The sequence below is a fragment of the Diadema antillarum genome, unplaced genomic scaffold (assembly GCF_040938485.1).
Source record: "Diadema antillarum isolate AM-2024a unplaced genomic scaffold, OU_Dant_1.0 seq00000216_RagTag, whole genome shotgun sequence".
In the NCBI taxonomy this organism is placed as follows: Eukaryota; Metazoa; Echinodermata; class Echinoidea; order Diadematoida; family Diadematidae; genus Diadema; species Diadema antillarum.
In genome coordinates this window covers 232,501-292,500 of record NW_027271271.1, presented here as the reverse complement: position 1 = coordinate 292,500, position 60,000 = coordinate 232,501, and the positions used below count along the sequence as shown (strand labels likewise).

The 60,000-nt window shown below is 39.0% G+C and overlaps 1 protein-coding gene across 1 annotated transcript; it reads left to right on the top strand.

The window, feature by feature from the left end:
* Window positions 1-8,507: 8,507 nt before the first annotated feature.
* On the top strand, window positions 8,508-41,724 carry LOC139729028 (uncharacterized). The gene is made up of 4 exons (XM_071639953.1): window positions 8,508-8,808; window positions 18,281-18,389; window positions 40,510-40,561; window positions 40,792-41,724. The coding sequence occupies exons 1-4, from the start codon at window positions 8,508-8,510 to the stop codon at window positions 41,722-41,724; spliced, it is 1,395 nt and encodes a 464-aa protein (XP_071496054.1).
* Window positions 41,725-60,000: the final 18,276 nt, after the last annotated feature.

Genomic DNA, 60,000 nt, shown 5'->3' with positions numbered 1-60,000 from the left:
AATACTATTGTATTATGTAAACACATATCTTTTTTTCTAGTGTCTTTAGCTCCCTTCTATGCCTGTGTAAAGTAGGCCTTACGTTTCTCCCATTCACCATCCTAGTCAACTCCCTGCCGCATATTGCTCGATTTTTCATTCGGTTTCACTGAACGATTTGATATAAAGATGCAGAATTTATATTCGTAGTTTACTGGATTACTACCTCTAAGCGCACGCGTAGGAGATAGGGATAGGAACATTATTAAAACGGCTGTGTACGTTAAACTACAACTCCGTGCCGCATATTGCTCGAACTTCTTTCGGTTTAATAAAAAGATAGTTGAATTCTAGCATGTTTATCTATATAATCGTTTAACCCATACTTGAATATTCTTGTCAAGGATTGAAGATTGAATTATAGAATATTGTAAGTCATGGAGTCATAGTGTAATATGATATTCCACCAGTGCAGGCCTACATCTGTATAACATAATGCTATATTGAATGAATATAATAATTATATTGAATAAATTATAAAACAATTTATCATATTAAATGCCAGATTAGTGATTTCTTATGTTCACATGGGCTAATCAGAAATAAACGCGTACGTGATGATGTAGTTCATTAGTCTATACAATTGTAGGTGTTTCCTTTTGTTTCGCTTTTTTTCCTTTCTCTCTATCTCAGTCAATGCAATACAGGTATATCAATCTTGTAAACTATGAGAACCACTATTTACTTCCGAGAACCCTTTGGCAAATAAGCGTCCCTTTGCTTTACTTTACCAAGATTAAATGTTATCTTGCAAAAGTATCTTGTTTGCCTTTTTTTTTATTGGTGTTGATATTGCCTTCCTATTATACCTTATCCCAGTGCTAATGATATGATAATTTTCATTATGCCATTTCTTTCTGAATTTGGAACAGTGCAGATAATGAAATTAAACAAAAATGTAATGAAATGTAAATCAACTTGCTTTCTGAGCTTGGAAATGCACAGATGAATGAAATGAACAAAATATGCATTGAAATGCAAACTTAGTGGAAATAAAACACAGTAATCTTATTTACTTCTGATATTCTAGGAACGGGGGCTACTTTTAGGAGCGGCATTCTCCAAATAAACTTCTATGTTAGACTTTCTCAAACCTACAGATTTAAAAGCCTGTATTCCTTATAAACCAAGAGAGCGTGATTATGCATCATTACATTATCTTTTGAGTGATGCGCACAATTAGGCGTGCTAACCCGGGTTTTATTTTTTATCCCTATAATGCTAATTCCTTGCGGCTCATTGGCCATAGCGTAGTGCGTGTACAGACCTATGTTTAATATTTGTTTGCCAATGTGTATAAAAGTCATATATAAACGCTACTTTTTTTTTCCTTCTTTATAAATTCTCTCATGAGCGTTGCAAGCCATGCATTCAAGGGAATAAATATAAAGCATGTCCCTTGTATCCCTCATTTCCCTCCTCAATCAGTTGCGTGAAGATTGTCTGGAATAGTTTGTTGGTTGAATGTAGATCTGGTTTTACGGCTCATTTTGTAACTTTGATGAAATGGTCATTGTATATTGGCAAAGCAGATGATTTTCTAGCGGTTTGGTGGATTTTTTGTTCCTGTTTGTTGGATACGTCGTTTAGGTAATCATTATTCGCAAAGAAAGAACCAAAGAGAGAGAGAGAGAGAGAGAGAGAGAAGACGTAAATGAGAAAGTTGTAGGCCTGCTACATGTTCTCATCACAAGGCATGAGTTTTTTCATCTTTTTTTTTTGTAGAAAAGTCATCTTTTTTTTTTCTTGGTTAATGGACATCAGACGAGCTAAAAAGTAGGAAGGCTTATAGTGAGGAGCTAAATGTACACGTATTCACAGTCACAAAGACATGGCGCGCGCGCTCTCACACACACACGCAACACACAATCAGGCAATTTAATGCTCTTCTCAATGCAAAACTATAGCAAACAGAAGAGTGCGAAGACAAATCCCGCGGTGCACGCGCATCTAGACAAAAGTCGCTGCAGATCTTCGTGATTCCATACCATCGAAAGGAGAGTGCGAGCCACACCGTACCGCGAAGTATCAATACGCGCGCTAGCTGCCCGCTTCCTCGGCGTGCGTGGTGCCGAACGCAGAGCGATATTATTTTGTTGTAGTTGTTTATGCGAGCGCTGTACTAGCTTCAGCACACTCTCTCAGCATGGATATAAATCGATAATTTTCTTGCACCGAACAAAATTCCCAGCGCCAAAAATCTTCGCCGAAAGACTTCCCACATGAAATGTTGATGTGCAAACCTCAGTAATTGTCTGTCACTGATAACACTTTTTTGTGTGTGTTTAAATTGTGAAGTGGTAACAGAAATTCTCTTTGATCTCAGGGCGGCTTTGGCTGATGCCGTATTTCATTATAACTTTATGTATATACACTATTAATGTTCTTCCCAGAGAATGCCGATGTGTGTACATCAAATGCTTTATGTGCTGTAAATATCTTTTATTAATACAAGTATAATGTGTCAGTATATTTCTCGTGTGTCCTCTTGAATGCTTTATTACAATCATTATTACATCGTTACTATCTACATACGATAGTTATGCCATACCTTCTACTGCTTGAAGAGACTGTTGAAAAACACTCCGGTAAATAAAGGTAAAGGCTTAATTTTTAACCACGAATATTAAAAGAAGAAGAAAACAGTTTCCATTAATAACGAAATGAAGGAACATTCTCCTTTTCTTCTTCTTCTTTCTCTTCTTTGTTATTTTAAGAAAGACTAGATAACAACGGATAATACTGTGCCAGTCATTAAATTACACTCGCAATGTGTCACGTGTTGCTTCCCTGTTCATTTTGTGTGATAGGTCAACTGTACCATTTCTATTGGATTGTGAATGTATGTTGTGTAATTGTTATTGTGATTTTCGTTTGGCTGAATGGATAATTATAATGACAGAAATAATAATAACAATAATAATAATAGCAATAATAATGATGATTGTGATTATAATGATAATAATAGTGATAATAATGATGACAACAACAATAGTGAATTTAATGAAACGCAATAGACGTTGTTAATAAAGTAGAGTAAACTTTGTATGACTTTAGAAAGATTCATCATGGTTTTTTGATGATAATATATCGCGAAATGTTTTCACTTCTATGCAGTAATATGTTGGAGAACAGACTATTAAATGACTTGCTCAGAAGATGTGCTGTTTATATACATGAACATAATTGCCGTTACTTTACGACCGATTATCTTGGACTGTAATTCCATACTTAAAACAAGAATGCACGCGGCTTTTTATAATCATTATCGTAGAATTTTTTTTCGCATGGCTCTACGCCATCATGTTGTGGTGCTGATAGCATTTTCAAACCTATATGTATGTATATAAACATAATGTATATTCACAGATGATAAGGATGTGTGTGAGTGTGTGTGTACACGTTGTGTGTGCATCTCTGTTAAACGTGCCCAACAACCAAATCAGTCAGCCTTTTATGACTGTCTGTGGCCATTGATGTAAATATTGTAACAAATTAATGTTAACGCGTAATTTTTAATACAAGTCTTGCACTAACTATACCTTAAAGGGGAAATCCAGTCCAAAGTGAGTCTGATAAGAAAGAGTAAAATATAACGAGTTCAACGATAAAATTTTGATCGAAATCAGGTGAAAAATAAGGAAGTTATGACATTTTGAAGTTTCGCTAATTTTTTTTAGGAAACAGTTCTTGAACGGTCAATATAGATATGCAAATGGAAAGTGAGCATGTCATCCCCTCACAACTCGCCATATAATTTGTCTATGAAATTTTGAAATTTCCAGTTTTTCATTGAAATGCAATTATGCCCGAGGCTCAAATCCTGATATATCTAACTGATCACTATTCTGAAGTTACTCAACTAGGAATAACATCATGTTTCAGACTTCAATGACAGAAACATTAAATTTTCACCATTTTTGTACACGATCAACACGTGATCAACGGAAAATTGTGAGGTTATGACATGTCATCTCACTCATTTGCATATTCATATCCGCTGTACACGAACTGTTTCGCTAAAATTAGCAACACTTCAAAATTTCATAACTTCCTTATTTTTCATCCGATTTCAGTCAAATTTCGGCCGTTGAACTCGTAAGATTTTACTTTTTTTTTGATAAGACTAACTTATTTTTGGACTGGATTTCCTCTTTGACTCTTATCATAAGGAATGCTTCTGACAGTGACGATTTAATTTCGAAATATTTTTAAAAAGTTCCAAGACCCATCACCATATGAACAGCCACTACTATGGCTAAGGAAACAACAAAAAATGAACTGAAATAAAATCAAAATGAAAAATACTAAGCACGGACGAATTCATAGGTCGCTTACAAACCTCTGTTTGATTCAAACAGAAAATCGATAGCATGAAATATGCGGCAAATAATTCAAAATACAAACTATTAAAATCAAATGGCTAAACATTTACTATTAAAATTAACATTCGTTAATCTATGGAAGGAAACTTGTCAAAGACCAACCCAAAGTACGTCTATACGACTGAAAATAATTCATTTAAAATCATAGCTGTAGATCGTAATGAATAAGAGGTTCTGGGGATTTCTATTTCACCAGAAGTTGAATGTATTATCATTATTATAACAACCCATCATGGGTTCTCATACTGAATGATTTACGTTAATCTCATCATTCGTTTTAGTGTTCGCATTGGAATGGTGCCGAAATGACACACAAATCAACAACTTACATACAAATCTCAATCCTGACACTTGCCTGATTAGGCCATCCTGCATTGCAAAAAGCAAGATAAAGCAAAGCAAACTTAAACGAATTTGATTTGATTTTCTGATTTCTTCTGTTACAATGATAATGAGCTTCCATATCATAATATAATGTGGAGAATTTTTCTTTCTTTCTTATGAGTTCCTCCACTGACACAATTATGATTATGAGATCTCTTATAGTGAAATTAGCATGCAGATTTACATAATTAAAATATTTTATTTATTAATAATTTCATTTTATTTGGTATCGGTACTGGCTGGAGTATTTTTCTTTTCAAAAGGGCCCCATTTTTTTCAATGATAGCAACAACCCTTCGACATTGGTTTTATTTCAATTTCGGCGACAATCCCCTCATATCTACAGCTTCTTTTGGATTAAAAATACAATGAGGGAAAATATCTTTCTTTAACAATCGTAAACGTTAGTCATGGAAGTTTGTTGGATATCTTTAAGAACTTTTAATTTCTTTAAGAAGATACAAAGTGTATTGGGACTCCCAATGTTTCGTAACATCACTGAGAAACATTGTGAGTCCTGATACGCTATGTATCTTCTATAACATCTCATGTTTCACAAACAAACTTGTCATTCCAGTTACAATAAAAAATATTTCCATATACTGGGGTAAAACAGTAAATCGTTATTGTTTCTGTAATTCCAGTTACAATAAAAATATTTCCATGTCTTGAGGTAAAATAGTAAATTGTTCTTGTTTTTATTTTGTAAAAAAAGAAGACCCTTTCAAGAACGTTACAAAGAAATGTTTTTACCTTATGTTGTTGCCTGCGACTGTGGTATGATGTTTGTTTTTATGGGGCTGCGTGATCTCTTTGTAAAAGTAAGACTTTTTACAGAATATGTTGTATTATATTTATTGAGCTTTTTGTCCATATCGAAGACCACATATCTCACAAGGTTACTCTTTTCATAGTCCTCTCTTTCTTTTTAAAAGATATTTGCATTCCTTTATTCGGGCTTGGGCTGCGTGATTATTTTTTCTTTGACACAAATATACGTTTCGAGCAATCTATGTAATGACATCGGTGTTAGGCAAAGGTGGCTGTCAAATGAAAATGCAATTCAGGCACACATCACATTCTGACGTTGTAATTTTCTTAAAATTATGCAAAGTGATCATTTTCCTTCCATTTACTGTTTCAAAGAAAACCCTTCAGTGAATGAGGCATTTTCATTGTAAGACTAACGTCTAAAATCAAAGCTTTCATATTAAGCTTTTATAGAGTTATTGCACATAATCTTGTATGCGTTTCGATAAGGCAAAACGTGGCAAACAATGCATGCAGTCGCGCGTGCCATAGTTGCCTTTTCTCTGTACGTGCGCCCATCCGAGCATGCAACACGTCTGAAAGCTTGCGGTCCAATCCACTCACGACACTTCGGGCCGAGAAGGCTGGCCGGGGAAACTGTGAAGTACCGCCCCGCGATGACAGCGGATTCCATTCACGCTGCCCGCTGAAAGGGATAACTTCGAGAGTGTCGGGCGACGTCTGGCGGAGATCGAGTGCGTTTGCTCGGTCGCCGGGTGGCGGTCGGCGGTCCGTGGGAGCAGCGATGCGGCACGGGAATAGAAGATACCTCTTCGTCTCTTTCTTTCTCTCACTTTCGCTCATTCTTTCTATCTATACCAACCTCTTTAAATGACTGCATAAACGTTTTGTTTCGGCAGCAGATAATCAAATGGTGTCGTAGGGCTTGACTTGGATACGATCCGGGCGAGACACAATGCGACAGTGCCGCAATGGCGACATAATTCCTGAATCTTGACGCCAGAACAACCACGTAACTAAAAGAGTGCTTGCGTAATACAGTGCAAAGTGAAAAATGGGATAGACAAGGCAAGTGTTACAGAAATGAAGCAAAGGGTTCGTCAATAATAGCTCACACGATCCTTAAAGTCACATGAGAATATTTTCTTTGCTTTGAATAATATCAAGTTACTCACAAATGTATCAGTTATGAGATAATCAGTTAGTATTGTATAGCAACAACATTCAAAACATGGATACGGCAAATATTACTCGACATGAAATCAATCAAATCCCTAGAAAGTGATGACACACATTTTCTAAGAAATGTGAAGGAAAACAAGGATCAACAACTAATCAAAATTTAAAGCTTTGATACATGACTAAGATAGAATAACAAGCTAATCAATTAATAATCATGCTCGTCTAATTACAGAAATTTAGACAATACAGCAGACTGTGATTAAATATTCAAGAAATGTGATAATGGACGTAGCAAATTCTTTCGAAATTTTGATCACACAATTTTGGAGAAAGAAATGGAAAGACAGCATGAACGCACTATATTGATCATAACCTTTCAAACAGAAGGAAAGCAATACATTTAATCAAAATTTCCGTTACTAAACACGATATGAACATTTAAAGTAATCATAAAGTAGGTTGTACATTACATCTGAAAAGAACATTGCACATCCTTATAATTTGACGATCACTACGATCACACACGTCTTTTAATGTTCACCGCATTTTGTCATTAATTTTCTACAAAGATGACTTAACTGCATGCTGCTTTGAAAAAGGTAAAAAAAAAACAGTCGGCAGGGAAAAATCAAGGGAAGTAAATAGGCTGACACAGAGGCGCAGAGTATTAACCTTGGAACGTTACTGAAACATTACGAGATATTTGCATAGTGAGGGTCAAAACACACAAACCACCCCGAGTGTGGTGAAAGGGGAATTTGGCGTCCTTTTCACTGCATGCCTACTGGTGTTGAGGAAGGAGAAAGTGTGTGTGTGTGTGTGTGTGTGTGTGAGGGAGAGAGGGAGAGGGAGATTGAGAGTGCATAGTTTGGGTACTGAATGCCCATTGGTCTAAAATGTCATTAGATTAAAACACGTAATCATCAACAGTTACATACACTCAAATACACACAGACACACACACAGAAACTCACGCATGAGATACTACTGTGCTTTCCCCCTCGAATACCCCTACACACACACATTAATTCTTGCGACCACATACACTAAACACACAGACACACGTGCGCCGGAGGATGGCGAAGCGAAGAAGAAAGGACCACACCGGGAGAGAAACACAAACGTGGCGGCCTATAAACCACACACACACACACACATACACACATGAGTTCTTGATGGATAGAGGGCAAGTTGGAAGCGGTGCGGCGCCAGAACGTTGGCCGTGTTGAGCTGAGGGTTGACTGCTAGAACACGTTTCATTAGAAATTTCCTATATAATGACACTGCGAGTGCCTGGCGGCTGTCACTTAAACTGTTTAGAGTAGTTTTGTCTGTAGCGCCTTCTACTCCACGGCCACCCTGTGGGAAGTCCCCGATGACCGTATTGGCTGGCCCAATTTCATGCAAAATTGGAATATCCATCGACTGTCGTCCTGAAATGCTCCAAGTTTGGGGGAGTTTTATTGCTCTTCTTTCTCTTTCAAATCCATGATTGAGGGGCTTCTCAAAAACGACGATGTGCAAACATGATTATGCAATCATCCTCCTTTCGGAATTTCTGTGAGCGCTGAATGTCGCGGGATGACATGAATCTACACAACACTGTATTAAACGTTACCGGCAGAATATCATCATAAACACAATACAGTGATTGACACAACTTGATAATCCTTACATTGCAGATATATATTTCTTCGGATAGAAGACAGTTGGTTTATTCCAAATTGTATCGGGACGAAAACGGCGATGGACGCCCAGCTGATGCGGAGTCACCTCTCGCAGGCGAGCATCGGCGGCCTGAGCCCCTTCCCCGCCTACTCCTTCTCTACCGCCGCTCAAGCGCTAGGCTTCCACGTCTCGCCGCCGGGAGCAACGCCGGCAACGCACGGCGAGCTGGCCATCGCTACCTCGGTGGCTGCGGCAGCGGCGGCCGTCCGCGTTCAGAGCTCGATGGCGAACGAGCTCAAGCACGTCTCCGGCGACTGCTTCTCCGCCAAGGGGAAGTTGATGAGACCCGTCAACAATGAGGACGATGACGATAAAAACGGTGAGCGAAACCATTTTGTTTTTTCCGTATGTCGGAAAGCAGACTTATACTCAAAACTGTCATCCTCAACCACTGGAAATAGAGAACTATGCACAAACTCATCCAGGTTTAAATCAAGAATTTAAGCAGCTTAGCCTATAGATATGGTAAAGGTTGATAGTTTAATAGTTTTCCTTCTATAACCACCGTTTTATTACCTGTTTAGAACATGGAAATGCAACACGGAATGAACAAAAGTTAGATAACCATATTGAACAGACCTCATGTTTTGATAATGTGCTGGTCTTTTTGTATAGACGGGAAAATGATTTTCGCAGATTTCTTTTTCCTTACTATAGGGAGTACTAATATTGTTACACATCAAATTCTGTTAAAATGTATTTGATATCAAGACTTTCGACAAACTGTTAACTCATAGACTTGTCCCAGACGCTTTTTACAAAATCTGGAGCTTTGAAATTAATCAACATCAGCATGTTGAATCTGAAATGGTGTGATACGAATTTATGTAGTATTATGGCTTTTCGTAATAATAATAATTCAAAAGCTAAGTAATTATAAAGCGAAGGAAAGACAGACAAGTTGTTCTTTATGGTTTTCCCCCTTTTCATCTTAAAAACACTCCCCGTAGAGATTAAACATAATCTTTCCCTTGTTTGGTATTAATATCCTTCAGGTATTTATTCAGCATGGGTATATGAAACGTTCGTTCGTAGAAATCTTGATCATATCGTGGTTTTGATGAAAAAACCTTGCTCTTGAATCTGTAGTCATTCATCCTTCATAAATCATCCGTTCCTCTAAATTCACTGAACTGAAATTGGATACTACCGTAGCGGCCAAGAGGTATATCAGAATTTTCCTTGCGGGAAATGTTTGATTGAATAGCAAGTTGTATCATTATTCATCTACCCATAAAGCAAAACATCACAAAACTGGTGTAGGTCTCGATTGGTACTTGAACAAGCGAAGACATCTGAGAGCGCAAAAGCATTTTCAAGTCATGAATAACTCAAAACTATCACTTAGAGGAGATTTGCCAGCCTATAGATTTCCTGTTTTATGAGAGTTATGTAAGATCATGGCACAGAGAGTGGAAAAGTTACATGACTGTCTCAGAAAAAAAAAGCAATTATGATCTTGAGTGACGAGTTTTTGCAATGTGAAATATTTATCTGTTGATGGTCATCACTGAAATCGGATAACGATATGCTTTAACATTTTAGTGTAACGCGTTATGATCAAATAAAAAACAAACGTAGACAAATATAATCTCACATATTATCTCCGATCCTTAACCTACAAAATAATTGCTAGTATTTCTTGCTATCACATATTATATATACATATTCTGAGGTCTTTTTTTGTCTTACTTTTGACTTATTTTCATTAAGACTAGGTAAAGTTTGTACACTATTGATAAAGCATTTGACTTGATTCTTCCAAAGTTATTGACTCGCGCTTTAACCTTATGATTGTAAAGTGCATTATCAACTCGGAGGCCAGTACCATCAAATTCAAACAACAGTTAATGTCAATTGTCGGGTTTTTTTTTTTTTTTTGGTCCAACTTTTCATCTCTTCCATTTGCTAGGTCTACGGCTTTAATACAGTATACGTATACATGCGATCTATCACATGAGTTATTTCGAGCTGTGACAAGCAGTCACGTACTTTTTACTTTTCTCAAAATATTTCATGAAGCTATTTATACATATATCTTCTTTATGAGGAAATAAAAATCAGAATCAGGAGAGCATCTGTAACAAATCAAGATGACCAAAACAAACGCTCGGCAGTGAAGAGCACAACATAATGTTCCAAGGAAAGTCAATAAAAGTGCTTGGTTTATCGGAGAATGTACTTTTCTTACATTTACAGCACGGCAGTGATTCATTTCCATCATGGCAGTAGGCGACATTTTCTGAAGCTATGATATTCGTTCAAGGTAAAAATACACAATTTTGAGAGTAGAAGTCATTTCGAATGTTCCGTCACTTTATGTGACATGGCACAGAGCCTGAACAGAAAGCCTAACATATTTTTCTACTGCTTGCCGCTTTAGTATATAGTCGATAACAGACATACAGGCGTTGTAGATCAAAGTGACTGCCTGTTTACAAAATGGTGATTGAAATCTATAACTTGAATTTTCTTATGTCACAACCTTTAAGATAAGCAAACGGTTTATTCTCGCATTGATATCTCAATTTGATCACGGATTTCCGTCATAAGCGTTGATGTGACTGCTCGAAATCTGAAAAATTTTTAATCTACCCGCTTCATACAACCCGAAGCTTACCTTTGGCAATAGGATAGGTTTTGGGTTCCTGCGTCTATACATTAATGTCAAAACACATGTGCGTAAGATCTGAACATGGAAAAAAAAATACTACCTTTATGGGGGATCAAAAATCGCAACTCCTTATATCCAAAATCATTCATCGCATATACACTTTGTGAGTACACGTGAGTATACTTATGATTGTAGGTTAAATTGTGTCACGGAAAATGGAATGTTATGAAAGTTGCTTCATCTTTTGTTCCTTTACTTTAAAAGATTTCAGAGGTTGCACACTTTGTCGTTTTTCATTCATTGCACAGTAACTTTGAAATTCGATTTGAATTTCATTGAACTGTGCGATTGCTGTTCTTTTCTTTTGAAATAATCTCTGGGAAAATAGAGATGATCTTATGCCGATATTAAACAATCGCAAATGAAATTAGCTGAAATAAATGACGCTTTACAATAATAGAGGGATAATAAAAAGAAAACAAAGCTGAAAAATTCCAGAGGGATGGATGTGATTTAAATTTCCCTTGTGATTTATACGTGTACGCTATAAAATGGCAATTAAAAAAAAGTCATGTTTAGAGAGTCGTTAGATGTATTTTTAAGAAGTATTCTGTATACTCTAGAAAAACAACAACAAAACCAAGAAACTGTACGAGTTGTGTCAGGTCTGCTCAAGAGTTGTTTGAGTCGAGGTTATTGTCACTGATTCCATGAAAGGAGGAATTGCTGAAAGCTCAGGGTACGCGAGCTGTAAAAGGGAATGTTGTTATCTGTGGATGGGAAGGAAATAAGTTGCGCCATTTCTGTCTTTTGATTGGAAGGTCTTCGAGATGATTCTTTAAGGGAGTTTGTCATTGTCTTAATGACCTACAGGTCTCGATCCCCCCCCCCCCCTTCCCTCTCTGTGCCTTTTACAAAATGACGCTCCTCCCTCGGATATTCGAGATGACAAGATGGACCGATTTGACCATGAATGTTTCGTAGCTTCATGATTTGATGTAGCGATGTCAGATCGAGCGAGAGGAGGACATCAAATAATGTGATCGCCACCTACGGCGGGTGAGTTGAAACTTCGATATAGAGGAAGAAAACTGAAATTGGTAGAGATGGGAGACGGGGGGGGGGGGGGGGTAGGGAATGGGAGGGGTATAAAAGAGAGGGAAGGAATAAGGAATTGAAACTGAGAACTACAAATTTGTAGGATGATACTGCTTGTTGCTGGCTTATTTGGCGCATTTGGGAACGCTGTCATAAACGCTTGGTAGCCATTAGCTCTGGCATGGGATGAAATTCCACAAACTTTTGTTGGGTCCATGTCCTTTTGAAAGATGACAACGTGTTTGATGAATAATTTTACATAGTTTCAGTAATGAGGTGCGTGGAGTGCTTCGGTCTTTCTGCCACACCGCGCGGGAGGCGGAGGGAGAGATGGGAAACTGGGGGGGGGGGGGGGGGTGGGTAGAGAGAGAGGGGAGGGGAGGGAGAGAGGGGGAAGGGAATAGGTGAAGGGATGAAGGGGGGATTTCGTGCATCACGTTTCAGCAGATTGTGACGGCATGGAAAGGAGACGACAGTTTCTCAGTCTTCGTGGCATTTTTCCCTCTGGTCTTTATTTCTGTGAAATTCCATTAACGGCGAGACGACGATATCAAGATGTCAAGATATCATCCGATGCCATAACGTCACTTAATGTAAGAGGAGACATTTAAGATTTTGTTTTTACACTTGTGTCTACATGCTATTCATTGTTGATGTTTTTGCGATGTTTAGAGCAACATGGGTTGCGATAGAAGAAAGATTTTTTTTTTCTCATCGACAATCTTTGAACGGTACTTCCACACAATTTTCTTTTCAAACTGTATTTTGGCAACATTGTTTTTAGCTTGGTACTGAGTGTAGTGGTAATCAATACATCATACTTTCCTTGTAAATTGAAATGCATTCGTCTTATCCTCTAATGACCTCCCATGTAAAGTAAAAAAAGTCGCATTTTGTCGATGCATTAAATGAATTAGCTTTGTGTCGTCTCCAACTGCGCATTTGAATACACTCCACTATACATGCCGATATACTTTCAGAAACGAGCTGCCATCCTGAGCTCAGAGTAAAAGAACAAGAACCACCATTACAGAGAATTATGTGATATTTCCCAAATCGCCTTGGGCGACAACTAGAAACTGGGGAAATCGCAAGGCGACGCTCTCATCGCCAAATAAACAAAATGATTTAGGCAGTTTGTGATTTTTCCTCCCTCAAATGTCATCTCGCAGATATGGCTTTATCGGACGGGGGCAAACGAATCATTAAACCGAATTATCCGTTTGTTCTGCTTGTACGAGAACGGTCGCTACTAATAGGTTTGATCCTCCTTTAATTGACTCCTTTGATGAAATTAAAACCCGGCAATGACGCTTACGAGCATTGCCTCGGAATGGGCGAGGCGATATGGCCTTCCCAGCATCCCTCGCCCGAGCAATAAGACTCATGAGTTCTGGTACTTATTATCAAAAATCCCCGGCGATAACGATCCATAAAGTGGATCCTTAAGAACATATCGGCGCTGGAGCGACTCGGTATATTACTCAGATTTTCGGTAACCGCTTCTTCTTGCACTACACGCCAAGACTATTTCAACAGATCGGCTCGGCGTTTATGGGCAGGGATGTCTAGTACACGATGAAGTTCTCTAGGTTGAGGAGAGGTGAATAGTCTTTTGCTGACTTTTTTTATTTTAAAATCTGTTCATGTATACCACATCATTAAGGATAGATGTCATAGTTTGATGGTCCACCACTTTGCTGCCCTGGTTTCGTAATTATGTTCCTAAGTCTATTACATACGGATATTTCCTTATTTTATCATGTTTGTTATCTTCAGGTCACCTAATAATGACCGAACTATCTCAGTTACGTTGAAAAGACTTTAATACGCACACTTGAAAGAGGACAGCTATAATCTGGGACAATGTTTTCGACTTTCTTTCAAACGACACACACATACTGTTGACATGATTACGTAGCTCTTAAACTGGAAATGCACGTAAGGAAAAGCAGAAGAAATTGTCATCATGCCGGAAAAGATGATCGCCTGTACTTTTGGCAATTTAGTATCTTTTTTGCTTCATCGCGTTTTATCATGTCAATTTTGTGTTGAGCACTTTCTACAAGCTTTGTAGAAATTTCCATGCGTATCATTCCTCCGTATACATCATTAGATAATGATTGACATTTGCCGAAATTTTCATACTTTCTTTGATTTCTCTTTGCTGTTTAAAAGAAAATATCTCAATGATTTTGAAACAACTTGTCTCAAAGCCTAGAATAGCGTTCGTTCCATTTTGAAATTGCTCAATACAATTTCCTCGGCCATCATTAACAATGATAATGAAGATATTATTTCAAAATCAAGAGGAATCAAATCTACGTATGAAAATTAATGTAATTCAGTGTGCAAACAAAACGACACTCTTATACTCTCCATTCTACAAATACCCGGATTTTTGCGGCATTTTTGGTAGAACTACTCATTAGGAGCCCCGTCTTGGTAGTTGCTCTCGAGTTTATAGAATGCCAGTTGTAACGCACAGTGGTTGGCAACGGCACGGCCGGTAAGTGCAACCGGTGCAGTAGACCTATAGTCCAGCAGAGATGCTGCGCCGGGATTCGTCAACCCAATCGTCGCCGGATAGTAGTGGCGGACGTAATGGAATCTCCCGTGAGGACTATGCTCTTCTCTACTGTACTACATCGGTTCTTGCCGTTTTGGGCAGACTTTTTTTTAACATTACATGTTGTTTTCGTGAGGCTTAAAAAGACAAGAAGGAAGATTAGAGAAAGACCAAAGAATGCAGTCGTTGGTTTAGTTACAGAGACTTGTAAATATTGTTCAACGACGAAAATTTATTTCATGTTATAAATATATTATTATCATCATCATCATATTTTATTGTATATTGATAAGAGTCTGTAGAGCCTGATAAGACACAAGAACAAAAAGATAAAACATGCGGAGGCGATGGAACTTTATTGGAGAGCTGAGAGCAATTTTGACAAGCGCGACGCGAAGCGAGCGGAATCAGAAAACTAAACATTACCTTAGCGCCGCAGCATCGGCGTTGTAATTGTGGTCAGAGTACCGACGAACATGGACGAATTTCATCATCAGGGGCAATATTACGAACGGCCAATGAAATTACGCTGAAGGGGTTACTGCATGGTTTGATACTCGATAACACTCTTTGACTCCTACTTTTCCCAACACCAACCCCCCACTCTTACATCTCCCCACCTTCTCTCTATCTTTCTTCCCCCTCCTCCTATATTTCTTCTGTTATCCCCTCCCTTCTCCCGTTTGTCTCTTCAGTGACTCTGCGTTCTCGCGTCGGGACGCTGGGACCCGGAAATTAATAGATACACTTTCCTCCTCCGATACTCGACGGAGTCGGGGAAACCGAGCGACAGTTTCGCGTCACTTTTCATCCACGATGAGCTGTCAGAGACATGTAAAGAGCATTGGGCGGGTCTTTTCTAGTGAGAAGCACGTAACATTAAATAGAATCAATCTTTCGCTAGTCGCCGCAGTCAGGGAGGGCCCGCCGCTTTTTTACACGCGCGCTCGTGTTTACGCAGCCCCGCGGGTCGGAGCAGGTAACAACGCATTTGTCTTGCGGGGTGATGTACGCAGGGCTCCCGCCGCTATAAAAAGTGAGTCATGGAATGGAAACGGCCAATAGTCTGACAAAAATGGCGAAGAGGTAAAGGGTGCTCGTGAATGCAAGCAGGGACAAGATAACGAGTAGCTTTACGCAGTTGATGGGTCCACATTATTACCCTTGCTGCACGCACGCGCATGACTGATCTGTCACGCCGCATTGTGCTTGTTCGGCGGGGACGAATTAAAATTTGGCGCGCGAAATGGACTCTACCGAAGCAAGCAAGCTCGCCCGCGGGCACCAGCAAATTCCGTCGATTTGGAAAATCATTTTGTATCGTCTGCAACCGCGAGGAAAGGGAGGAAATTATGCGATAACACTTTTCTAATAGGTAGATTGACCCCATAAAATGTTGCAAATGATTGTGGCCCGGGAAAACGGATGTGTTCAGTGGCTGGTAACGTTTTTGACATATTATTGCTGCAAGCGCGTTTTCAAAACAAGGGAAAAAAGACAAGATAAAGAGAAAGAGAAGGAGAGGGGAAGAGTGTGACGAAATAAAGGACAGCGCTCTGCTCGCACTCTCTTCCCGATCAGCAGCGGATGAAACGCAAATGTGTACAATTGCCGAGCAAGATGGTTAACTGGCGTGAACGGACAACCAGCCCGGAGCCATTTTCCCAGGCCCCTTTTCAATTCCTTCCTCGGTTAATTACGTGTTTCACCCCCTAAAACGACGAGCCCTCTGTCCCGCGCGCCTATCAAAACATTTATGTCAATAATTGCCTTCCCTCCTATGTCTTCCATTAGACGAAGGGGGAAGAAAGACAAGATTCTTGATGACTTTTTACGGTGACGCGAAAGCAGGTGTAATCTCGCACAAAATCTTTTAACCTTTTTACCTCGCAACTGGCTTTGAAGGTGCATCGTTCTGGGACGGGCAGGCAGAAACTCCTCGAAAATAGTTTACGAAGTAGAGCATAGACCCTAGGGAGAAGTTTACTCTCGGTCGCGAAAATTAGCTGAGAAATTGCCGTCCCTTCAAAATTGAGTTTTACACGTCGCCTATTAATTTCTCCTATATCCATTTTGTTCCCAGAACCGGGCACAACAACAAAAGTTCGATTGATCTTACATGAGGAGAAGGTGATGTCGATTCTGGAGCATCTATCCAAAAACAGAATTCTATTTACATTATTCACTTTCGAGCACAACGCGTACCTTTTTTTTTCTCTCCCCTATTCACGCAGATGTAATTTTAGAAAGGTGTCTTTAGGAAATATTGATATAATCCTCTGATTTCCCATTTCCCCCTCGTGTGTATACAGCGGGGAGCCTGTGTTATTTTTAAGCGGATTTCGGCGAGGTCTTTGGGGAAAACCCCCGAACGCGGCTCACTCCCGGGTTTGCGGGGTATCACGGCGTACTTATACCTCTGAGTGTATTCGTGTGTATGTGTGTAATGCGATTAGGACTGGAGCAAAATGTTTGCAGTGCTAGATATCTATGAGATGGGGGTTGTCTCGGAGGAGCAGAATACACAAAAACGAAACGTATTACACGCCGATTACATGGCTAACACGCCAGATACCTCTCCGTTTTTTTTATTTGACTCTCATGCATGGGGAAAACAACTCAAAATAAAAAGGACTGTGTTCGACAAAAATGTATTACTTATAAGATCGATGGAATTAGAGCCTTTGAAATTAGGGTAGATGGTTAAAGTGGGGTCCTAGTATTTATTTCGTTATACATCCATCATAGAGGGACAGTGGATATTGAAACACGTTGACACGAGCCAGAGACACGAACAAATTTGAACTATTTTTACTTTTTTCCACTGACTGCTGTGTCTCAAATATCGATGACCTTTTTACAGTTCGCTGGCGACATGTAGCCTACTCATGAGCAGAGAGCTGACAAAATCGTAATTGGGGTGTAAAATTTAATCGTTTGGATACACACGCACATACTAAAATGCTACAAACATGATGAAAATAAAAGAATAAGTAGTAGTACAAACTCGTATACACACATTATATGGAAACACACAAACCCACACACATCCATACATAACACATATCTAATCAAATAGACGCATCAAGTTCACATATGAGAGAGCTAGTGTGTGTGTGAGTGAGAATACATGGAAGTTAAACACAAACATAATTGTAATCTATGCATGTATTCCCTCACTAAAAGCCTTACGTCTCTATTTTTGCGCACGGACGACATGGATTTTCTACGAGCCTGCAACCATGTTACTCAGCATAACCAATACTCCGGGTAAATGGGTTGCCCACACTATAACGCAGCTCCATTGGTCGGAAAGTACTATCGCTTTGACCTACTCTATTAATACCATAAGTATAGAAGCGTTTTGATTGTCGTATCAGCAGTGTACAATCCTTTCATTGTCAATGAGTCAAATATACACAAATTTGACATACAAACAAAGGTGATTAATGTGGCACCCAGAGAACTAAACATGATAGATTATTTGTCGTTTTTCTTTGCCCCGTTCAGAAAAAGACGACAAAGACCCGAACGGCAGTAAGAGACGGCGGAGTCGCACTAATTTCAACGGTTGGCAACTCGAAGAGTTAGAACGCGCCTTCAACGAAAGCCATTACCCCGCTTACATACATTCACAAAATAACAATGATCGTTTTAGATGCTGTGACTGAATGATCATATAGGTGCCACACATTTTTCATTTTCTAATCTTAATATCAATATTCTTTGCATTAATCGTAGCAATGATATATTATTTCTTCGATGTTACATGCAATGTAGATCAGTGTCTTATGGAAATTGGATCAGTCAATGATGAAACTATTTCTGCAAATATCTGATTAAGAAATCAAGTTAACTTTAGCAAGACCTCTTTCTGTGTAGACAGTTCAATCAGTTCTTTGTGACGATGCTAGAGTCCCATGCTAAAAACATCGATATAATGAATAGTTCCATTCGGTTTCAGCAAAGACTCTATGCTGCCGAACTGACGACCCTGTGGCAACGGTTAATCAATTATCATTACCCCCTTTTTTGTCTAAAATTCCCCTTTTTTCATTTTTTTCTTTAAAAAGCCAAAACAACCCAAATATAATTGAATTTCTTGATATGATTTTTTTTTTTTGCCCACGATTATTACGGATTATCATAGTCTTTTCGTCGCACAACGTTAATCTTCGTCTGGGAATACATTCATACTATTAAGGCTTTGGAGATGGCGTGAAAACAATAACAGACAGGTGTGACCTTGAGTTTCATATCATGGCAAAATCATAGAATAAACGTCACCGACAAGACGCTGCACTTAAGACATTTGAGGAGATATAAACTTCAAATTCGCAATGGTATAGACTTAGAAACAACAGGTACAAAGAAGAGTACAGAAAGTTGACTGCTGACCACGCACTATGCAGGGCGATATTTAGTCAGAAGTGGTTTGTCTCTTACTAATTAACTAAAAGTTATCTCTGGATCTTTGTTTCGATATTTTTCTTGTGTTTTTTCTTTGTCTTTGTTCTTTGCTGCCTTACACTTGTTTGTTGCTAGAGGCAAGTGTGTCAATCCAGCAAACCTATTTACATAATCTATCTCGCCAGCTCTGCTCTCTCAATAGCTGCCTTCTATTCTTTCATATTTCACCGCTGATTATATAATTGATTGTTCCGCCTATTCCTCGCGCCTACTGGATGAGTTTAGTCACAGCCCTTCAATCGCAAACGGTCAACGCATTTGTAGCAACAGGCGAGAAATATAATGTATAGCACCCGTAACGATTGAGCGCCGGCTTTTGTTCTTTCTGTACGTGTGTCACTGGCAGCCGAGAGAGCTTTCAAGGGAGAAACAAACAAAACAAAACTTTTAAAAGGAGAAGACCCACACCTAAAAACCGTTCGATTGGTCACCCTGTGTGTCAGACTTTAAAGAAAGAAGACTATTTGTAGTGGATATTAGCACAGATAAAGGACGGTCGTCGATGGGACGTGGTGAAATTAATTTACTCTTTGTGCGCTCTCTTTTTTTTTTCTTCTTTGTCTCTGGTGTTACGCGTAAGCTCGTAGAAGTGTTGATTTAACAGCCACCCTCGTGGCAATTGTTTCTTCCAATGGACGTAATTGACTTCACTGTTGGCAGAAACTTGCTAATGTGTGCGATACAATGACCAGTGCATCTGTACGTACAGTCATAATTTGTAGTCTGCCAAACCGTGGGACCATCTCTCCCCCTCTCCCTTCCGTTGCAGGTAAACCTCACTTCAATTCTTCTGTAAAGAGAACGTTTATGTAAACGGCCATCTATCGACACATTGTCAAAGTTCTGCCCTCATTCTTTCGGTGTCGATCCCGATAGGAAAGCTGAATCGAACCATCCTACTTTGAACACAGTCACCAATATTTGCACTCTCTCCAATCCAGGCATGGGCTCCCCCGTTTATTCCTATTCTTCTTCTTCTTCTTCTTCTGCTTCTTGTTCTCGGATCCTTCTATTTGTTGTATACCTCGTGGGTTGACATCTATCGAGGACCACTTAAGATCGATAATTGAATCAAAATATTTGCCAATAATGCCCGTAATTAATCTGCGGGGAGCGTAATTGGTTCGGTTCTCATTAGCTAATTGGCAAAAGACTGGAACCCCAACCGACGACGAACAGTTTCGTTGGCCACATGTTGAACGCGCTATCACGGTGGGAGAACTTTTGTGTGAGAGCCTTTGTTACTTTCTAATTTGGCCTCGCGTCCCTCATAAATGCACTATTTATTCATTGCTCAACATCATTGTTCTACATTATTGTTCATCTTGGTGGAAGAACTCAAGAAATTATGTTTCTGGTTATCTCTTACCAATGTCGCTTAGATATTGAAAATAAAACAAACCACAAATCATTCTCTTTTAATCTTGAGTCCTCTTAATTTCAAAGTGTTCATGCCTTTTATTTTATTAAACACCACGGGCAAGCTTTCATTTCATTAATTCCGTCCAAATCATGAACACATTATACACGTGTTCCCTGTCAAGATTTATTCATGAATATAATTATGGTGTTATCACACCCCTTCCATATCCGTTCTTTCTGGACTGTGATTATCTGAAAAACCACTAAAACCAATAAAATGCAGCTCTAATTTCATGTTTTCTGCTCCCCGTACAAACAAAGTATGATCACTTATGGGATCTTTTGCGTATGTGTGCGTGTATGTATGTGAAAGTGGTGCATTCATTGCTGAAAATCTTTTTTTTTTGGGGGGGGGGGGGGGGCGGGGGGGGGGGCAGTTCAAAGAATTGCATGACGAAGACCAGGAAAAAAACCCCCGAATAACATCAGCAACATTTCAGACATGGAACTGACGTAATTATATTTCTTCCCTTTTTAAATCTCTGTTCTATCATCGTTTGATGCTCCTTGGATCTTAAAAGGATTTGAGGTTTCCAACATTTTTTTTGATGATGATTTTTTTGTTGTTGAGATAATGAGAAACCTCTTATGAAATATGAACGACCATATAATTCTAAAAGAAATTCAAAGTTCTTTTTTGATGAAAATTGGCTTTGAAATGGCTGAGATATCCAAAACAAAGAGATCTTAATAAAAAGTGGGACTCACCTTTTATTTGGATCGCTTTGGTTTACTTTGTTCTTGGATCTCTCAGCCATATCAAACCCGATTTTCATCAAATAAGCTTTTGATTCCTCTTAGAATTGTATGTTTGTTTGTTTTTTACATTTCATAAAGTGCCCTCTAAATATCTGGCAAAAAGTTAAAAGCTGAATACCCATCTCAACCAATACTGTACCATCCCTTTAAGATTACCTTAAGTTGCAACAACAACAACAACGACAACCAAAAACATTTTCATGCCGCTTTGACGTAATGACAGCAACTTTTGTATTTTGTTGTGACGGGAGTGTTGCCAATTTTAAGCCAATATGAGCCACCACCCCCTGTGACCATTCCACTCCCCCCCCCATGATTTGCCCCCCCCCCCCCCCAAAAAAAAAACAAAAAAAACAAAAAAAAATCAAAAAAAGATCTTGAGTCCTCTGTTATACATTTCAATCCATTATTACCGCTGCACACTGCCTCAGTCTAATTTCGGCTCTTCCTTGAATTTGATTTTTTTTTTCTCTTTTTTTCTCTGGTCATTACCCAGAACTCGAGGGTCGGTGAAAGCCACTCACAATACTGGGAAATGTAATTAAATAATCCCTCGAAGATTGCCATCAGAATCAATCAGTAATTGCTGAACGTATTGCCGTTATCAACGGCCGAAAATGGAGGACACTAATGGACAATTATTTAATATCATGTCAAAACTGCCACAATTCCCGTGCGGAACGAATTTTATGCAAATATGTACACAGATTAGATGATATCGCACCCGACGAAACTGTAGGGCTGACCTATCCCTTTTCAATCAATGCGATAACACGATTGGTCACGAAATCTGAATCCAATTAAAATCGTCTCTCTCATTTCAGTCCTTAGGTAATTTCCACTGTTTAAAGGAAAGTTACACTCCTCGGTGTCAAAAATAGCAGGTTCCGGAAACATGCTCGGAAAAATTGTCGTTTAATTTGATTCAGACTTAGTGTTACCGTCATTACGATCAATCAAAAGGCCTATCCACGTAATATGCATGCAATGCTTGTATTTTCTGCTTTCGAGGAAAGTGTGCACTTCAATCTATATATCGTACTCGGATCTAATAACATTTCAAGTTCAAAGACTGTCATATCTTTGTCTTTTTCTGTATTAAATTATCCTTGATGTTTGAAACGAACTCAGTTCTCTATGAAAATATATTCCATTTGAAAAATCTGTGCATGAGTCTAGTAAAATCTGACGATTTCTCTTCCTCAACAAATACTTACTGGAGCGCGTCCGTGCTCGACTTCGCTGCAGTGCCATACATTTGACCAGAGACTGTGTGGACGTCGATTTACATGATATTTTCTACAAACACAGCTAGTCTTGCCTTTTCCCGTGAAAGCGGCTGAGATCATTCCCATAATGCAAAGTATTAAGTGATCAATGAAAACTCGTAGAGAAGGCGCCTATGAATTATAATCTATGACATTAAACGTAGACAGTTCTCCCTGTCATACAACGATGAAATTGCCCTAATGGTTGATGCTGACGAAAGGGTGATATATTTACGGTAAATTACTCAAACCGAATCACTTTTGTGCGTATATATAACTAAATATGACGATGATTGTAATTAACATAGCCCGATGCACACAATAACCTGTAGGCAATAATACTTGTCGCGCACGCAGTTCCGACAAGCCGTGCCTGAACTCATAAGCAATTAAAATCCTTGCCGTGTACATAAGAAGCGGTGAATTGATTTGTATAAATGGATAAAGGAGCCCTCCTAATTTCATTTCTGATTATCATCGGCCTTTATTTTTTCCAGACTCAGTCTGTGGGACAAGGAAAAGCGTAGAGTTGGCGGTTTCGCATTTCGACCATTCGGACGACCAGCAATCGAACACAAAAGACGTTTCCTGAGAAATAACTCGCAGTTTCCGCCGTCTTGTTCAAGCAAAGCATGATGGACTTGCGCGCTTCGCGAGTTACGCCTTCTCCCCCAGGTCTATCTTTTCATATTATCTGTTGCTGTTTTTGTTTCTTTACTATTTATATGGTTTGGACCAGGAGCAAGGCGTACTCAGAGTCAAGATAATTGCGAATTGAAAAGTAATTATTATCCAGCCTTGAGATCGGGAAGGAAATGAAACAACTTTTGAACGATACAGAATATAGCGTGGTTTCCCTGTATTTGATCATTTCTCTCCCTCCCCCTCCCCCCCCCCCCCCAAAAAAAAAAAAAAATTATATGTATATATATCAATGCTTGCATGCAATTACTGGGATGTCTTGAGACAATTGTTGTCTTCAGGGACCCATATATCAGCGGCTAGTTCATCAGATTAAGAAAAGAAAAGTGGGTGTCATTTAGCAAAGATTAATTGATATACTATATGCATCGACAGAACTTGCACTGACTATAAAGTCCGTGTATGCATAAAAGTGGCACATTATGGGAATTCTCCCTGCGAATTAGATACCTTGTGCAGTCGACACAGACAATGCCATTTCACAGATACACTCAGTGTGCAAGGTTCGTATAGGAAAATCTCTTGATGTCTTAACTTGGTGTCATTATCCTTGTCAGAGGAACAACCCTGCACCGCGCATGCTCTTAATGTTTATGTATGTTGTTGTTGGGTTTCTTTTTTTACACGAAAAAAAAAGGTATACTCTCTGCAGTGAATTTGCGGATCTTCCGGATGGTTACAATCAATGCCAACCTCTCCTGTTCTTACACAAAAACAATAACAGTGTCAGTGGAGAAGGAGCCGCGCAGTGGGAGAAATGGATTTTGCTGGTTTCTTGAAGTGTTTCGACGCCAAGGCGCGTCCGCTCGCTCGCTGGATGGGCGGCGTATATACGAGAGTGTACATGCCAGCTCTTTAATGGCGTCGGGATGCAACAATAGCCCTAGCACGGGATGAAGGCGAATCGTTTTGGAAATCTGCATGCGCACCGTTTTTTTTGCCATGGTGCCGTCAGAGGAAACCAGGGGAGAGAATATGAGGGAAAGAGAGAGAAAGACAGACAGAGGGAAGAGATGGGGAGGGGGTAGATAGAGAGAGAGTGTGTGTGTGAGAGGAAGGGGAGAGAGTTCGAACGGAGACTGAGAATAAGCATACTTCTTAGGAGAGATCAATGAAAAGGGATACAAAGGTTTTGCCCGAAGGAGCGCGTACCTTCTGTCGAAGTATTTCTCGTGGCGAACACTTTGTAGCAGATTTTTTCTCCTTTGCTGTCAAAATCCATTTAAGCTGTTTCCTTCTGTTTCAAATGATTTCCTTCTCCCATAATTTAACCCCCACACTTTCTATTCTCTCCCTCCCCCCCCCCCCCCCCTCCTCCTTTCTGGTCAATTTCAAGCAGTTAATGAGCTCAAGTGTGAATCGTGCCTGTTCGCAAAGCAATAAAAAAAATACACCATGTGCAACCATATGAATTCGGGCTGCTAAATATGCTTTTCTAGACGACAAGGCGATCTGTATATAGCAGATAACTGAATAAGAAAGACGGACAGCTTTAATTTTTATTTTTAAAGAAAGGCAGTGACAGAACTCTCCTGCTTATTCACTTTTGATAAAAAATGTCTGATTACCAATGCTGTTTTGTAGCGTCTTTCTAATTCTCTTTGGTATCACCCACGCGGAGTTTGAATGTTTAGGCAGTCTTTTTAATTGACGCATTCCAAGTATCTCTTATTGAATGAATGTATAAATGATCCGATATGAAAACATGTAAATATGTACATATAACATTTCTTCTGTGAATATCGCAAATGCATTCTATAATTCATATTGTTGAATGGACTGGTCTCGACTAGCGTACACGCTATTACCGGTTCTTTTTCCCCCCACACTGTCCTTTACTATTGATTTCTTTGACTACATTGACAATGTTTATTATGTTATTGTTTGGTAAATAAATTTCATTTCATTTCATTTCATTTCATTTCATTTCATTTCATTTCATTTCATTTCACTTCACTTCATTTCATTTCATATCATTTCATTTCATTTCATTTCATTTCATTTCATATCATTTCATTTCATTTCATTTCATTTCATTTCATTTCATTTCATTTCATTTCATTTCATTTCACTTCATTCCATTCCAAAGCGATGCATGGGAAAGCATTGCAACGGTTAGTAGCGGAGAGTCTGGTAGGGCAAAGTTCTTCACGTAGGTTTCAGAGCCACCTGTGCTACCTTCGTTTCCTTAAACTCTTTAAAATGTATTAAGACACATTTGGCATTTCGTAATACTTGTCCTAAATCTTAACCCGATTTTTTTTTTCTGAGCAGCAGCAAACAAGTTGATAAGTCCAATTTGTAACTCTCCTAGGCAGGGATCTCTGAATTAGCTTCCATTTGCTTCTGCCCAATATGTGTTTGAATTAAAAAAAAAAAACATTGTGAATCGACACTTTTGTTTGTTTGTTTGTTTGTTATCAGGCTTTTTTTCAAACCACGATTAAGGAAATTTGATGATAGTGATGATGGCATGTGATAACGAGAACGTGGCTTCCCAGAGGCAAATATTACCGCATAATCAGACGATTGTATCACTCGCGATAATAATCTCCTTAAAAAAATGAAGAAAAAGAATGACAAACACAAAACAGCGGCAGTAGAAGAATAAGGCAGACCGTTACTGTCTTTACATTGCTTTGCCTCTGGTGCCATTTTATCTCCTTTTGAGAGGAATGCGACAAAACTCGATAATAGTTCGATCTTTCATCTATTGAATTCGTTACTGGAAGATGTTTTTTTGGCAGGGATGATGTATATTTCCCCCCATCTTCGCCGGCCATGTCCCCCCGTGGGATTAGGACAGATCTAATTCGTACCAGACGCACGTGCGGGGATTATTTTTCTATGAATATTAACCACATTTTTGTAGGGATTACCGATGATCCTTCGGCGGCTAAGGCTAGGGTTACTCGCCCGCCGCCAAAATGATTATCAAAATTAAATCAGACTCGCATTCAATTGAAATTACAAACTAAGAAACTTTCTTAGGCACACGACCATCCTTTGACGTTTTGAGAAAGAGAAGGAGATTTATACTAAGGCAGAGATGGGGGGGGGGGGTGGGTAGACACCGTCACATTATATGTTTGGCATCGGCTGAGAATCATACACTGTTTTGAAGGGGAACAAATCATGACGAGAATAGAATTGCCTTTTAATGAAGTTACGCCGAGATATTGAATCAGCAGAGCAAGGGAACCTTCGAATCTGAAATTGACCGAACTCATTTGGGATTAAGGACGTCAGGTATCGGTGAACTCATTTCTAGAATTCAGTCCGAAGGTTTATATAGACTGTGGTAGGTTTTGACAAAATAAATTAAGGATTCGAAGTACCAGAAGGTTCCCTTAAAATCTCCATGCAATTTAAGGGGGTGGGGGGGGGGGGGGGCCTTGAATCCTCCCGGTTCAAGTATACAGGCCTTGTAGGAGTACAGTATGAAATTGAATAAGGAGAGAGAGAAAAAAAAGAGGGGATTATTCGGGAAGGGGGTTGATTTTGACTGTGTATACACTGCAGTTCATAAGTGTTTTAATGTAGTTACATACGGGTTAATATACGAAAGGGTTGCATACGGCAAATTTGCGAATTTAACCCTCTGCATACATAAGATTGGCACTATTGGATATAGTATCAATATCAGTAAAAAGCAAGTCCTGTAGGGAAATCACCTTATAAGACATAGGAAGATTAAATACGTATGATGACACTGTCGCAATGCATTCTCTTGATAATCTTCATTATTGCAATCATAATCTTTATCCGTTTCGACAAGCTTGCCTACAAAATTCAAAACACCTGATTATCAGTCCTGATCATGCTATTGGAAAACTAATTCCTTATATAGGTGTTTCTGTAAAGTACCCACACTTTGTATAGGAATGATGAATTCTCGTGGGCAATATGTTAAGTTAAATTATCATTTCCAGGATCGGAGTTGTTTTGTATTCCTTCCTCTTTTTAGAAAAAAAGAAAAGCTTTGTCATGATTTTTTGAATCCATTGGCCTCATTGTTATGACACTTACTACAACTTAAAGGGATAGTACAGTATTGGTGGAGATGAGGATTAGGCTTTTAACTTTTTGCAAGATACCAAGAAAACACTTATTAGATAGTACAGAGCATACCATTTTAAGAAAAATTCAAAGTTTATTTGATGAAAATTGGGTTTGGAATGACTGAAACATCCAAAAACAAAGTAAAACAAAGCGATCGTGATTTAAGTGTGGGTCCCACACTTTAGTGGAATCGCTCTTTTTTGATATCTCAGCCATTTCAAAACCAATTTTCATCAAATAAATGTTGAATTCCTCATGGAATCATGTGATCTTTCATATTCATAAGAGGTTTCTCATTGTCTCACCAAAAAATGTTAGAAATTGTAAATACGGTCTCAACTAAAACTATACAATCCCTTTAATCCATGCAGACATTCCATGATGTGACAAAGTCTGAACTTTTGCTCACCTGGAATCTAAATTTTATTGACCAGTTGTATGTTATCTTTTTTTCATGTGAAAAATGTTAGCTCCCAGATATGCTGTATTTGACAATACAGGCCGAACTATAAAGCAATCGAATCATTTTTTTTTCTTGCTTTTTAATACCGTGTGCAAAAAGGTTGCTTACAGAATAATAATGATTTCCTTCGATACTATTGATCTTTCAGTTGTCAAGCAATCTCGTTAGGCGGAGAGCTAGTCAGGGGTGCATGTTTGTTTATTTGTTAGTTTGTGTGCGTGTTTGTGTGTGTGTTTTTAAACTGACTTCGAATTGCAATTCCTTCGTGACCTGATTCCCGACCTGTTTCCCATGACCGATAATCCCCCTAAGATCTTACTTGACTTGCACGTTGAGACCATGAGATGCGGACAGTGGGGACAGACACCTATAAGAGTGAACTGGTTTTATTTAGCTTATATGGATTACAGTAACACTTCATGTTTATAAAAATACCAAGGTGCGATGCATGCCTATATTTCAAATTCAACGTAAAGTAAAGAAGACCTTTCAAGACATAAGACCAGGGACTCATTTGCTTATCGAGCAAAAGTTTTGCTGAGAAGAGACTATTTTTGTTATGATTATTTACTTCGATTTTAGAGAATGATGATACAAGCTTTCAGGGTTTTTCCCCAATTGCAACAGTTGTTATTTATTTGTGTATTAGTGCATGTAAAGACTTGTGCTTGATATCTGGTTTATTTGCTCTTGTCAAATGGTTGGATTTCTAACTTTTGAAGAACAAAAAAAAAGGAGGAAGGAATCAATGTCCATATAATGTCCTGCTGTATTGAACACAGTGTCCCACAGTGTAAAACACAATGTAAAACACAGTGTGAACATATTGTGAACACAGTAATCTCTTCACACTGTCAAATTCAAGCGTTTTAACATTGTGAACACATTGTGAATCATCAATTCACAGCATGTGAAACATAACATTATTAAGGGAACTCTATGAGAAAAAACACACCACAGTGTGAAATCATCTTCACACTGTTAAATTCGAACGTTTCCACATAGTCGACTGTGTGAACACATTGTGAACACACTGTGAACACACTGTGGGACACTGTGTTCTTTTCAGCAGGGCGTGCCTCAAAAGGCATTACCCATTGAGTAACCCTGTGAATGAATATTGTTTGACTGAGCGGAGGGAGTTAATTCCAATGCATTGCCATTAGAGAACATTATTTCCATTTCGCTTATTCATTATAGATTGTGGAGAAAATGATATCTTATCCCTGTATTTTGCCCAATATCGATCCATCAGCTCGATATCACTCGTTGTTTTATTAGTGTCCTTCGAGAGCTGTACGTATCACGAGGTGGTTCTTAAACGGATATCTCTTACAAAGTGTGATAAGGTAGACGAGAAAACAAGAGCCTTTAGGGGCGGAACTGCTGCAGCAAATCCATGGATCTGATTTGAAGTAAAGTAGGATACAGTCGCTGTGTGGTTTGTCTGATTTACAATGGGGATGAACCTCCGCGTGAGGAGATTGAACCTTCGATGGATGACTTCAGGCGGACTCTTGTCCTAGCGATACGTTTTACTAAGAGTAAAAAATAAAGAAAGTAAAAGGTAGAAACTAATTTTGAGAAGACCCTCTTGAGGAGCGCTAACAATGATTGTAAGAAGTGTAGCCTTTTTTTTTTTTTTGTCAAGACAGAAGAGAGAGAGAGAGAGATCCGAAGAGGTAAGCAGAAATCCCAGATAATCATAAATTCTATAACTTTCCTTCATTGAATCAGAAGCCTGCACGGTCTCCATATTCTGAGGGTTAGTGACCATTCTTGTCTCATCTAACCCCTATTTCTACCGTGCCATGATCTATGAATATAATATGACAAAATACATCAATTGCTTAAAAGTCATCTTTCACTGCAGACCTGAGCTTGTTTCGCTACACAAACATCCAGTGATGAACGTGGCACGCGCTGTATTGTAGTGTCAATGGTGGCGTATAAAGCATGCCATTTCCTTGAACAAAGTTAGATTTTCTCATTAACATTAGCAATGTTAACTTCGAAGAACTGGAATATAACCTTCAAAGGTACAAAATTCATTGTTCAGTCGTATTTTGTTTGAGTCGATGTTGCGCATCTAAGACGCACACCACAATTGTGGTGAGTATAAGATGTCGACGATCCGAAAAAGGGATACCCCCATTTATATCTATCTATCAATGCAAGAAGAGAGTTTTGATGCCCTGCGTGGTTCCTCCGTGCTGTCTACAATTGCTGGTATTTTCCCTGCTATCGCTTGAAGAGAAGCTGAAAGCAATCACGCCGTTTGTTTCAGTTTATGAACTTAAACAAAGAAAAATTGGTAAGTTGAGCAGTTGATACACAGCAATACACGTTTATCAATCTATATATTTCAGTGCACAGCATAAAATTATGTTTCAATACTAACATGCAAAATAGTAGACGCTAGTGATGATTAGATACTGCCCTATTCCGAAATGTCAAACTTTGTCAATTGATCTTTCTATTTTGCACTGGAGTCTAATTAGGAATATGATAATGGGATGAATTAGATTTGATGAGATGATGATTTGTTACGAACAGATATGTAAGTCTTCATCTAATAAGCGAATGAAAAGTTAAGAGGAAAAAAAAATCATTCCACTCTGCAATTGGCAAATCCTTCTGCGGAGATGTTTAATCGGACATTTTACTTGATGATAACAATTCCAGGAGTCAATTTGTGTTATGGAAAAATCCCCAGCAAACGTAGCGTGATTGAATATTTCTGATTTTCTACTTTATTTCCCTGCCAAAACGCTCATAATGATAATAACAATATTCATTTATAGTGCACATCCACAGAAATAGCTGTTTTTAACAGCCACTTCCGTGGATATAGCGCTATATAAGCATAAGGGCATGATGAAATATTTTTTTTTCTTTCACACGGAGATGACAAGCAGACGTTAGGTGAAGTGATAAGCACACAATGCAGATATCTAATTTTCGAAGATGAGGGACTCATAAATTGTTCACTCCAAAAATGTCAGTTGTCTGTTTTCGCAGTTTCAAGCTTTAATTCTATATGCAGCGAGGCATTTAAATTTCTGTGTTCATCTCTCTCCCTTTCTTTCCCTTCCCGCTCCTTCTCCTCCATCTTCGTCTCTACGCCGCTTTCATTTCTTCGTCTGATATAGTACGACAGAAGTCAAATTTTGATATCATTCTCAAGTCAGGGGTAAACTTATTCGATTTAAAGACGGTGAGTGATTTCCCTCTCCGCGTCGTCGATTGCAAAATTGTTTAAATGAATATTTTCTTCACGCTAGAGGAAAAATTCAGAAGTCGCTTGGCTGCCCGCGCCACTCTCGCGATGCAATCGCGTATTTCCCGATCACACGTTATCTAATTCTGGGGGGTTGAGCATGGCTCTTTCTATCGATTCGAGGCGTGTCTAAATGGTTTAAAAATCTTGCTATTAGCGCGGCGAGTGGAGAATTCTTCGGAGGGTTAATGTTCGTTAGCGGCCAAATAACTAGCGGGTTATTCGGAAGCAAAGAAGCTGTGCGGCTACACGCAAAAAAAAAAAAAAAGAGAGAGAATAATAATAATGAAAATCAGTGTATGTTCTTGAACAGCCCTCCATTTGGAATGCACATAATTCAATCTCGCAACGAGTGCGATTTTTGCATCGGGCTAATGTAGTGTTCAGAAATCCCCTGTCATTTCTCTACCCGTTCATTAGGAAATAAGTGCTGAGTGCCAAAATCACATGATTAAGCATCGTAATACATTTATATGAAGTTAGTTCTCCTCAAGAGATATGGAGTTAGAGAGAGAAAGAGAGAGAGAGACGGAGTCTGCATGACGGTAGAAAGATATTACAAATAGATACCCAATAGAAGAATACCATAGTTTCCACATGTCCATTGCTGGATTACTGCACCGGGCATTATTCAATTACAGACTATCCTTTTGTGCCCACTAAACACTTCAGAAATGTGAAAACCATGAACAAGTACATATTTTCTTTTACATTTGAGTCGCCAGGGATTATGGGTAATGCTTTCCCTCAATGTAATTTTCTTCCTTCGCTTGGATGAGTGGGGGGGGGGGGGAAGACCGTAATACAACATCATCATACTGATGATAAAAGGCATTCTAAGTCGAAAGTTTTAATTCTATATTTGATTACTGATGAGAATGTCTCTGTGACTCCTCTTTACATACAACACATATACAGCACTTCAGCTTTGGTATTTTGCATGTACGTCTGGAAACCAAAGAAACTTATGTTTACTATTATTGTCTGTCGTAATTCCTTGTGGAAATTATCTCTAATGTAGGCACTATGGACTTCCCCTATACTGGAAAGAACACAGTGTCCCACAGTGTATTCACAACGTGTTCACATACAGTCGACTATGTGAAAACAGTGTGAAGATGACACTGTGGTGTGGTTTTCACAGAGTGTTCACATAATGCTTTCTTTCACACTGTGAATCTATGACTCACATTGTGTTCACACTGTTAAAACGCTCAAATTCAACAATGTGAAGAGATTTCACACTGTGTTCACACTGTGAAGTTCACACTGTGTTTCTCACACTGTGAAGTTCACACTGTGTAGTTCACACTGTGTTTACCACACTGTGGGACGCTGTGTTCTTTCCAGCAGGACGATCAGGCTGTTGTCTCTATCAAGCCATTTGCTTATCTAACGACAGCCTTCCGCATTCCAATCCCGTCAATATACATTCTACCATAAATCTATCAAATCACCGCTTATTCCTCTCTATTGAACGGTTTAAATCCGCATACATTTTTATTCTGTTATCATCTGACCACTGTGTGTATTTGATTTTAGTTATATTTGAGTGTACCGGTTGCACGTCTTATTCTTTTGGAAAATGGGGAAAAAAGAAGAAGAAAAGACTACATATTTTATTTGTAATATTATGTTTATGCTGAAAACTTTTGATATAATCGAAATCTGAATTCTACTTTGCACTATGAGAAGCAACGTGCAGGGGGCTTGAAAACTACAAAAAACAAAAGCCATCTTTAGTGCAGGCAGTGAGATTGTTTTATAAAAGATAAAAGAATACTAACGTTGGGAGAATGAGAGAAGGAGAAAGACAAAGAAATATGTGAAGAGAAAGATATAGAGGAAGGGAAAGAGAGAGAGAGAGAGAGAGAGAGAGAGGGGGGGGGGGTGAATCGTGAAAGAGAGAGAAAACGAACCCGAACCGAGAAGTCGTGTTCGAACTAAGTGCCAAATGATTGTTCAATATGAAAACGCCCACTGTCTTCGCGTCTGTTGTACTTCACGAATTATTACCGCAAAGCACACAAAATTCTCACATTACGGGGATGACGATGAACGTGTGTCAAGAAAAGAGTATAAAAAGCACCATTTCGGGGTCATTCTCTTTTTGCATTTATTTCAATTTCCTCTTCAAATGGTTCTGTTGTCTTCGCTACAAATCACGCAACATCGAACCATGATTTCTAACAATTAGGCTGTCATAGGAAAGCCCCCCCCCCCCACCACCACCACATGTGTTCCCTTCATGTACGTTTTGTCGCTTACAAACGTGTCTCCTGCATCGCAACAAGAACTGATTTCCCGCGCTTCCAATGTGGACATACCATGCAATGATACACATGTCAATTGTTGATTTCTTGTGTCCTATCACCCGTCAACCCTCCCCCACCCCTTTTCAGCTATCTCTCTCCATTTCACGTCTTCTGCTACTTTTTTTTTTTTTTTTTGCTCAGTTTCCCCAGTTAGGTTTGATTGTTCCCATTTACGCTAAAAACGTGTTGCGGTGTCGCTTTTCCTTGTCGCACCCAACTTCCGATTGAAATTGGACGTCGACTGAAGCTCGCCACTCGAGCCCAGTCCTCGTGCGGACGAGCCAAAAAGCTAATATTGCGATTCTTGACGCGATAAAAGCCCGCCATCCACACGAGTCATTGTCGCGCAGACAGTGTTTGATCTGGTGAAACGTGAAACGAACGCAGATTTTGGCCCATTGTTGACGGCTGTGTCCCGTCCGCGATTAATTCCATTGTATCGTTATTTCGTTTATTAATAATTTTCGCACTCGAATAGAAATTGCCTCGAATCTCGAATGAACTCCCCGAAGAGAAGTTAGGTGCATACTGATACAGCACTTTTCTCCTTCAATCTCTTTCGTCCTGTGATTATTTTGACACCTTTTGGCGAGATGGAAGTGATGAGCGGACGGCATGATCCCGGGCAAGAAAGCAGAACTATAAAACATGCTATTCGTTCCTTTCTTTTTCATTAAATGATACACATACCGCGAAAACGCTGAAGTCCCCTGTGATCCATATCATTGGTCTGGTGGTAGACATAATAACCATCACCGTAAATGTGTAAATAACAAAATTGTTATCTTCTTCTCTGTTCCTGTATGTATGTTGCAATTTATCCACTCGTCGAGTTTATTAATCAGTCCATACCCCCTCCCCCACAGCTAATACAAAGAAACTTTAACACGGATTTGCGTTTTGGGACGTTCCTATTTACAATGTACAAAATAGGCGAACACGTTCAGCCCTGCACATTTCCGTGACTTAGGTATGTCCTCGACCTTCTTTAAAAGGGAACTTGTGCTTCGCATACGCTGCGAAATCTTTTTTTTTTTCTCAATCTTCACGGTGTGACATTAGTATCGTTCTTGATCTTTTAAAAAAGTCAGTGTATATCAAATGTAATTTGTGTCAGGCGGTTTTTTTTTTTTCCTGAGTATGACCCTCTTCTACCAAATTGACAGTTTCAATGACACAGACAACTAACGAGTTGCGCTCGGCTCCCAAATCTCCACATTTTTATCATTATTTTTTTTTTTTTTGGTCGTGTATACAAATGCTATTTCACTCATGTCGAGCCTAACATTTTCCAACAATATACCAATACCCGTTAATGGCTCTGCTTTTTATTTACCGTATACACCCACTTCGTATCAAACGACTGGACTCTAAGTGGCTGAACGAGATTACTGCAGAGCATGACGACTATTTATACATCGTTTCTGTGTGACCAAAAAAAAAGCGCAGAGGTTCAGGGAAAAGTCTCACGTTCAATGCCTCGCGTTAATGCAATTATTAACTCACACTCATTATCGGCCTGTCGATTTGCAGTGAAAGAAAATCTTGATGATGATGACGTCAAAGAGAAACTTGTTCAAATATAATTAGTGCAGTTGTCATGAAAGGTTACTCCCACACTTACAAAGTAGGAAATGATGCGAAAATACAGTTGTCGACGGCAATTTTTTATGTGTGTATTCTTCTTGTGGACAGAGATAAATCAACATACTCTGTGTTGCGACAACACAGCAAAACGGCGCTTCAAGAAAGGATCGCAAACAATCCGTATTTTCCTCTTCTCTTTTTTTTTAATCATTGTGAACCTCAAAGGCAGTCAAAACACTTGACAACAATACCCCTGCTATAATTGTGTGTATGTATGTATGTATTGTATCTTGTTACCGTGTTTGCTTGGTACACAAATGGCTGAATTGTTACAGTATTATCTGGATATTGCTGCAATCCTGACATTGATATCTTATTTCAATTACGTATTATTTTCGTACTATTTTAGTACTGTTGGCAATATGCTTTTATCATAACAGTAATATATTATATATATAGTGCATGAGGCTGAATGCACTACTAAGTATAACAATATAAGCACCGACAAATTCTGAATTTGCCCCGAAGGCCAGTTATATTCAATGAGGCCGCAGGCCGAATTGAATATAATTGCCTGAGGGCAAATTCAGAATTTGGAGGTGCTTGGTACTTGTTATAGTGCAATAAGATGTCATGCACTATGTGATATATAAAATAGCATACATACCCAGGCAAGATAAGCCTAGATCATTTCTAACAGTTACACGTGTCTACACAAGCAATAATACCAGTTTCGTTGAACCTGTGTAGACAAAATCCTGGAGATCCAAATTCAACTATAGAGTCTAGGGTCTACGTGGTTATATCTAACGTTTTCTAGGCCCTACAATAGGTTAGGTCTGGGGCCCTAGGGACCCTGGCCTAACGTTTTTATACTAGATCTACGTTACGTACACTGTACTGTACGTCACTTACGAGCGACAGCGCTAGTTAACACTTGACCCTACAATAGGTCTACCATGGATCTAACAGTTAAACACTAACAGTAACACGTTAGACGCCCTACTTACTGCACTGTGGGTCCAGGACCAGGACTAGATGATGTTTTGTAGGATTAGGGATCTACTGGCCCCATTGCTGCACATGCGGATTCCGAGAGTGTGTTGTGAATGTCGTAGTAAAGTTCATAGCGTAGCGTGATCAAAGAGCGCTTAGCGTTTACTGTACACACCACACGCTGCCCATTTCCACGGCGCACTTCCGCGTAGAATGTACGGAGAAAGCGGCACAAATCTTGGGTTGACTTGCTCAGTAATATCCGTCGGATTGATTCCTTTTTCAGAACAGTAGGAGTCCAAAATTCGTAGGGCGTATTTGATGGCATCCTTTGTGTCCTTATTGTCTAAAATACTGTTTATATAGATCAGTCTCTCTAAAAGTAGCGAACCTGTTCATTTCAGCTTCTATGTTTAAATCTACCGCTGAAAGTCTAGTCCCACACAGATAAGTTACTGGCATAGCCAGCCTGCGAGAATTGAGAAAAACGATAATATCGAGCAAAGCATATCGCGGTTGTGGCGCAATCGCGTTGATAAGGTGCGGGATTCAAGTACTCGATGATTAAAATGAGGGAGCAAAAAACCGATATCAAATCGATAGTGGGTTATCGTTTGCAATCGTTATATTTTGCGTGCACTATTATACTAATGATGCACAGGATAGAGTGTGTTAGTGAAGGTGCGGCGCGCTCGAGAGTATTGACAATGGTGCGACATGCACGAGGCGCAGCCGAGTGCATGTTTGCAACCGTTGTCAATACTCGAGAGTGAGCCGCACCTTCACTAACGCCACGAAATAATCCTGTGCATCATTAGTTTTATAAAATGGGTCGAAAACTAATAGCATTATTCACGTACCTTTGTGGGTCAATACCAGTCAGCTACATGTAGCACTCGCTCAAAAGTCAAGATGTCCGAAGATGTTCGTCCCAAACATTTACGCACGTCACACTCGGAAATCCCGCACACTCACCTAGTACTGTACGTACGTATAAGAGTATACGTACGTTACGTACTGTTATGCACAAGAAAGGCCGCCGGCTGTTGTGGCAGCCCGCGGCCCGAACTAGAAGTTGTTTACAGGATTGACAGCGCGTATAGTAGCGCGTGACGCACTTGTAACAACTGATTGAGTGCGCACTGCTAGTGTAAAACATTGTGACGTACGTCAGGCCAGGGAGGTGGAAGAGAGACTCTTCTTAGTGCTTACCTGAAGAAAATAATGCACGCACACGTGACTCATTTCAGCGCTTCCAATTGGCTACATTCTTGAACCCATTTTATAAAACTTTTGTCATGCACTGCCGGCCTGTATCATAAGTATGTATGCTATTATATATATATATATATATATATATATATATATATATTCAACATAGATACATTTTGGACAGATAGTCATATTGTTTACCGAGGAATCCACGTCTACAAGCTGTGCTTTTATGTGGATTACTCTTTTCCATCACTTTATATACTTCTAAATGTGTTTTATACCATTATACACTCATTTGCATATAGATTAAGTATTCTTCTTTACAGTGTATGTACTTTACCTTTTGCTTGTATACTTCGTACTCTGATCGCCTTTTTAGTTTGATGATGGGAACAAAGAAAGGAATTGAATTGAATTGAATTGAAATTATAGCGCTTTCCTATTCGTAGTCTACACAGGCATGTGGAGCCATCATTTTGACTCCGATCATTTTCAGTCATCATTGGTCCTGTAGATGAATCAAGTCGTCCGCGTCATCGGCTTCTCAGTCATCACCGTGATCGAGACAGCAATCTGTTATCGTTTGCTGGCGACTTTGTACAAAAAAAAGTGTCTTCATGATTTTTGTTACATCACTACCAATTAGCTGTAAAAAAACCAACAACACGACTAAATAATGTAGAAAGGATACACTACCACACCGAATGGCTTTTACGGTGAATTTATTGCGCAACATTGCAATTCTTTGTAAATATCTGTATATCACATTTTCTTTAAATTCCATTTCCTTAAGAAATATATAAGCGTGTTGCAGTTTTAGCAACTCTCGGAGCTGCTTATTCCACATACACTGATTTTCCTAGCGGTTTCTCTTTTATGCAATGCAGAAATCGATATTTTCCCTTTTCTGAAGTTGTCAATACTTTCTGAGGGGCAGTCTGCAGGGAGACGTTTAAATTCAGTGTGCGTCCCTAAACGCAAAAAATCGTCCAAGGATTCAAAGAAATATTGAATAACTTCTAATTTGAGGCCATCTCGCAATCCTTTGGGCTACATTTAATTGTGGCAATCAAGCTGTCTTTCTCGTCACTCTTTAATTACATGCCAAGATAGAAATCTAGAGCATGGTCGAATGAATGTATCGACTTCTATTCGCCAAAGTGACAAGTGAAGACGATAGAAGGAGAGAAAAAGGACGCCGGATGAAAGAGAGGGAGGGAGGGAGAGAAAGAGAGCGATGGAGGTATAAAGAGAAAGGAAAAGTTTGCTAATGTAAAACTCGACAAGTCTGCCAAGGAAATAACACTTGCTCTTTCCACGCGTGTCGATAAAAGTAGAGGCAGAACGGCGTAAAGATTTTCGCGATTGACTCTGACTTAACTGTTTCGTGTCATTGATTTTGTTTATCACTCAGAGAAGAAATCGATCAGTTTTTCCCGCGTTCCTTTTTTTATTTCTTTGCAAGGAGCGAGCCAGCAAAAAAAGAAAAAAAAAGAAAAAATGGAGAGAGGTGATAGAATGGTAACAGGATGACTGAAAGGTCACGTGATTAAATTGAGACACGTGACAAGAGCATCGGATATCGCTACTCTTGATCGCGATAGTATGCTCGTGTGACCGACCGATCGCTCACTCTTGCGTAGAGTGACTGACAGCCGCATTTATGAATTGATCCGCGCCGGTATGACATATATAACCCTTCAGGCCCTGCAGGGCCACAGGAATGAGGCGATGCGAATACCCGCATATTCATTTTGGAAGATTAGAAGTAGGTAGATGTTCTTTCTTCCTTTCTTTTTTTTTCGAGCGCGAAGTCACCTTGCACCTATCGGGAGTCTGTTTCAGGGGCCTCGATTACAATCGCAGCGATCGCATCCTCCAGCTTGTCTGCGATAACAAGATTGACACTTAGGAGTAAATGGTGCACTCGCAAAGGACTTCTATGGCTACCCTTTACACTGTCATGGACTACAATGCCTTGATGTGGTTGATTATGGTAACAATGATGATGATGATGATGATGATGATGATTATTATTATTATTATTATTATTATGGTAACAATGATGATGACGATGATGGTGATGATGTAGGCGATGATGTTGGTGATAATGGTGATGACAATGAATACGGTTACGATGCTGCTGATGATGATGATGCTAATGATTATGGTGATGATACTGTTCCTGATGAGGATGATTATGATAGTAATAGAGTAATAGTTATCATCATCATGGTGAAGACACCATTTTGTGAGAGATTCTTAGTTTCGTCATCATCATCGTCATCATCATCATCATCACCTTTCATCCACCCACCCCTCTTCTTCGACAGGAAAAAAAAAATGTCATGCGGAGAAGCTCTCTCCCTCTTCGCACAAAAACCAGTTATCACACTGCCACTAAATCTTGTCAAGAAATGCCACTGCTAATCGATTTCGAAATTGAGGTGATTTCGTCTTTGCTTATTCGCGGAATTATATCGCGAAGAGATACGCTCCGTAGCCGCGAGAAACATCAGCAGACGTCTTAATTGAGGGGCACACTTTGCCTCAGCAACCAAATTTCCTCGCTCGCCGAAAATCAATAACGTCACTCTGAAGGGAGAGCGACGCGGTTTCCAAAACAGGAAGTGACGTTTACGACGTTGACATTACAGTTTCTTTATTCTATCTCTGCTGCCAACTGTTTCCTTCTCTTTCTCTCACCCAGCTCTTCCACACACACACACACACACACACACACACACACACACACACACACACACACACACACACACACACACATACACACACATACTCATGCACGCATATGCAAACATGCATATACACGCCCACCCATTTTTCTTTTCTCTTTGTTTTCCCTCTCTTGCACAAGTCTCTCACATGCTCTGTCTTTCTCGTTCCATCGCGTCGTATTTGAACTCTCTCCCTCTAACAACCCTCACCCAGTTGTTGTATACTGGATGTCATCAATCTCAGTTGTGCTCCTTTCTTTTTTCCTTCAGATTCATTTCTCGATTTATTGTGTACACATAACCCCTTTTCTTTCCTCCCCTTGTAATAAAAGCTCTGTAATCATCGTGTACAATTCTTTAGAAGAGTTGTACTAGATCTTTTGTTTTGCCAATCACGAAGATCGGATTTTGAGTGCTCCTGTGGAAAGGGAATCGAATGTTCAATCTTCTAAGGGTTTGGATGATTGCTTTTTTTTCTCGTAATATGCGTATGGATATCGTGCAATCAACAAACAATGTGTTCATGTCACGATTTGATTCACAAATTTGTTCTTTAATTCTTACCTGTGAAAAACAGGACAGAGATGTGGGTAAATGAGTGTAATCTAGATGCCCTCCAGTGTATCTTTTAATAGGCCTATTCTATGTTCCTTCATCTCTTCATTTCGCCATTAGTTTTGTCTGATGTAATGTTTCAAAGGACACTATGATGAAGTACTTCACTCATGTCATTTTCTTATAACCCAGGTCTGGTTCCAGAATCGCCGCGCCAAGTGGAGAAAGAAAGAGAACACGCGAAAAGGTCCCGGACGGCCCGCCCACAACGCTCACCTCACCTCCTGCAGCGGCGATCCCATCCCGCCCGATGAGCTTGAGAGGCGAGAGAGGGTGAAGCTGGAGAAGAAGATGAAGAAACAGAAGGACAAGCTAGAGAAGGCATCGCCGCGGCAAACACAGCGGAAGAGTAACAGCGTGGGCGACGCTTCTGATGGCGGCTGTGGTGGAAACGGACAGGACACTAGCGTTGACTCGAATTCCTCCTCAGCGGCCGCAGTGCGAGTAAACGGTTCGGCGGGATACCTGGCAGACGGCCAGTTGGAAACGCGGGATTGCATGGACAGCTCGAGTGCGGAGCCGAGCGAAGTGGACTCAGAGTGCATGGACACGACCAGTCTGGACGTCACGGAGGAAAGGAAGCACCCCGAATCTCCCCGCCTCAAGATATCCGGTAGAACGCTGCTGAATCCGCTAAGGGGTGTCGGACCGCTACCACGTTTTGACGCGGACAAACTGCAGGACTGTGACGCCGCATCGGCGTTCCACAGCTCGTTCAGCATTGACCGTCTCCTGTCACGCCAGCCGAGTCATCATCCCGACATCAAGCCAGGTACCGTTGCTGCGGCAGCGGCTGCCGCGGCTCTCTGGCCGGAATTCTGTCCCAGCTACGCCCTGGCCGCGCCCAACCCGCTCGCGTGGGGAGCACTGACCACTTTCGGTCTGCCCAGGATGTGGGGTCTGACCGCTGACAGACTGGCAGGTTGCTTGCGAGCCAACGGTCAACCCTTAGGACTCCTGGACGCATGGCGGGAGAGAAAGACTCTGAGCGTCGAAGCTCTGAGGAAAAAAGCTCAGGAACACAAGGAAGCTCTAAAAAAGTCCGACCATAACGAGGAAGACTAGACAAAAATATTTGAAACTTTGCGTCATGTTTGAGAATGACGAACTTGACTACATTGCACGTTATTATTTTCAACCGGCGTACAGGGACTCAAGCAGGCCCGATGTAAGAGGCTGAAATTAAGTAATGTTTCTCATATCAAGGTATGCACAAAGAAAGCAGTTTTATAGGGTGGATTACGTTTAACTTTGATCAGAGTCCGTGGCAGGACTCTTTTATGATACTTAAAGTATAGGTCCTGTCGTCATTCCAGTGACTTGCTGACTACTGGTCTTCAGCTTGAATTAATTTCTATAGGTTTGAATAAGTTTTGATTTGAATAGAATTTGAATGAATTTCTATAGGAAGCAGTGTTCCTCTCTTCTAGACGAAAAAGAGACAACACGGGTGATGAGGGTACGCACATAGGATAACATCAAGAACACGTGACCGTGGCCACGTGACATTAGCAAGGTGTACGTGTTTAGAATGGTTGCTATTTCGACATGTGGAAGAAAACAATTAAAAAAAACATGATCATGATGCATCCAAAAACTATAATGAGGATGACCGTTATGATACTCTGCATTCATTCCAGTCAAGTTGTGTTGCTCCCAATTTTTGTCTATTTTTCCTTTTTGCAAACTTAAGTGCTCACCGACCAGTTCCTTGCATCTCTGTTATGAAGAACAGAACAATTAATCAAACTTCACTATAAAAAAAAAATGTGTGCTGACCCTCAATGCTGTATAAACGTGATAAAGGCATGATGTAATGTGATGGAGACGAATGTAGTGTTTTCGATTCGACGTACCTCAGTTGTTGTCACTTAATAGGTATATCTTATTCCACTCTGAAAGTTTAAAAAAATAGAATCCTAGCCCTTTAGAAGAGCTCCATATTAGCTATCAATGTCTGAAATAATTCCACAGCACGATGGCACTATAAACCAATATAAATTTTCGAATACAAAACAAAGAAACACACAATCAGCAACCACAAGACATCTTTCATGGAGTGTGAAGGTGTAAGTTATTATAATTCATTATTTCCTTCTACATAATTGAATTTACCTCCCTGATTGAACCGAACTGAACTGCATTGAACTGAATTGAAAGAACTGAATTGAATGGAAATGAACTGAACTGAATTAAATTGAACTGAATTACGTTGAATTACTTGTTAAAAGATTGAACTGAATTGAAGAATGTATCAAAATCAAAATCCAGTATTGCTCGTTATGCTTAACATCCCGCCGATGATGGTGAATTAGATTCAGTTTTCTTAAATCTGGTGTAGTGTCTAAAGATGAAATCTGAATTGAAGGCATTCTTTGCCTACTACAGGTGTGTGTTTGTACAATGTATTCGCAAATGTGTCGTCAATACTCACTCAGTTTATTGTCCGATGACTTTCTATTGCTTTGGGGACTGTGAGGCAAATATCAAACCAAGTCAATCCCCCATCGATGTTGATTGCGAGTCAGGGTTCTAATATCCGTTAAACAATCAGTCGTTTCAACACTCAGATAATGTATATTTTAACTCATGTTGCTGTCTTATGCATTACCCCGTTGACATTTTTGATTCTTCAAACTTAAATCAGTGATGAATATCAAGTAGAAAGGGTGATTAAACCGATTTAATTAAAGCAGTCGGGAGTGAAGCTCTACCTGACGCATGTGTGTAGGCGAGAGATGAACCTAAATACACATATCAATCTCTCCCTTTTCTCTCCCACTATCTGTCTTTCGCTGCGTCCACTTATTTCTGTCGATACTTAATACCTGCTGTCTTCTCGGTCTATCTATAAACCTAGCCATGTTGTTATCTTTCCTTTCCATTTTCCCCAAGCCACATCCCAATCTCTTCTCTCTCGCTCTCCCCCCCCCCCCCATGTCCATCATCCTCTTCTCTATCTCATCCCGTGTATCTCTCCATCATTCGTTCCTTTCCCTGTTTTTTTTTAATTGAGTCGCAAAACTATTAAATATCCAGCGATAAATCAATGTCTCTTCATCGTGTAAGTGAGGCGTCCAATTTGCGGTGGAAATCTGTTATTCTTGCAACATCATTTGATCTCTTTGCGATAGAAAAGATACGATCTCGATGAGACAGCGCGAGACGTAACAAAAATTTAATTTCCTCGCGGGCTCTTGAGTTAGAAAGCGTAATTTTCTTTTCGCCACGAGTGTGTCCTCCCCGTTGCCTCAGCAGAGGAGAACAAGAGTTAGGTGCTGTTACACGCCAGTCGAGAGCCCGATGAGAGAGGATGCAGCGAGAGGTAGAGTCGAGTTTATTCACTTGACGCAGGCGAGCCTGAATTAACGGTTTTAATTTTCCTTTCTTCGCCCCTCCATGTGATTGAAAAGGAGTGGAAGTTTCGAGTAATTGCAAGTGTCCAACGAGCAAACACTTGTTGACGAGACTTGCCCGGCTCTAGTGAAACTTTACCGTAAACTTGGGTAGTTCTCTCCCCCCCCCCCCCCCCGCTCCCTCCCGGCCCATCCCCATATAAAAGACGCTTGCTTGTGTACGATATTTTTTTTTGTTCCACTCTCGTCACACGTTACTACTGAATACAGTACTTTTGTTTTGTGTGCTGATCCGTAGTCACTTCACGACGAAAAAATAGTAGACGAAAAGGGAGGTCATGTTTGAATTTCACTTCCTAGAAGCTGTGACGAGGATTTTCTCGTTGGAACTTGGGTAAACTGGCATTGAATCCACACTCATGACGCTTTAATTCATCATCATCTATTCCGGAGTGTTTACAATTACCCCTCTGGTTTACATGGCCGGTGTTCAGCCATGAAAGGAGATGAATAAACAATCCTTGGTGTTCTGTGTATCCAGCGATGATTTTTAACAAAAGCTGCAAAAGATCTTTTCTAATATTGAATGTGTTCTAAACTTGGGAAATGTAATCTAACGACAGAGAGACCTAGAAAAGTTAGAGGCTGTTTGGTTTTCATACTAAGATCTATTTTCCACCTCACTGGCAATGTGAAGAATGTAGTAATTTGAGATGTAAAACATACTTCATGTAAAATAGTGATAGTCACAATGATATAATGTAATCATAGAAGATATTTACCTCAATTTCCTCAGGTTCTTTTGAAAAATAAAGACAGGAAAACTCGTTTATTTATTTTTCCAGTTTTTTTTAATACTCCCCGCATGTCGCCGTTGCATCGCAATGTCTATCATCTTACTAGCAAGTTTATGGTATTCACATTATATTAAATGCATCCTTTTTTAATGATTGCATAACATGGCTCGCATGTCACACATATATTCCGAACGAAAATCAGATTATTCCTTTTACCGTTTACGATGCTGCGTGTAAGAAAGTAATCATTTTCATACACCATGCAAGCATTTTTCTCTGAGTACAGCTCGGAGAAGTAGAAACAATAAATGGTTATTGATGGTATTATTATTATTAATGACACAGGTCTGGTCAGAAAACAGATGTTAGCTAGTGGTAAATAACAGTTTGGGAATAGTAACTCCAATCTTCTGCCAATCCGTAGAGCACCCTTGGTCCGTTGATTAAGTGAGATAGATCATGTCTGCGTAATTTATCCTCGTCTCTGCTCCATGGGGCAGAGGCGACACGTTCGCAATACATAGCTACACAACAGGCTTCTTCTGCCTCGCTATCACGATTTCAAAACGAAGGACACTCCGGTCCCTTTTGTCTAGTATGGTTTGACATGATTTAATCGATACTGTTTCTGCGTAGAAAAAGTGAATATAAGATTGATGATTATATTAATCACAGCAGTTTCACTTGAAGGAATGATAAACAATCGCTGCTACACACAGAGGCAGCCATTGAATATCTTAAAATAAAGAAGACACCATGACTGTGGAAGGATCCCTGTAGCCAAATACACTACATTTAAGCTATTATGATCCTGGTGTGTAGAACGACACCTGTAGCACGTGTGTGTGAGTGTCAAGCAGGTAGTAGAGATAATTTCACCATCTCCGTTATGTGATTCAGTGAAGAGAAATATGAAAACCATGATAAGGCAATAATGATGATGATAATGATAATAATGATAGTAATAATAATAATAATAATAATAATAATAATAATAATAATAACGATACAGCACTAAGAACTATGGATATAAGGTATAACAATTCTATCTGTCAGTACTATCAAGTATTACACCAGGAATACCTGCCAGAACACAACGAAGGAAGAAGCTCTAAATACGAATTAAGACACTTCGGAATGATGAAGTAATAACTTTAATGATGTCTCAAAAGCCAGATCGCCTGGTTGTTGATGCCCTGATCATAGGCAAGGAAAAATATGCATAATTTGATTGATCTGCTCGCTCCAGATATGATGCAAAATATGAGTTGCTATGTTCCTATCGAAATCTACTACTTGTGTAACCAATGCTCTGGACTTTGCCATTGCACAGACCACCTATACAAAAAAAAAGTCTTTAAGATGTACCTTGCAGGCTTCATTGCTAATGCCTGGGTATAGATCAATCATGTTCTACTGTAGTAAAAGGTAGATGAATATAATATGATATTAATAAATGTTATTTATCGATGCCGAATTGTATTACGGTATACAGCGTTGGGTTATTTGGCCATCAAAATATTTGTGGCAATATGTAAATAATAAAGTGGAGATTATGTGAATTGTTCATACACATGATATAAATTACAAGGATTTATGTACGAGAATCAAACTTGGGTGTCGTCGTCCAGTACTTTACGGATCTTTGTTTTAGACGGTTGTGTGAATGATGGTTTGATGTGGTTGTGATAAAACCTTGTGAGATTTCTCGGTGATAAGTAAATTGACAGCAATGTGCAATAGTTATGACGTCACAGCATCCAAAAAACAGAAAAATACAGATGAATAGGTGATGAAGCAAGTACAAACAAAGGCAAGGAAAGGGATGAGGATAGAGTGAATGATATCTTACAATCTCGACATTTAATAGAATCATTTCGGTCTATTGCATTATTGCAGAAAAGAACACAATTTCCACAAGGAAATGTGAGGAAAATGGTAATCTCACACACACAAACACACACACACTTACACACACACACACACACACACACACACGCACGCACACGCACACGCACACATACATATGTATGGATATACATGCATATATACGTGTATGTGTGTGTGTATATTACAAATATAAATATATACATAATATGTATATTATGTATAAACACATGCATATATGTATTAAAATCTTTTTATTTTTCACATATCTATTATATATTGCTGTTTTAATGTGAGTGTGCATGTGAGTTGTGTGTGTGTGTGTGTGTGTGTGTGTGTGTGTGTGTGTGTGTGTGTGTGAACTAAACCTCATGATATTCGACTGATACGAGACACTAGGTGTATAAGCAATGTGCAATGTTCATGTTTGTATATGTACAAGTATGTTCCATCTGCTGTATTGCCCGATTCTTTGATGCGTGTTCCATATCTCACCAAGATGGCGTCTGTCAATTCAAAGTGATGTTCCCCTCTGGCACTTACAAACAGACACTGTTACTCTAGTATTCTTACAAATAATTGACTTATCTAACAAAAGCGACGAGTTTAACGTTTTCCCATGCTGTGATTAGTGATGACTCTAAAGCGGTATGCCCTTGGCCCGTGTTTTTCCGCGGCAAATCGGTGGTCACAAAGAACAATCAAAATATCAAATAATGGCTGGAGTATTACTTTTCGAGGACGACACGGTACACACCAATGTCATCTAGGCAAATCAACACTTATGCACCCGCTACAAAACCAGATAACATCGGCAACGTGTTTATTTGGACAAATGTTGCGAGGTGATTTGAATATCCGCAGACGGTTAACCTGAATGCTTCATTCCCTCTTCTAAAATAATGGATTAAGGCTAAAATACTCAATCAATTTGGATTTCAGTGTACCACGATTGCGAATTTCATGTTTTTCAAGCAGATAGAGTTCTTCATCCTGTGTACCAAATTAACTTGTAAATTCATCATTGTCGTGCAAACTGATAGACAGTTATCACGTGTTAGTATTGGCCCTACGTCAATATCTCATTAAGACGATGAGATGTGTTACAGTTCCCTATCTTTGATAACTCCACATAGCAATAATTACAATCATCTGGGCTGGCATGATTAGTTTGTTTTTCCTATATTGCTCGTCAACCGGAGAATGAAAATATCAGATCACTGTCCACACAAAGTGTTGAATCCAGATGAGTGGAGTTAACACTGTAACGTAGTGATGATGAGCTGAAAAAAATTATCATTATGTTTCGCCGGCCTGCTGCTACTGATGGGATGGTGATAAAGAGGAGGAGGAGGAAGAAGAGGAGGAGGAGGAGGAGGAGGAGGAGGAGGAGAAAGATGATGATGAGGAGGAGGAGCAGGAGGAGGAAGAGAAGGAGGAGGAGAAGGAGGAGGGAGAAGAGGAGGAGGAGGAGGAGGAGGATGGTACCTCGGCTATAGTAGTGACGGTGATGATGGTGAAGAAGAGAAGGAGGAGGAGGAGGAGGAAGAGGCTTAGGATGAGGAGAGGACAGGGTTTGTGTCTGCTGAGAAAAAAAGAGGTGAATAGTAAAATTGAGGAGATAATGACGGCTCCTGAGTTCTAAACAAAATCCCGAAAAATATTTATATCTAAACATGATATTTGCATGGATCAGTTATGATTGCTCGTTTGCCTTGGGATGAAATACTAATAGGTGTATATATATATATATATATATATATATATATATATATATATATATATATATATAAGGTTTCATAATGTTGATCAAAATGTTATCTACGCCACTGTGTTCTCGTTTAAGTTAAACATAAATCAAATGCAGGTTATTTGTTGAAAGAAAGAGACAGACAGCAGCCTCAGTAGTTTTGATTTTAAAGGAAAGCTTTAAAACGATGAAATAAATCAAACCAGAGAAAAATCTGATGGACTGTTTTTGATAATTTGTACTTTGATATTGTCTTATATGTACTTGTGGGCCCACATTTTGACAAAGCCTGCACTGTAACAAACGTTGAGAAAAGAAAACATACATCGCAGGATGGCTGTCATTTCTTCCGTGCTCAATTCTCCAGTCAGATGCATGGGGCTAAAAACTGAAAACCACATCAATCAAAAACCAAAAATCACATATTACAAAAAATCATATCGTTTTGTTCCCGGTCCAACCCATCCATCCCAGAAAAGTAGTCAGCTCAGGACTGAAGGGATGAAGGTTCCTGTCAATTTTCTGCTCAGTAGATAAATAAATGGAGACTAAAAATGTAATTGAAGAGATTCATAACAAAATAAACTAAAACGGCTATTACTTAGTGGATACTCACTACCCGGCTCTTAGCAACATTTTTTTTAATACCCCCAGTCTTTTGTTTTTTGTCCGCAGCTCAGAGTCATTTAACGATACCGTTATAGCACTTTTTTTTCTAAACACGGGGATATATGTACAGTCTCGTTTAAGCGATACTAAAGTATTCATGTGGTTCGATAGTTCGTTCTTAATACTGATTTTGCACTGGTACAATTTAAGTTGGTCGAGATAAACATCTCCGTTCTTTGATAAATTCGGGAACCTACAGTTTTTAAAAGCATCATTGCTTTTATGTAGGCCCCATCATATTTCTGACATTGATTTGTGATATCCTCAGATGATAATGACCATTTATATTTGTGTGTAATGCTTGTTTGTCTTTTTTTTTTTCAAACATAAGATATGGTTGTATATATTTTGTACTTTTGTTTTATTGTCAATCATGTTGTAATCCAATCACTGAAAAAGTGGAAATATGAAAAATAAACTTGAAACTTGAAAATGGCCATTGTGCCATTTTTCCACATTTTAAAGTAAGTTCATCATCAGATAGAGTGAACTAAACAAAAGAAAACATTTCCCTTGATACATCACTGTCAAGATCACTGTATATCTTGCATGCCTGCATAAACTTATTGCAAGGAATAACTTGAAGCTATGATTAAAAGTATCCCTTATTTTCTTATCATTTCATTTTTTTTACAGCTTTAATCGCAAATATCTCAACTTGACAGGAATGGAGATAAAATTCTTAATTTGCAATTCTTTAATTTTCTCTTCTCGTTTTCATTTTTTCCCAAAGTTCCTAAATTCTAAGATATCATTCATTTGATTTTCTCCGTTTGAATTTGTGTCATTGTCTTTTAAAAGTTGATTTCTGTTTCGACCCAGCAAAGATTTTACAGAAGAAACTGGATTGACTGCTTGATCGCAAAAACCGGCCGGACTATTGTGGTGTATAAATTGTTTTGAGCGTGTCATCTTGCGATGCTTCCATCTGGTTTTGGGTAAACAAGTAGGTCTGCTGGGCGCCACTAATTGATACGTTTAGGGGGAAATCGGTGGAGTCTGAGGAAGAATTTAGAGACGTTTTCCGCTGTTATCTGCAAAACATAGGGAAAAGGGATAAACATCCTTTGATACCTCTTTGGATCGCAAAGAGGAGATAATCATAATAATTGAAGGTGAACTTTTGTCTGCGCGTTTATGGTGCTGTCATTGCAGGAGTCGCACACTATCCCCCACTCAGTCCCAATAACACGTTTTTGTGTGGGAAGCGGGTGGCGGCCATACCACTCCAGTCAGTCTGCCCCGGATAACGGCTGGCTCCGTTACAAATCACAAACCAATTGAAGCTCCTTTATAATCGAGCTGCAAGTGGTGAAAGGGGATTATATAAACTCCTTGTCATGCTCACCAATCGTACGGACCGTTGATCACCACCAATTACCCGGAATCAATTTTACTGGATGGTGATGAATAGGAAGAAGGAGACGACAAAGGGTGGTTAGAGATCTTTACTGTGGCTGAATTGTGTGATTGAATTACTTCCCGGCGACTTTAACAACAATTTGGAATCGAACCACCTGCGCGCTATAGTGCCCACGCATTCAGACCTTTCAATGGCTACTTGAAATTGAATTTGGAAAATTGCGTTGTTTACATCGTGGATTCTGGGGAGAGTGGAAGGAGAGAAAAGAAATAGAAACTGGTAGGCTGAGCAAAACAGGGAACTCAGCTTTCTCACACGGTGGTCCTTTTGTTGTCCCGTTGCAGGTAAACAGGTAAACAATTGTTTATCCAACATCCAGACGACACGGCGTTTTTTCTCTCATAAAAGGGTTGTTTTTTCATAGGCCCCGCCGTCGTGTAATCGGCTGTAATTAAGTGATAACATTCCTCGTCGGCATTAAAGGGGAGGTAATCTTGACAAAACAACATTGAAACTTTTTGAGGCGTGTCCGTCTACACGATGCATCGACGTGCCGTACGCGGAAACTCAAAACGCAGCCTTGCTATTTAAAAATATACTCTGCAATGTGTGAAAAGGAGCGTTGGTTCTTTACAGCGCGGGCGCCTGCTTCGGCTGTACAGTTGAATGTGAGTGGTCTGCTGACATTGCGTGCGTGCCAGTGTGTTTGTAGGTGTGTGTGTGTGTGTGCGTGCCTATGTACGCACAATGTGCTGAGAGGTTTTCCATCCCATGAGTGGTAGATGAATAGATAACGAATACAAATAATAAGATGTGAGTATGAGTATGTGCAACCTCGTTGTGTCGATGGATGTCGTGGCGCCGTCTCCAGGCGGCGCCCTTTTCTCCCAAGTTCCCGCCAGCGCCGCCAAACTACCAACAAATTGATGATACTAAATGGAATTTGCAATGGGCTTTAAGAACAAACCCACCGGCCCGGCCTACGGGCAACCTCGTTGTTGAATACCTGTGAAATGAGCAGTAGGCCTACTTCAAATTGCTAAGATGTAATGAGATTCTTTTTGTCTTTTCCCTGCTGCTTGTGAGGGCAACTTCTCCCCTCTTTTTACTTCATGATCTCACAATCATCACCGAATACATTTCGACGTTCACGCTAGATTTCTTGAACAATCAGTTGAATGTGATAATGCGTGATCTACTTGAATAAATTGCCCCTCATGTCGCAATTGTTATTGTCGCTGTGTTAGTTTGTCACTTATCAATCAGTCCATCCAGATATCTTCCTCATTTTCAGCCACATATCTATATCAATGATCTGTTTTTCTACCTATCTCCCTATTTAATTTTGTTAGAATAAAGAATAATACGAACCGTTTTGAAAAAAAAAAATGAGTTGTTTCCTAGCCAAAATAAATGATGTGGTCGATGATCGATTAATAGTATAAATATGGTATAGGGCTACTAGCTCTATGGTATAGAGTTAGAAAAAGTTGTAGAATTCCTTTGATACCTTCATGGTACCTGTGCTCCCCACCCCCTCCCCCCGATTTTATCCTTGAATTCCTCCTCGTTTCATCAAATTTCTGTCCACTCCTTGGTCAGAATTATCTCCTCGTTTTCTCGGACGAGGCCGAATGTAAAAATCGTGGCATTCGGAGCCCAATTCTGCGTGCCACCCACGTTTCTTTCAATTACCCCACTGCTTCTAACGTCACGCGTCGCATCGGTCGGGTTACCACGTTGTACAAGCAATCAGGGGTGCCTAAAATGGTTTGGAAAAAAAGGAATGAAAAGAAGAGTAGATTAACAGAAAAATTTTAGCCGCCTTGCGAGGACGGCTAACATTTCAAGGAAAATACCACCCCGAGTGAGTGGATCTTTCTTTGGGTTGTGTTGTGTTTAAAGTCTTGCTTTCTTTTCCTCTCGGCGCGACGTACGCCTAAAGCTGGCAACAGAAGCGCGCAAGAGATATGGCTTTACAGGCACCGCGTCGTGGTGGGTTAGTTTGAATCTTCCCCGGAGGTGGCCGTGCTATATTTTTTGTGATGATTGTTAGAGTCAAAATGTCGCTGACTGGACGAGGCTATTGCTGAAGGAGATGGTAGCGACAATAACTATGCAAACACATGCAAAGGTGCAAAGCATAAATGTTCGGTCCAACGTGTACGTCCACAAAATCTGTATACATATCTCTTATTCCGTATTTAGAATGCACACAAAAAATGTATGAAAATAAGATTTTTTTTTAAATCAATATGTCATAAACCTTATGAAACTGTATAAGCACCAATTGTTTGTACTTAGGTTAAATTGCATCAAGTATACGTTTCATGGTTATTTTTGTTGTGTGGTCAGCAGTGTATTGACACATGTTTTGCTTCTTTCAGTGTACTCGGTGTTATCCTTGTATATGTGTGTGTGTGTGTGTGTGTGTATGTGTGTGTGTGCGTGCGTGTACGTATATGCCTTCTTGGAAACATTAACAATAAAAAAAAATCAAATTTGCAAACAAACCACTGATGAGAAATGTAAAGATTGAATCAGACAGTTATGAGATAATAATGGCACTGAGAGCGATAGCAAAATCATTAGAATTGCATATTGTATAATGATGTAGAAAAGTAACAGCTAATATACACATGGAAATGATAAAGACAACATAATCTGCCAGTAATACTTCAGGATCACAAGAACAGTAATATTTCCCAGGTTCTCATCATCATACATTAATGTTTGCATAAATGTATGCATAAAATAGTTGTCAGGGGGTAAAAAGTGGAATATTTGAATTAATCATTTATTTGTTTTAACTGTCAGATTCAAATTATATTGTGCTCAATTAGTTTGTTCAATTGACTTTGTATTTCATTTATGTATGAAAAAGAAATCAGAAATAAAATTAAATCAAAATCAAATCAAATCAAAATCTTACAGTCCTTCGTCAAGACCTGCCGTACACGCGCTAAATGTAAAATGGAAGATGTCTATGATACAATGAAAAGAAATAATAGTATATTAAAAAAGGGAGAAAATTAATATCTTGGTGTCAAGTCGTAGGGACCAGCAGTATCTATTTAAGTACTGTTCGTCGATCACGTAGTATTGCTTGGTATCACTTTAAAACGTAAGAAAATTAACAACCTACAATTTCACTTTGGACACAAAGACATGTAGAAAGATGCAAAGATATGAATCTGTTACCACTCTTTTCTTTGTACTGAAATCATTATCTTTTCGACAATTTAGCAGTTGAAAGCGATGAGTGAATGAAGCATGAAATTGCATAGAAAAATGTCTGAAATGACTTTGATAATCAATATCTTTAGCATTATTCTTCTTCTGAGAAAGAATTATAGAAACGAGGCCTGCTGGACTAAATTTGGGGCAAAGAAAACGAGGATTTAGTATAACAGCATAAAAAGCGCCAACAAAAATCGAGGAAAAAGCGCTTCAACATCTTGCGTTCTTATCTCAACATCTAGCTGTCTATCATCCCAGGTGACTGAAAAAGCAAAGGGGAAGAACCAAGCGACTCACGTATGTTTCTTGAAATATCTTTAAAAAAAATACCCAGGCTGCTGGAAAGGAGACCATGCTCCATCGTCCGCTGGCTTGGAGGAGAGCTGTGGTGTACGTATCATAGGGACTGTTTTGATTGTCAACAGCGAGAACAATTCTGGCGGAGATGTTCCTCCGCAACCACCACAACGTTCCCCTCAAATTGAAATCTTAGGAAGCTTTTCTTGTGTGTTTTTGTTTCCTTTTTTTTTGTCAAAAAAAGATGAAATCTTTTTTAGGGCGGCAGCTCCGTTACCAGACTCATTGAATTACGATTTTCTTCTCCCAAATAGCTGATTGTTTTCGTGACTCCGTTTATCTGCGAGCAGGGCCCGGGGAGCCGCTGGATGCTTGTATAATACAATCGCGGGGGCAGACATTGTCTGCATGCTTTTATCAAGACACATATTGTGACACTATTATCAAGGTGATTTGAAATTTTCACGGAGAAGCACTCTTCGGAAAACCTTAGCAGGAGTATTGACAGAAAAAGTCCCATTTCAGCACATGAATAACGCACAACTATTGTCTATGATGGTTTTTTTTTCTCCACTTGTACCTCGAAATGTATCCATAAAAATTTATATTATATTATGACGGATAAGCCTAGTTATCACTGATTTTGTCATATCATAGCAAATTTGTTGATCCGATACTTTTTTTCTTTTACAACTTGGAAAATAAATCAAACTAAATTGAATTGAATTGATTTTTTTTTCAATTAATTTGTCCGTGCTGAATTTTGTTTCTTTCCAACTCGAAATTGCCTTCTGCTTTCACACACTCACTCACACACACAGACACAAACACTCATCCACACCACACGCAAATGGAAAAGGCCAGCATACAAATTAGAGCGCATTAGTTTGAAACCGACTTTACTATCTGTGACCGTTCACCACAAAACTATAAAATATCATAATATGCGTTGCTCGTTTGTTTGTTTGTTTGTTTGTTTGTTTATTTCAGCATGAGGCCTGACTACATGCCATTTAGGTTGACTCGGCTGATAAGATATCTGAGATGTTTATGACGAAGTTACCGCCTTTCTATTTAAAGTTAGCGTTTGGAAGCCGATAGAGGAAGAGGTTTAAATACAAGTTGGTTTTCTCCATTCGAAATCCAATACACACTGTAAGCAATGCCTTTGGTACCTTTAATAGATATGAATGAAAGTATACAGAGAAGACCCATTCAACAAAATCAAGATAATACTTTCACGCTTTGTAAATAGATTTCTTTTCTACAGGAATATATATTTTCAAAAAATAAACATGATTAGCGAAAACTTATTTCATAGAGCAATTTTGAACAGTCCCCCCAATCTTATACTTGCAACAGTCAAGGAACAGCCGCCAACCTGTGAAAGTTTATCAATGAAGGCAAGTCTCCGAGTGACAATGGTGTAACAATACGTTTTAAATCTTTCTGGAGTGTGGAGTATATATTCACAATGCACAGTTTTAAAGTCTTTGAAAATTTGGCAGGTAACTCTTCTAGCGCCAAAGAAATAATAACACATGCGTTACATGTAATGGAAATTATTGAAATTATACAAAACAACCATACTGTGTAATGCCATATTTTCAATACTTGTTGAAAACTGTTGAAAACTGATGTAATTGTAAAGCAATGCCATAATATAGAGAACAAATCAAATCAAATCAAATCAAATCAAATCAAATCAAAAGTCAATTCTATAACAAAGCGGGAGCGGAAAAATCACTCCTATTTTGTCAATACGGTCAATGAAAGTACCAAAAGTTTATACACTGTGATTGAAGTTACAACAAGAGCAACAGTGAATAAGGTCCATCTTCACCTATGTACGAGCAAACTTTTTGTTGTTGCTTTGATGCCAATTTTTACCAATATTTTCAATTTTTTTTTTCCACGAGGGACCCCACACTCTACAAGCATTGTCTTTTCAGAGGGTCCCTCCATTTTTTTTTTCGCACAGTGCATATTGATATTTCACTTTATTTCATTTTAATCCAGTCTCATTATTACAATGTATCGTTACTGTAAGTTTACAATTATTGTTGTATACTCTGTTCAATCCACATTGTTTTGTTTACATGATGCCTGTTATTAAAAAAAGTGAGATGCATGTTATGTTATTTTAAAAAAAACGGAAATGAATTTGAATTTGAGTGCGTGGAGGAGAAGAATATAGGCCTACCTATACTGTATTTCTTGGAACAAGAATTCTTTTTCGTCTAGTTCATTATTCTGAGGATTGTCATGATATCGGGTAAGTTCAAATATTTTAGCGATTCTATATCCAATGGCGATTTCTGTGTCCTGCCCATGAACGATGCTTTGCTATTTAGTGGAACACTCTTTTGCAACCAAAAATGTACTTTTGTTTTGTTACAATGGCAAAGTGTGCATTGTTCATCATATCGTTCGTACATAACTATTGTATTTTGTATTATATTAAATGATTTGTCCTTCCAAATGGTTTAACAATTGCATTGATAGATGTCTCACTTTGTATTATGTATTTCTTTTTATTGATGAAAAATGAAATAACTGAATTGAATTGAATTGATGTAATCAGACAACATTCAAGGAATGGTAGTTCTTGGAATGAATGAATGAATGAATGAATACATTCTTGAATATTTAAATAGATTAACATGTCAATAAACGGCTGAATTAATACACAATGAATTATTGTGTATACTACTTCTGAAATTATTATATAGGGTAGATTGCCCGTCCACTGCTGCTTGTGTCGAACAGGTATGCTAAATTCAATTCTCATTCTCGGGCCGATTTTGCTCGCAGTGAGGTTAACGATGTAGCGATGTCCCTTAAGCTGGACGAAAACCAGCGAAGTTGACGTGGATTTGACGATGGTTGGAAATACGCACGGGAAGATCAATTGAAGGAAAACTTGAGGCATACTGCCTATTTTGCATATTGACTTGGGATGATGTTCCCCATTTCAGCCATGTAGACGTTGGCAAATACCCCATTGCGAGCTTTAGACTACAGCTAGTCTGCGCCACTGCTGGGACTCAGCTAAATTTTCGTTTAGCTATCGGTGATTAGGCGAACGATCGCCCGGCTCGACTCGGCCGAGACTTAAGTCGAGCCTCGGTGACAATCTCCCTGCCGTGTAATTTAATCACAGATTCCATTTGGTGGGCTCAACGGTGTAAAGCTGCCAGGATTTCCCGGCCAAAAACAAGCGGATAATGATACAAATGTGAAGAGACACAGAATGAGAGGCAAAAATTACTGAAAGCCAAGACAGGCAGAAAGACAGCGCGAGATTTTGTTTTTGCTTTGCTTTGTTTTCATTTCTCCTTAATGCATCAGCGACAACAACTCGTCGGGTTACTGAGCTAATATTCACAAAATATCCCGGCTTGTTCTCGAGTCTTTAGGTGTCATCGTATTTCTCGTCTCTTCATTTGTCACAAATCCAAACGGAAATCAGCATTACGAGTTTGGAAGCGCCAAACTAGGTCCTGACAACGATACAAAGGAAGTCGGACCAACGAATAAGACTACCGTGCCTACATGTGACTACAGTGAAAATGTAGCCTCGAAGCACTAGATTGCCGGTGTCGCAAAAGTCCTTAAAACTTCAAAACAATGTAAATTATCTCCCTGGTCTCCAAATTCAAGTTAAGTTGAAAGGAAGTCGGAGAATAGTGCTTGTTACCTGTGATGACGTCATACAATAGGGACTCATGCTTTCGTTATATGTAAACTTTAATTGCACGCTATACGCATTTGTACGTTACTGTACAGTGCGACAACTGCGCTGTAAGCATTTCTATGACAGGCGTAAGAAAAGAACAACAACAACAATATTTTTGAAGCAGGAACGAAATGAAAATAAAAATCATCTATCAATTCACTTTAACATCATTGAAATAATGTCATCATTCACCAGAATCATTCTTTAAATTCATGTATAAATGGAATAATGTTGACTATAAGGGATGCGTCGATTTCATATGTTCGTGTGCTTTATACATGAATTACCAATAAAACAATGAGAATGACAGCCACAAAATCATAATGATAATAATCATATTGATACTATCAAAATATTGAGAGCAACAACAATAGATAATACGCATTAAATCTATATATGTGAGTATGAATATAGAAACATTTTTTTTTTGCTGGCGAGCTTCAGTCCCCTTCTGTGGATTTCCTCAGGCCAAGTGGTTACGCGTTTCTCTAGCACTGTCCGCTTAATTGTTTCCTAATCTAAGAACAGAAGATTGGTGATAAATTTCACCGTTTTCCATTCTTTTTTATAAGTAACATCATGATCAAATAGAACGAAATAAAATCTCTTCAATGAAACTACACTCGTTACATAATAAGAAATATTTGTGAAGGTAATGATGTTGAAACTGACCACATTATGTTTTGATTATTTTCTTTGTTTTTCAGCACATTCCAAACATTCCAAAATGATAAAGATGGATATATCTGTTTTTGCATTTAAACTCTTTCTTTTTTTAACAAACTAATTTTCATACCAAGTCGAACTGAAAGCAAGTATTACTCTTGACAAGGGACAAGACACGTATCGTAGCGAAAGGTTAAAAAAGTGTCTTTCTTCCACACCGTAACTTGTGGTTCTTTGTACGAACTATTCATATCTATCGCATATTGATATCTTTACGCTGCCCTATTGTACTTCGCTTGTTATACTTAATGCTCTTTTATTTTTGTTTCTCTGTTACATGTGGATGCCTAATACTTCACTTCTGATCTACAGTTTGAATTTGCTTGAGGCGAGGAGAGTGTGATTTTTCTGATTTGATAGGGATACCATCGTACGGCTTAAGTCAATAAGAGAGAAAAGAAGATTGTTGAAACGATTTTGTCTGGTTCGTCAAAAATGTCAACAATATTCTGCACAATTACAGTAATACTACAATCCCCAAAGTTGGCTGCAATGCAATGTACTCATAAACAAGTGATCTTTTTTTTTAGTAGACGCTTGGTGGCTTGGTGAAGCAAAACTTTTATGCTGCCCTCTATGGTGTTTCAAGCAAGAATCTGGCGCTTCCTGCTGCCGGATGATTTCTGATTTTTTCACCTTATCCTTATTCCATTTTTTTTTTGTACTTCTAATCCGGATTCTATATCTGAAAGTACTATAATTTGTTTGCACTACAAGATAGTCTATTCTTTTGTTGATTAATTTCATTGATATTATTTTTATTGATTGATGTGCTCCAAATAGGAAAATGAATATCGGTAACTCGTTCAATAGATGGAAAACAGTGTTGTAACTTTTGTTATCATTATCACGAGACAAAAAAAAAAACAACAACACACATCTGAATACTAATGAGATCTACTATTGGAAATAGAAACGTCAAGATATGGCTTGTTAAATGATCTTCATATAATCATTGTTATCATTAATCGCCTCATATACGTCTCCATTTTTTTAACAATGCTGTAACTTATCACTTTATATGTTTGAATGTTTGAATGTATGTGTGCATGTGCTTTTATCAATTGACCTGTTTAGTCATTCGTTTTTGTTATATTATTCATATATTTTTATATAATTCTTATCATCATACGATTGCACATTGACGGTCTTTTTTCATTTCATTTTTTTTTTCATTTCATTTTTTCTTTTTTCATTTCAATTGTAATATTCATCGTCCTTAAACTAGATATACAGATAGATAAAGGAAAAAACAGTAGCTTTCGATTACGAGCAAAAGATTAAAAAAACAAACAAACAACTGTCCTCACTGACAAATTGACACATCCAAGGGAAATGGATGACGAGCCCCCATATGCCACCAACGTGGCTTGCCTTCATTCATTTTTGAGAAGAGATTGCGCGGACAAGATGATGAGGGGAATCAATGGGAGGCCTCTCAGTGTCTGCATGTGGAAATGATGATATATATCATTATTAGGATTAATCACCGATCTCTCTAGCCCCTCCTCTCCCCC

Bases quoted from the DNA above. Each gene is read 5' to 3' on its own strand.
- LOC139729028 (XM_071639953.1), top strand. From the start codon at position 8,508: ATGGACGCCCAGCTGATGCGGAGTCACCTCTCGCAGGCGAGCATCGGC. The intron at 18,390-40,509 runs CGCTTACATACA...GGTTTGGATGAT, and splicing joins TTCAACGAAAGCCATTACCC to TGCTTTTTTTTCTCGTAATA. The intron at 40,562-40,791 runs GTGTTCATGTCA...CTTATAACCCAG, and splicing joins TCGTGCAATCAACAAACAAT to GTCTGGTTCCAGAATCGCCG.